At 38.0% G+C, this 72,089-nt stretch overlaps 2 protein-coding genes across 4 annotated transcripts; both read left to right on the top strand.

The window, feature by feature from the left end:
- Nucleotides 1-37,230: 37,230 nt before the first annotated feature.
- LOC104089169 (conserved oligomeric Golgi complex subunit 6) lies at nt 37,231-45,136 on the top strand. The gene is made up of 11 exons (XM_009594007.3): nt 37,231-37,586; nt 37,657-37,709; nt 37,946-38,093; nt 38,183-38,290; nt 39,966-40,033; nt 40,582-40,705; nt 40,796-40,942; nt 41,053-41,313; nt 41,401-41,685; nt 43,735-43,881; nt 44,340-45,136. Exons 1-11 carry the CDS (start codon nt 37,377-37,379, stop codon nt 44,862-44,864), a joined length of 2,076 nt encoding a protein of 691 aa, XP_009592302.1. The 5' UTR covers nt 37,231-37,376; the 3' UTR covers nt 44,865-45,136.
- A 14,621-nt stretch (nt 45,137-59,757) lies between these two features.
- LOC104120087 (WAT1-related protein At4g19185-like) lies at nt 59,758-70,969 on the top strand. 3 transcript variants are annotated; one of them, XM_009631774.4, is made up of 7 exons: nt 59,758-60,454; nt 66,154-66,216; nt 66,338-66,454; nt 67,737-68,022; nt 68,915-69,070; nt 70,095-70,246; nt 70,316-70,541. In XM_009631774.4, the coding sequence occupies exons 1-7, from the start codon at nt 60,246-60,248 to the stop codon at nt 70,347-70,349; spliced, it is 1,017 nt and encodes a 338-aa protein (XP_009630069.1). In that variant the 5' UTR covers nt 59,758-60,245; the 3' UTR covers nt 70,350-70,541. The 3 variants fall into 3 exon arrangements, with proteins under 3 accessions (XP_009630069.1, XP_009630070.1, XP_009630068.1); XM_009631773.4 differs by lacking the exon at nt 70,316-70,541 and adding an exon at nt 70,554-70,969 and having other exon boundaries at nt 59,760-60,454; XM_009631775.4 differs by lacking the exons at nt 66,154-66,216; nt 66,338-66,454; nt 70,316-70,541 and adding an exon at nt 70,554-70,969 and having other exon boundaries at nt 59,759-60,454.
- Nucleotides 70,970-72,089: the final 1,120 nt, after the last annotated feature.

The raw sequence follows: 72,089 nt of genomic DNA, 5'->3' as shown, positions 1-72,089 counted from the left end.
ACCCCAACGCAATGCTAATAACCCATCACACCCCGCAGAACCATAACACACGAATCTTACATGAGGGATCATATTTCCACATAACTCTGCTGCAATACGCGACCCTATCCAAATACTGGTCCATATGAAACACCTCAAGCCACCCTGCTAAAATCAATAACCATGCGCAATTCGACATCAAGTACACAAAGTTCATTACCATAACCACGGAGAAGCAAACGACACCATGCCACACAAAACCCGAAAGAACATGACCAATACGCCATCAACCAAGCAATATCCAATACTATTCTCGCTCAAATTCCGCTATAAGGCCACAATAGAACCGCACCATAGGTGCATGTAACCAACGAATCACAACACCCCGTAGCATAGAAGAATAACTCACAGATCATTTTAGAACACGAATAATCTTCACATCAACCGAATGACACATCCTTTAACAATAGCAGTATGGAGGCAGCCAATCCGGCTCGGTGTAGAATACACATCCTAATTGGGCCTACCAATGGGCCCCAAATCAACTCCGGTCAGCCACCAATAGTTAAATAACCTCCGAAAGTCCACAATGACTGAATCATAACACATTCTATCATCTGGCTAGCTCCGGCCACAACTTCACAGTCCACAACTATGAAACAATCTGCTCCTGAGAACTCCCAATCTCCAATTCCATAGAACACACGAATCACCATATTTGATTCCACCTCCACTGCCCGAATGCCTAACACCTCTCTCATACACAATCATCCCACAAGAAATACTTTAAAAATTCTTCTGTGCCACCTGGCAAAAATTTGAATATCAATAGTCGATCAACCGGGAGAGTGCCGCAATACTAGCGAAGTACCCATAAATCAAAACACACTGCCCCCAAATAATAATATCATTTACCTAGTCTTCGGAAACCGTTCATGTTGCCTAAGAATTTATGTCCTTCCCTTCAAAACTGAACTGTGACCTTGTACATGTAAATCCTATTCCCGCACAACACACCATATCTATTATGCCATCATGTGACAAGCATAAGAATTCCATTATCAACTCTGAGTCACTAGCAAATTACATACCTTATTAGTCAGAAACCTCTTTCTTGCTTCTTTCTAGGAGGATATAATAACACACAACACGTTCCGTACATCAGTAGAAAATATCCGGTTCAAACCATGGTAGAACCCATCATGAACACTTTGAAATCCATTTGCACATAACCAAGCTATCTGAACTGAATTCCTCTAACTCCACCAAGCCATACAGTTGCCAAATTCGAGAGCATTGCCACGAAACAAATGTAGATACTAGCCACATCATAAGTACCCAAAGAACCGATCATACCCATTACTGTGCTAACCCAACCTACTACCAAGTTGTCCTATTTCTCCAAGTTCTTTCTAAATTGCCTTCAAATTGCTACTTTTTCCTTGTTAGAACACTACTATTCTTAACTAAAACTTACCCCACAAACTCTAGTATAGAATCATGCCGCCCTAAGGCTTATAAGTCGCCGAATTCCTTTTTTATGTATCCTAAAGGTTCCACAACCAAATATGCTTACTTCAAAGAGACTTTATGTAAACCTAAAACTGTTTCCTTCACCTTCTTGATACTAAAATGCATAATTCACAATGATATAAGATGCCACGAGTCTCAACACCGTTCAATGCAACTCCCAGTTTTCCAGCCATATTTATAAATCTTGAATCCATTGGAACCATTCTCGAGAGTCATCCACTCTACTCAATTCTCGAATTAACTGACCAAACGAACCGAAACTACATGTGCCCCATTAGCACACCAACACCCAAGGGAATAAAGAGTAACCCACACTCCTACGCAACCGAGGAAATTCCCGCTCCATGTACACTACATTCTCTATGAATAACCACTCAATTATTTTATGGTCCTCCTATAACCATAGATTGTAATACAACTTGTGTCCAAAAATTCCATTACCCGAGTTATCCTCGATCTCGACCTCTGCAAGTCATAACTGATTCACTGCTATACCCCGAACCGAAACTAATACGACCCATAACCGTGCAATCAACTCGTCGATAGCAGACTCTCCCACTTAGCCTTAAGCTGCAATTATATAAAATTAGAACCCGTAAGGATTTCTCCTTCTCAATTACCAAGATCTCGCACAGTTAACCTGGCAGACTTCTCGATGTCTTTTATTAAGACTTTCATGAACATTCTGAATCTCCAGCCAAAATCACATACGCGACCTCCTACTGGGTAGCAAGTAATATTCCTCGCAAAAGCATCATCAACATCACGCCACCGCTAGCTGCACACAGGAGATAACCCACATATGGAATTCCTTACCGACATCTTCCAATGGCACTGCACTGAGTGCAACGACCACTAAATCCGTAAATTCTCCTGAGTTCATGCTCGTCCACCATTTGTATAAGTCTGCACTTTCCCTATTGACATCAATTGTACGTCAACAATACCTTCCGAACTCAAGTCATATTGCACCTGACACGATAATCAGATCTTCATGCCTCTATTCATTTCAAACACACTCTTTTCTGCCATATTCAATTTTCCTTTATACACTAACCATCACTCCAAATAGAGTCTGCAGACCGATTCACATACTAACACGATTCCAAACAATTCTACACTTTCTCAAGGCGCACGACTACCCTACTAGTGAATTCATATGCTAATCTATCTCTCTTACTTCGGATAAATCATCTCCTTTAAGAAACTTCTCAACCTCTACTTCTCCTACTTGACCTGCTAGTACTTCAACCACCACGAAACACTTCCCGTCATGTCTTCCCTCATACTTTGCTACCCAACTGCTGCATCAAATAGAAATGTATCTCTGTCGCACCTGAACCAATAAAATGTTACCGACACTAAGTCTCTTCGAAGATCATCTTTCTCGAGCCATCAACATCTAAAATACCCATTCGCAACCACAATTACTACACAATCACTTACTCTTCTTGAGTCCAAACTCATTGACAAGACATGAGAATTTAATTTGCCCCAAAATTTAACAACGTGAAAGATCCTTCAAAACATTCAAATTCGAAACCATACGTCACATCAAAACGAAAATCAAGCGCCCAATGGCGTTCCTTTACATTTCAAGGAAACACTTCTCGTCACATTCAAATCGTCTTAACACATCCCGCAATTACATCATACTCATCACAGAGCCATTTCACTGCTCATCGAGCCACGAATTCCACTCGTATGGGCATTACCGGACATATGAGTCCAAAACTACGGTTTAAACCTGGCCTCAAATCCTCCAGACTAGCCCATCACCAAAACACATAATACACACCTCGAACCTCGTTCATAGAATCACAAGCCGGTGATGCACAACTGATACCGAGAGCTCATGTGTGCATACGAATGTGTGAAAGGAATTCAAAGAGTTATGTTTCAAGCTGAATCAATTTTGCACGATAGAATACAAGAAAGTGAAATTTTCCTAAGGGTTCTGCAGCCTCTCGAAGATAAGTACAAATGTCTCTGTACCGATACGCAAGACTCTACTAAACTCGCTCATGACACGTGAGACCTATGTAACCTAGGCTCTGATACCAATCTGTCACGACCCAAACAAACCTCTATCGTGATGGCGCCTATCTTGGAACTAGGCAAGCCGACTCATTTCCAAAACAAACCGATATTTTTATTTCAAAGATAATTTCAATGTTATTTAACATAAAAACCTTTGCAAAGGAGTTCAAATCAAAACAAAAGTGTGGAAAAGAAAAGCCCGATATCGGGGTGTCACTAGTCATGAGCATCTACTACAATCTGTCTAACAATATCAAGGCTAACTCAGCCTGGAAAATAGCTAAATACAACTAGAGAAAGATAAGAGGGAGAAGAGCAGGGGTTGCAGTCGCCAAGCAGCTACCCTGCTATCCCCGAGAAAATCTACAACCAAAATAATCAACAATCGCTACCGTGTCCAGCTACACCTGGATCTGCACACAAGGTGCAGGGAGTAACGTGAGTACGCCAACTCAGTAAGTAACAAAAATAAATAAAGACTGAGCAGTAGTGACGAGCAATAAAGCATATATCATTCATATCGGGAAATTTCAGTAGAATACCACATGCTTTAAAAATCAGGATTTGAATCAAAATATCTCGTTTAAACCCAGTTCCAGTAAAAAATATTTAAAGATATTTTTCAATAGTTTTCAAACAGAGGAAAAATGCAAAGGTGAGAAAAAATGATGAAATCATAAACAGGCCCTCGGGCAAACCTCACTCATATACAGCCCCTCGGGCAAACCTCACAGTCACTCGTGCCACTCGAGCATACCTCACACTCACTCTTGCCCCTCGGGCAAACCTCACAATCACTATTGCCACTCGGGCATACCTCACAATCACTCATGCCTCCCAGTCACTCCGTACTCGGCACTCGCACTCAGAAGGTACTTGTGCTCACTGGGGTATGTACAGACTCCGGAGAGGCTCCTTCAGCCCAAGTGCTATAATATGCACGGACAACTCATGTTATGCACGGACAACTCACGTGCTATAATAATAAAGTATGTTGCAGGCGGACAGCCCCGATCCACACTCATCCTCACAATCAGGCCCTCGGCCGATATCAAACATGATGCGGCGTGCAGCCCGATCCCATAAATATCCTCACAAATCAGGCCATCGGCCTCACTCAGTCATAAACCTCTCAAGCCACTCGGGCATTTCAGTAAAAACAGGGCATTCGGCCCAAAACAACATTTATATGCATCAAAATAGAGTCATAAAACTGAGTTATGCAGTAAACAAGTATAACCATGACTAAGTATAGATTTTCAATCGAAAACAATGAGAGGATAGTAAGAAATGGCCCCTAAAGGTCCAAACAGCACTGGCACAAGGCCCAAACATGGCATTCAGCCCAGTTTACAGAAACTCTTTCTAAAACATATAAGGATCATATAGTTTCAACAAAATATGTAACTTTACAGTCACTACGGGACGGAACAAGTCACAAATCTCCAACGGTGCAAGCCTACACACCCGTCACCTAGCATGTGCGTCACCTAAAAATAGTAAAATGATACAAAATCTGGTGTTTCATACCTTAAGGACTAGATTTACAATCTTTACTTACCTCAAACCGGTCAAATCTCTACCCCGCAATGCTCTTGTCTCTAGACTCGGCCTCCAAATGCTCCAAATCTATTTACAATCAGTACAATACCATCAATATACGCTAATGGAATGAATTCCACGAAAAAAACTATCAAATTAGACCAAAACCCGAAATTGGCTCAAACCCGGCCCCCGGGCCCACGTCTCGAATTCCGACAAAATTTACAAAACTAGAAAGCTCATTTACTCACGAGTCTAACCATACCAAATTAATCAAAATCCGACATCGTTTGGTCCTTCAAATCCTTAAATTAAACTCTTAAAAATTCCAAGCCCTAACCCCTCACTTTCACTAATTATAATGATTAAACAACGGAAAATCACCATGTATACAAGTATTAGGGCTCAAGCAACTTACCTCACTGATAGCCCTTGAATCACCTTTCGAAAATTACTCCAAATCTCCAAAAACCGACTAGAAAATGGTGAAAATGAACCAAAATTCGCGAAGTGCTATCTATACATTCTGCCCATATTTTCGCACCTGCGGCCTATTCCACGCGCCTGCGGGACCGCACCTGCGGTCAAAAATCGTCACACCTGCGAGAATCACTTAAACTCTCAGCCTCTGCACCTGCGCCCATGTCTCGCACCTGCGAGCTCGCAAGTGTGTCCAAATCCTTCACGACTGCGCTCCAGCCTTGGCCTCCCATTTTCCGCATCTGCGCTTCAAATTCTCGCGCCTGCGGTAGCACACCTGCGCATTTCCTTCCGCTTCTGCGAAGCCTACCCAGCGCCCTCCTTTCCGCATCTGCGGACTCCCCTTGCGCACCAGCGACCTCGCACCTGCGACTCCTCCTTTCGCAGGTGCGAAAATAGCAGTAGCAGCAGCTTCAGCTGCATTTTCCAACTTCGACAAATCCGTTAACCACCCGGAATCACCCCGAGGCCCTCGGGACCTCAACCAAAAATACAAACAAGTCATATATCAACATACAAACTTAGCCGAACCTTCGAATCACTCAAAACAACATCAAATCACCAAATTACCCCAGATTCAAGCCTAAGAACTTCTAAATTTCCAAATTCGGCAACCGATGTCGAAACCAACAAAACCACATCCGAATGATCTCAAATTCTGCACACACGTCAAAAATGACGCTACGAACCCATTCCAACTTCCGGAATTCCATTCCGACCCCGATATCAAATTTTCCACTGCCGACCAAAAATCGCCAAATTTCCAATTTCGCCAATTCAAGCCTAATTCTACCACGGACCTCCAAATCACATTCCGGACGCACTCCTAAGTCCAAAATCACCTAACGGAGCTAACGGAACCATCAGAATTCAAATCCGAGATCGTTTACACATAGGTCAACATCCTGTTGACTTTTCTAACTTAAGGTTCTAAATAAAAGACTAAGTGTCTCATTCTACTCTGAAACCACTCTGGTCCCGAACCAACTAACCCGGTATATCATAATATAGCTTAAGAGCATAAAGGAAACAAAAATGGGGGAAACGGGGCTATAACTCCCGAAACGACCGGCCAGGTCGTTACATCCTCCCCCACTTAAACAAACGTTCGTCCTCGAACGTGCCGAGAGTTGTTCCGAAAGCCAAGAAATGGTTGTGTAACCTTCCCATGTACATACCCGGGGGTAATCCCACGTCACCCTATCCCATACAGGTCCGATAGCACAGCATAACTGAAATTCCTCAATTCAACCTAGCCCACAAGCCTTCGAATCAAATTTCCGAACCCCGAAATTTCTTATAAGATTAGAAATTCGCATCTACATACCGTATAAGTTTGAACAAGCTATACCAAAAGTTGTAACCATAACTCAAATACTCAAATTCAAATACTGCATAGCTCGAATGCTCGAAGCAATGATTTCAAATCACAGTATCGACTCAAATCAACCTAGTGTTAGTAATAAACCTCGTATCAAACAAAATCTCGTTCTAAAATCTTCATTCACTGCCAATGATGAAAGAAACATACCGAATTCATAACCATTCATTAGACCGATAGGTCATGGAGCTCTCGTTCCTTCTACAAGAACTATAGCCAATTTCAAAGCCGACTTCCGATATTATCCTCCCAATTATACCGCAATCAATTCTGATAGCATCCATTCTAGACCCAATGACCTCGTCTCATCCAACACGACCACTCTAGTGACATGACACATCAATACAATCTTAAGCCACAACCCGTGCAATTTGTGCACCAGATAGCAACATTCCAAATATACCAAATCGTAAAAATGACCCAAACAGGATAACCGTTCCGCAAGCTCGACGAGTACCACCCCAATGCAATGCTAAGAACCCATCACACACCGCAGAATCATAACACACGAATCTTACACGAGGGATCATATTTCCACATAACTCTGCTGCAATACGCGACCCTATCCAAATACTGGTCCATATGAAACACCTCAAGCCACCCTGCTAAAATCACTAACCATGCGCAATTCGACATCAAGTACCCAAAGTTCATTACCATAACCACGGAGAAGCAAACGACACCATGCCACACAAAACCCAAAATAACATAACCAATACACCATCAACCAAGCAATATCCAATATTATTCTCGCTCAAATTCCACTATAAGGCCACAATAGTACCGCACCATAGGTGCATGTAACCAACGAATCACAACTCCCTGCAGCATAGAAGAGTAACTCACAAATCATTTCAGAACACGAATAATCTTCACATCAACTGAATGGCACATCCTTCAACAATAGCAGTATGGAGCCAGCCAATCCGGCTCGGTGTAGAATACACATCCTAATTGGGCCTACCAATGGGCCCCAAATCAACTCTGGTCAGCCACCAATAGTTAAAAGACCTCCGAAAGTCCACAATGACTGAATCATAACACATTCTATCATCTGGCTAGCTCCGGCCACAACTTCACAGTCCACAACCATAAAACAATCTACTCCTGAGAACTCCCAATCTCCAATTCCATAGAACACACGAATCACCATATTGGATTCCACCTCCACCGCCCGAATGCCTAACACCTCTCTCATACACAATCATCCCACGAGAAATACTTTAAAAATTCTTTCGTGCCACCTGGCAAAAATTTGAATATCAACAGTCGATCAACCGGGAGAGTGCCGCAATACCAGCGAGGTACCCATAAATCAAAACACACTGCCCCTTCTGAAATGTACACTCTCATCAAGCCATACCAAATAGTAATATCATTTACCTAGTCATCGGAAACCATTCATGTTGCCTAAGAATTTATGTCCTTCCCTTCAAAACTGAACTGTGACCTTGTACATGTAAATCCTATTCCCGCACAACACACCACATCTATTATGCCATCATGTGACAAGCATAAGAATTCCATTATCAACTCTGAGTCACTAGCAAATTACATACCTTATTAGTCAGAAACCTCTTTCTTGCTTCTTTCTAGGAGGAAATCATAACACACAACACGTTCCGTATATCGGTAGAAAATATCCGATTCAAACCATGGTAGAACCCATCATGAACACTTTGAAATCCATTTGCACATAACCAAGCTATCTGAATTGAATTCCTCTAACTCCACCAAGCCACACAGGTTCTTTCTAAATTGCCTTCAAATTGCTACTTTTTCCTTGTTCGAACACTACTATCCTTAACTAAAACTTACCCCACAAACTCTAGCATAGAATCACGCCACCCTATGGCTTATAAGCCGCCAAATTCCTATTTTATGTATCCCAAAAGTTCCACAACCAAATATACTTACTCCAAAGAGACTTTATGTGAACCTAAAACTGCTTCCTTCACCTTCTTGATACTAAAATGCATAATTCACAATAAGATGCCACGAGTCTCAACACCGTTCAATGCAGCTCCCAGTTTTTTAGCCATATTTATAAATCTTGAATCCATTGGAACTATTCTCGAGAGTCATCCACTCTACTCAATTCTCGAATTAACCGACCAAACGGACCGAAACAACCTGTGCCCCATTAGCACACCAACACCCAAGGGAATAAAGAGTAACCCACACTCTTACGCAACCGAGCAAATTCCCACTCCATGTACACTACATTCTTTGTGAATAACCACTCAATTATTTTACGGTCCTCCTATAACCATAGAGTGTAATACAACTTGTGTCCAAAAATTCCTTTCCCTGAGTCATCCTCGATCTCGACCTCTGCAAGTCATAACTGATTCACCGGTATACCCCGAACAAAAACTAATACGACCCATAACCGTGCAATCAACTCGTCGATAGCAGACTCCCCCACTTAGCCTTAAGCTGTAATTATATAAAATTAGAACTCGTAAGGATTTCTCTTTCTCAATTACCATGGTCTCACACAGTTAACTTGCCAGACTTCTCGAAGTTTTTTATTAAGCCTTTCATGAACATTCTGAATCTCTAGCCAAAATCACATACGAGACCTCCTACCGGGTAGCAAGTAATATTCCTCGCAAAGATTCATCAACATCACGCCACCGCTAGCTGCACACAGGAGATAACCCACATGTGGAATTCCTTACCGACATCTTCTAATGGCACTGCACTGAGTGCAACGACCACTAAATCCGTAAATTCTCCTAATTTCATGCTCGCCCACCATTTGTATAAGTCTGTACTTTCCCTATTGACATCAACTGTACATCAACAATACCTTCCGAACTCAAGTCATATTGCACCTGACACGATAATCAGATCTTCATGCCTCTATTCATTTCAAACACACTCCTTTCTACCATATTCAATATTTCTTTGTACACTAACTATCACTCCAAATAGAATCTGCAGACTGATTCACATACTAACACGATTCCAAACCATTCTACACTTTCTCAAGGCGCACGACTACCCTACTAGTGAATTCATATGCTAATCTTCCACTCTTACTTCGGTTAAATAATCTCCTTTAAGAAACTTCTCAACCTCTACTTCTCCTACTTGACCTGCTAGTACTTCAACCACCGAGAAACACTTCCCGTCATGTCTTCCCTCATACTTTGCTACCCAACTGCTGCATCAAATAGAAATGTATCTCTATCGCACTTGAACCAATAAAATATTGCCGACTCTAAGTCTCTTCGAATATCATATTTCTCGAGCCATCAATATCAAAAATACCCATTCGCAACCACAATTACTACACAATCACTTACTCTTCTTGAGTCCAAACTCATTGACAAGACATGACAATTTAATTTGCCCCAAAATTTAACGACGTGAAAGATCTTTCAAAACATTCACACTCGAGACCGTACGTCACATCACAACGAAAATCAAGCACCCAATGGCCTTCCTTTACATTTCAAGGAAACTCTTCTCGTCACATTCAAATTGTCTTAACACATCCCGCAGTTACATCATACTCATCACAAAGCCATTCCACCGCTCATCGAGCCACGAATTGCACTCGTAGGGGCATTACCGTACATATGAGTCCAAATGTATAGGTTACAACTGAAGCTACCGAGCCAAAACTACGGCTTAAACCTGGCCTCAAGTCCTCCAGACTAGCCCATCACTAAAACACATAATACACATCTCGAACCTAGTTCATACAATCACAAGCCGGTGATGCACAACTAATACTGAGCGCTCATGTGTGCATACGAATGCGTGGAAGGAATTCAAAGAGTTATGTTTTAAGCTGAATCAATTTTGCACGATAGAATACAAGAAAGTGAAATTTTCCTAAGGGTTCTACAGCCTCTCGAAGATAAGTACAGACGTCTCCGTACCGATCCGCAAGACTCTACTAAACCCGCTCATGACTCGTGAGACCTATGTAACCTAAGCTCTAATACCAATCTGTCACGACCCAAACAAACCCCTGTCGTGATGGCGCCTATCGTGGAACTAAGCAAGCCGACTCATTTCCAAAACAAACTGATATTTTCATTTTCAAAGATAATTTCAATGCTATTTAACATAAAAACCTTCGTAAAGGAGTCCAAATCAAAACAAAAGTGCGGAAAAGCAAAGCCTGATATCGGGGTGTCATTAGTCATGAGCATCTACTACAATCTGTCTAACAATATCAAGGCTAACTCAGCCTGAAAAATAGCTAAATACAACTAGAGGAAAATAAGAGGGAGAAGAGCATGGGCTGTGGTCGCCAAGCAGCTACCTTGCTATCCCCGAGAAAATCTGTAACCAAAATAATCAACAACCGCTACCGTGTCCAGTTACACCTGGATCTGCACACAAGGTGCAGGGAGTAACGTGAGTACGCCAACTCAGTAAGTAACAATAATAAATAAAGACTGAGCAGTAGTGACGAGCAATAAAGCATATATCGTTCATATCGGGAACTTTCAGTAGAATACCACATGCTTTAAAAATCACGATTTGAATCAAAATATCTCGTTTAAACCCAATTCCAGTAAAAAATATTTAAACAATAGTTTTCAAATAGAGGAAAAATGCAAAGGTGAGCAAAAATGATGAAATCATAAACAGCCCCTCGGGCAAAACATCACTCATATACAGCCCCTCGGGCAAACCTCACAGTCACTCATGCCACTCGGGCATACCTCACAATCACTCTTGCCACTCGGGCATACCTCACAATCACTATTGCCACTCGAGCGTACCTCACAATTACTCATGCCTCCTAGTCACTCGGTACTCGCACTAAGTAAGTACATGCGCTCACTAGGGGTGTGTACAGACTCTAGAGGGGATCCTTCAGCCTAAGCGGTATAATCTGCATAGACAACTCACGTGCTATAATAATAAAGTATGTTGCAGGTGGGCAGCCCCGATCCACACTCATCCTCACAATCAGGCCCTCAACCGATATCAAACATGATGCGGCGTGCAGCCCGATCCCATAAATATGCAACATGATGCAGCGTGCAGCCCGATCCCATAAATATCCTCACAAATCAAGCCCTCGGCCTCACTCAGTCATAAACCTCTCAAGCCACTCGGGCATTTCAGTAAAAACAGGGCATTCAGCCCAAAATAACATTTATATGCATCAAAATAGAGTCATAAAACTGAGTTATGCAGTAAACAAGTATAACCATGACTAAGTATAGATTTTCAATTGAAAACAATGAGAAGATAGTAAGAAATGGCCCCTAAGGATCCAAACAGCACAGGCACAAGGCCCAAACATGGCATTCAGCCCAGTTTACAGAAACTCTTTCTAAAACATATAAGTATCATATAGTTTCAACAAAATATGCAACTTTACAGTAGCTACGGGACGGATCAAGTCACAAATCTCCAATGGTGCACGCCCACACGCCTGTCACCTAGCATATGCGTCACCTCAAAATAGTAAAATGATACAAAATTCAGGGTTTCATACCCTTAAGACTAGATTTACAATCGTTACTTACCTCAAACTAGTCAAATCTCTATCCCGCAATGCTCTTGTCTCTGTACTCGGCCTCCAAATGCTCCAAATCTATTTACAATCAGTACAATACCATCAATATATGCTAATGGAATGAATTCCACGAGAAAACTATCAAATTAGACCAAAACCCGAAATTGGCTCAAACCCGGCCCCCGGGGCCCACGTCTCAAAATCTGACAAAATTTACAAAATTAGAAAGCTCATTTACTCACGAGTCTAACCATACCAAATTCATCAAAATCCGACATCGTTGATCCTTCAAATCCTTAAATTAAACTCTTAAAAATTCCAAGCCCTAACCCCTTATTTTCACTAATTACAATGATTAAACAATGAAAAATCATCATGTATACAAGTATTAGGGCTCAAGCAACTTACCTCACTGATAGCCCTTGAATCACCTTTCGAAAATCACTCCAAAGCTCCAAAATCTGACTTGAAAATGGTGGAAATGAACCAAAATTCGCGAAGTGCTATCTATACATTCTGCCCAGATTTTCGCTCCTACAGCCTATTCCACGCGCCTGCGGGACCGCACCTGCGGTCAAAAATCCTCACACCTACGAGAATCACTTAAACTCTTAGCCTCTGCACCTGCGCCCAGATCTCGCACCTGCAAGCTCTCAGGTGCGTCCAAATCCTTCACGCCTGTGCTCCAGCCTTGGCCTCCCATTTTCCGCATCTGCGCTTCAAATTCCCGCGCTTGCGGTAGCGCACCTGCGCATTTCCTTCCGCTTATGTGAAGCCTACCCAGCGCCCTCCTTTCCGCATCTGCGGACTCCCCTTGCGCACCAGTGACCTTGCACTTGCGACTCCTCCTTCCGCATGTGCAAAAATAGCAGTAGCAGCAGCTTCAGCTGCATTTTCCAACTTCGACAAATCCGTTAACCACCCGGAATCACCACGAGGCTCTCGGGACCTCAACCAAAAATACCAACAAGTCATATATCAACATACAAACTTAGTCGAACCTTCGAATCACTCAAAACAACATCAAATCACCAAATTAGCCCAGATTCAAGCCTAAGAATTTCTAAATTTCCAAATTCGGCAACTGATGCCGAAACCAACAAAACCACGTCCGAATGACCTCATATTTTGCACACACGTCACAAATGATGCTACAAACCCATTCCAACTTCCGGAATTCTATTCCGACCCCGATATCAAATTTTTCACTGCCGACCAAAAATCGCCAAATTTTCAATTTCGCCAATTCAAGCCTAATTCTACCACGGACTTCCAAATCACATTCCGAACGTACTCCTAAGTCCAAAATAACCTAACGGAGCTAATAGAACCATCAGAATTCAAATCCGAGATCGTTTACACATAGGTCAATATCCGGTTGACTTTTCCAACTTAAAGTTCTAAATAAGAGATTAAGTGTCTCATTCCACTCCGAAACCACTCCGGGCCCGAACCAACTATCCCGATATATCATAATATAGCTTAAGAGCATAAAGGAAACAGAAATGGGAGAAACGGGGCTATAACTCCCGAAACGACCGGCCGGGTCGTTATAATGAGGTTAGCTCTGGACTGCCTCGATCTTCCTGGTATCCACCCTAATACCCTCACTTGACACAACATTCCCCAAGAAAGCCACAAAATATAACAAGAACTCACACTTGAAGAACTTAACATATACTTTTTGTTCCCTCAAAGTCTTAAGCACTATCCTCAAATGTTGCTCGTGCTCATCCATGCTACGCGAGTAGATCAATATGTCATCAATGAAGACAATGACAAATGAGTCAAGACATGAACCGAAAACCCGATTCATCAAATCCATAAATTCTTCCAGAGCATTAGTCAAACCGAAGGACATCAGTAGAAACTAGTAGTGCCCATATCTAGTCCGAAAAGCCGTCTTCGAAATATTCGAAGCACGAATCCTCAGCTGATGATACCCAGATCTCAAGTCGATCTTCGAGAACACTCTAGCACTTTGAAGTTGATCAAACAAATTATCAATGCATGACAACAGATTCTTATTCTTGATGGCGACCTTATTCAGCCGGTGGTCATCAATGCACATCTACATACTCCCATCATTCCTCTTCACAAATAATACCAGTGCACCCCAAGGCGATACACTCGTCCTAATGAATCCTTTCTCGAGCAGTTCCTGAATCTTCTCCTTCAACTCTCTCAACTCCTATGGAGCCATACGATAAGGAAAAATAGAGACAGGTTCAAAATCGATATTACGATCCAGTGGTATGCCTGGTAAATCAGCAGGAAATACATTGGAAAAATCCCGCGCCACGGGCACTGAATCTATCATGGGAGTCTCCACGGAAATATCTCGAGCAAAGGCAGATAAGATAAACAACCTTTCTCGACCATATGTTGAGATTTCAAGAAAGAAATAACACGACTAGATGTACTAATAGATGAACCTCTCCACTCCAACCTACACAACTCTGGCATCGCCAAGGTAACAATCTTGGCATGGCAATCGAGAATGGTATGGTACAGAGACAATCGGTCCATGCCCAGGATAACCTCGAAGTCAATCATATCGAGCAATAGAAGATCCGCTCTGGTCTCATACATGTAGGAAGTCACTACACAGGATCGGTAAACCCGATCCACAATAACAAAATCACCCACTGATGTGGACACACATATACAGGAACCCAAGGACTCATGAGATACATCTAAATAAGGAGAAAATAGAGAAGAGACATAGGAATAGGTAGATCCTAGATCAAATAATACTGAAGCATCTCTACGCCAGACAGAAATAATACATGTGATCACGGTATCGGAGGCTACTACCTCTGGTCTGGCTAGAAAGGCATGGAATCTAGCCAGAGCGCCACCTGACTGGCCTCCACCTCTAGGGCGACCCCTACCCGCCTGCCCTCCTACTCTGGCCTATTGTAAACTAGTAGGTACGTATGCAAAAGCAAAAATAAAGCGGGTACAACTTAAAAAGAGGCAACCAAATAAGATGGCCCATGAAAGTTTTACCAAATAAAAAACAATTGACAACTATAGGGAAATGTGCACAGATAGCAAGTAATAACATATGTATTTACTTTTAAGCCATTGTTTTAAATGTATTTAGTCTTTAGCCACTACTTTAATAACCGTTTACCCACCCGGACGAAAATACCCTTCTGCTATATAGGATTTCGCTGATACCTACGCTCCTTATTTACGATCAGCAGCAGCTCAAACTTATGTACAGAGAATTATTGTGATCATCCAAAATTGCAGAAGCTTCTCTTTTGATTTCAAACTTCCACTCTAAGTTCAGAATTCAAACTTTCTCGTCCAAAATTCACCATAAAATTACAGTAAATTCTAAACTTTCAGATATCTCTATATGCTTTTGTGTGTTTGTGTGGATTTTTATTTCGTTACTGAAGAATAAGATGCTAGGAATTTGTTTTTTTTTTATTTTCTATAGTGATAACGTTAAGGACATCGCGACCTTAACTCTGTGATTGTTCTGTAAATATTGAGAACATAATGTTAAAGATTTGGTATCCTTAATATGACTGTTGTTCTAAAAAATATTAAGGACAAAGTGTCCTGTATTTGCAAATTGTATAGATAAAGTTAAGGACACGATGTCCTTAACTTCATGACTGTTGTTCTAAATATTAAGGACATAGTGTCCTGTATTTGCAAATTGTATTGATAAAGTTAAGGACACGATGTCCTTAACTTCATGATTGTTATTCTAAATATTAAGGACGCGGTGTCCTGTATTTGCAAATTGTATTGATAAAGTTAAGGACACGATGTCCTTAACTTCATGACTGTTGTTCTAAATATTAAGGACATAGTGTCCTGTATTTGCAAATTGTATTGATAAAGTTAAGGACACGATGTCCTTAACTTCATGACTGTTGTTCTAAATATTAAGGACATAGTGTCCTGTATTTGCAAATTGTATTGATAAAGTTAAGGACACGATGTCCTTAACTTCATGACTGTTGTTCTAAATATTAAGGACATAGTGTCCTGTATTTGCAAATTGTATTGATAAAGTTAAGGACACGATGTCCTTAACTTCATGACTGTTGTTCTAAATATTAAGGACATAGTATCCTGTATTTGCAAATTATATTGATAAAGTTAAGGACACGATGTCCTTAACTTCATGACTGTTGTTCTAAATATTAAGGACATAGTGTCCTATATTTGCAAATTGTATTGATAAAGTTAAGGACACGATGTCCTTAACTTCATGACTGTTGTTCTAAATATTAAGGACATAGTGTCCTGTATTTGCAAATTGTATAGATAAAGTTAAGGACACGATGTCCTTAACTTCATGACTGTTGTTCTAAATATTAAGGACATAGTGTCCTGTATTTGCAAATTGTATTGATAAAGTTAAGGACACGATGTCCTTAACTTCATGATTGTTATTCTAAATATTAAGGACACAGTGTCCTGTATTTGCAAATTGTATTGATAAAGTTAAGGAAACGATGTCCTTAACTTCATGACTGTTGTTCTAAAAAATATTATGGACAAAGTGTCCTGTATTTGCAAATTGTATTGATAAAGTTAAGGACACGATGTCCTTAACTTCATGACTGTTGTTCTAAATATTAAGGACATAGTGTCCTGTATTTGCAAATTGTATTGATAAAGTTAAGGACACGATGTCCTTAACTTCATGACTGTTGTTCTAAATATTAAGGACATAGTGTCCTATATTTGCAAATTGTATTGATAAAGTTAAGGACACGATGTCCTTAACTTCATGACTGTTGTTCTAAATATTAAGGACATGGTGTCCTGTATTTGCAAATTGTATTGATAAAGTTAAGGACACGATGTCCTTAACTTTATGACTGTTGTTCTAAATATTAAAGACATAGTGTCCTGTATTTACAAATTGTGCTGATAAAGTTAAGGACACGATGTCCTTAACTTCATGATTGTTGTTCTAAATATTAAGGACATAGTGTCCTGTATTTGCAACTTGTATTGATAAAGTTTAGGACATGATGTCCTTAACTTCATGACTGTTGTTCTAAATATTAAGGACATGGTGTCCTGTATTTGCAAATTGTATTAATAAAGTTAAGGACACGATGTTCTTAACTTCATAACTGTTGTTCTAAATATTAAGGACATAGTGTCATGTATTTGCAAATTGTATTGATGAAGTTAAGGACATGATGTCCTTAACTTCATGACTGTTGTTCTAAATATTAAGGATATAGTGTCCTGTATTTGCAAATTGTATTGATAAATTTAAGGACACCATGTCCTTAACATTTTCACTGCACACATCAAAGTTAAGGACAGCATGTCCTTAACCTTTACTATGCACACAACAAAGTTAAGGACACCATGTCCGTAAATTTTTCACTGCACACATCCAAGTTAAGGACACCATATCCTTAACATTTTCACTACACACATCAAAGTTAAGGACACCATGTCCTTAACATTTTCACTGCACACATCAAAATTAAGGATACTTTGTGCTTAACTTTTAAAATGCACACATCAAAGTTAAGGACACCATGTCCTTAACTTTTACAATGCACACATCTAAGTTAAGGACACCATGTCTTTAACATTTTGACTGCATACATCAAAGTTAAGGACATAGTGTCCTGTTTTTGCAACTTGTACTGATAAAGTTTAGGACATGATGTCCTTAACTTCATGACTATCGTGTAAAAATTAAGGACATAGTGTCCTGTTGTTGCAACTTGTACTGATAAAGTTTAGGACATGATGTCCTTAACTTCATGACTACTGTGTAAATATTAAGGACATAGTGTCATGTATTTGCAACCATATATTGATAAAGTTTAGGACATGATGTCCTTAACTTCATGACTGTTGTTCTAAATATTAAGGACATAGTGTCCTGTGTTTTGCAACTTGTATTGATAAAGTTTAGGACATCGTGTCCTTAACTTTATGATTGTTGTATAAATATGTCCTAAATTTCCCATTTTCTTAACTTACAGGATGGATACAATATGTATTATAGTTGCTTTTAATTGTAGATGGACTGCAGACTATAAGTATCTTGATCATCAAACAAAGTTTGTTCTAGTACCTGAGGCAATTCGATTTGAAGATTTCATTAACCAGGTCTTTGAAGTTATTGAATTGGATAGAGACAAGTTGAAGCAATGATATGGTTTGATATCAATCTGGGAACAAGCAAGGGAATGCTTATATCCAAAGATTTAGATCTTCACACATGTATAGAGTTACTAAAAAGTCATTCACTCTTCAAGGGTTGTCGTTTCATTGTTGATTTTTCGGAAAGAGTTTTTGGTTCTACAAGCACCTTTGAACATGTCAATACAGAAACTCAACAAGACAATCAATACAAATGCCAACAGATAATGGAAATAGATGTGGTTGAAGCTCAACCAATAACTGAAGAGGTGCTTCAAACATTTGATTCTATTCAAGTGGAAGGACAAAGCATTATAGAGATTGACAATGAACAAGCTTTGGGTATTCAAGTCTTAGAGAGTGCACCGGTAATAGAAGAAGTTGCTGAAAAAACCTTTACTCAACTAACTAGACGAAGCTCAAATTTGAAACAAAAAGAATCCCCAACTACGATATTAAGAGAAAATGCTTCGTTGGATGAAATAAAAGTGGGATCAATATTTGACAAAAAGAAGAGTATAATTAACTATTTTTCGAATATAGCAATTAAAGGACATTTTTAATTCAAGGTTGTTAGATCAAGCTCAACAAGATATTCATTGAAATACAATGATGATAGGTGCGGGTGGTGTGTGCGTGCTTTCAGAATTAAAGATTCAATACTATTCAAAATAGTAAAGATTGAGAAAAATTATGAATGCTCAATTAACACTATGAAAGCTGATCAAAGGCATGCAACTTCAAAGTTGATTAGTGGTTACATTATCGACAATCTTCGAGACCCAAGGTTTGAAGTTACACAAGCCTTTGTCATGGTAGAAATGCAAAAATTGCATGGACTAGACATTGGTTATCACAAGGCGTGACATGCTATTCAACATATTTCAACTTTAATAAGAGGAACTCCTGAAGAGAATTATGAATTATTGTCTTCATACTTGTATATGATGAAAAGTAAAAACCCGAGAACATACACTAACATAAAGATAGACAAAAATAATAGGTAAAGAATCAAAAAGAGTTTATTAGTCTATTTTATAAAGTTTAGGACATGGTGTCCTTAACTTGGATGTGTGCAGTAAAAATGTTAAGGACATGGTGTCTTTAACTTCGATGTGTGCAGTGAAAAAGCTAAGGACATGGTGTCCTTAACTTTGATATGTGCATTGTAAAAGTTAAGGACATGTTGTCCTTAACTTGGATGTATGCAGTAAAAATGTTAAGGACATAGTGCCCTTAACTTGGATGTGTGCACTGAAAAAGTTAAGGACATGGTGTCCTTAACTTTGATGTGTCTAGTGAAAAAGTTAAGGACATGGTGTCCTTAACTTGGATGTGTGCATTGTAAAAGTTAAGGATATGGTGTCCTTAACTTTAATGTGTGCATTGTAAAAGTTAAGGACAAGTTGTCCTTAACTTGGATGTGTGCATTGTAAAAGTTAAGGACATGGTGTCCTTAACTTGGATGTGTGCATTGTAAAAGTTAAGGACATAGTGTCCTTAACTTGGATGTGTGCATTATAAAAGTTAAGGACAAGTTGTCCTTAACTTTGATGTGTGCAGTACAAATATTAAGGACATGGTGTCCTTAACTTGGATATGTGCAGTGAAAAACTTAAGGACATGGTGTCCTTAACTTTGATGTGTGCATTGTAAAAGTTAAGGACATGGTGTCCTTAACTTTGATGTGTGAAGTGAAAATATGAAGGACATGGTATCCTTAACTTTGATGTGTGTAGTGAAAATGTTAAGGACATGGTGTCCTTAACTTTGATGTGTGCATTGTAAAATTTAAGGATATGGTGTCCTTAAATTTGATGTGTACATTGAAAATCTTGAGGACAAGTTGTCCTTAGCTTTGATGTATGCAGTGTAAATGTTAAAGATTTGGTGTCCTGTATTTTTAACCTTCTGTTAAATTATATTTTCAGGTTTCATTATATGTTTTATGCATATGGATCATCAATAGCTGGTTGGAATCATTGTAGACCAGTGATTGTTGTTGATGCAACCTTTTTGAAGTCAAAATATCGTGGTGTTTTAATGATTTCAGTTTCAAAGGATGCAAATAATCAAATATTCCCACTAGCCTTTAGAATTGCAGAATCTGAAAATAATAATTCATATGAGTGGTACTTTAGTGAGCTTCGCAATGCAATTGGGAACCGTGACAAATTAATTTTTTTTATCGGACAGGCATCAATCTATTGCACATGACATTGCAAAGGTATATCCTGAAAGCCACCATGGGATTTGTATCTATCATTTGGAGCAGAACCTAAAGCGAAGGAAAGTGAAAAGTGAGGTCATAAAACTTTTTCAAAGTGCTGCAAGAGTATACAAGCGCAAAGAATTTGATCTATACATGTCAGATATAGCAAAAGTTGATAAGAAGACTTTTGACTACTTGATGGAAGAACCACCGAAAAGGTGGGTACGTTCTTGTAGTCCACGATGAAGATATGACATGCTCACAACAAACATAGTTGAGTCAATGAATTTTGTGCTATTAGAAGCAAGGGAGCTGCCTATATTAAGAATGATGGATTTCATCCAAGTGAAGCTACAACGTTGGTTTTATGAAAGAAGAAATAAAGCAGAAGGAACTTTTTATGACGTTTCTTGTTGGGTAGAAGAGGAATTGAAGAAAAAGATAGATTTCGATTTTACTTTAAATGTAAGTATTATGTTCTAACTTTAGCTTATTATTTTAATGATAATTTAAAATAATGTTCTAACTTATAGTTTTTCAACTTTGAAGGTCTTCCCTATTGATTCATGGCGTTCTAGAGTTAAGGAAGAAGGAATTACTTTCGTGGTGGACTTAAACAAAAGAACATGTGATTGTTTTCAGTTTCAATTTGATGAATTACCATGTATACATACAATTGCAGCTATCGAGAAGAGAAACATCAAGAAGTCCAATTTCTGCTCGGACTGGTACTTAAAGAAATCTTGACTAAAAACATATGAAAGACAAATACATCCTGTAGGACATACGGATTCTTGGATTGTACCAGAGAGTATTAATTCACAAATTATTAAACCTCCAGATTTCAAAGTCCCGCCAGGTAGAAGGCAGAAGAAAAGGCATATTTCAGCTACCGAATCATCAAAAATAACATTCAAATGTGGTCGTTGCAGAAGAATTGGTCATAATAGAATATCTTGTATATATTCTCCGGCAGTCTATCCATTTTCAAGGAAGCATAGAGAATAATAGATATATCCACTTATGTTTATCTAGTCTTTTAAGTTTTTGCTATAAATTGGATTCATTTAGATTGTTTTTATTTGAGCAAGTAAACATTAGCAGATGGTTATATAAAAGATGTCCTGAATTTTCAAAGTTTCTTTGCACTTACTGTCGCGCCCCAAAACAGAGGAGCGCGACCGGCGCTCAACCGAGTGAACCCGACCGAGCAAGCCTGTTAGATTTCATTCTACCCAAACTCATCCACGAATAGAGATAATACATATTTTCATTAATTAGATGAAAATGTGTTCATGTTTACAACACCAATTCATTTTCAATAGTTTCATCAATTTTAAAGTCTCAAATGGACAAGTAATACACCACCACATAACATAGTTTGTCTTTCCCCAGCACCAATACACAACCCACACTATGTCTACGAAGCCTCTATAGATAAAGAAGAGTATAATGATAATGCTGATAATAAGGCCCCGGCTATACCTCAAACAGAATACACAAGTATAAAAGATTAATGACCCCGGAATGAAGTGGGGCTCACCAAGTCAGCTGGAAAGAAGGTGCACTGCTATCACTGAACAATATCTCCTGCTGTGGAACCACCTGCATCCATTGAAAGATGCAGCACCCCCAGAAAAAAAGGGACGTTAGTACCGTCGAATAGTACTAGTATGTATAACTAAACACCCTCTCAATAGAATGATAATTAATACAAACAAGATTATCATAATATCAATGAAAGCCTTAATCAACATCAAACCTCAATTTAGGATCAAGACAGTGTTCAAATTAATTTCCATATCTCACATTGGGAGATTTTTAGTATCGATATACCATTGTCCGCAATACCAGTATTCACAATACCAATGCCACCGTACTTTTAGCACGGAGTCCGATCACGACCCGATCGGCTAGGCTACCTCATTAGAGAATCAACCACAATTACTATCAATACCAATACCACCGTAAATTTAGTACGGAGTCTGATCACGACCCGATCGGCTAGGCCATCTCATTAGTGACATCAACCACAATTTTTGTCAATATCAATACCACCGTAAATTTAGTACGGAGTCCGATCACGACCCGATTGGCTAGGTCATCTCATTAGAGACATCAACCACAATTACTATCATTACAAATTTCCAGCACAATCATCACCATGTGTGCGGCATGGTGTCCGATCACGACCCGATCGGCTAGGCCGTCTTATTTGAGACATCAACATTTTTATATCAATCATCGCATTTCATATTACTTTCACATATTTTCATTTCATTGGCACTAATGGCCATAATTATAAGGTCATTCTTGGCACGTTGGCCATATTCAGTATTTCATCCTCACCTTATCAATCTTAAATATCATTATCATCATCAATAACAATTACAATTCAAATCAAGGTGTGTAGTACACATGTGAGCAATTTAGAGTCAAATGCACATACAAATGTTTCACAAAATTTGGCATAATAGCCTTCATTTAAACTTGACTTAAAGTCGAAACATTATTAATGCGCAGCCCATATTTTAACACATCCTCAATTGGTAACATAACATGAATAGAGCATTTGGGATGCTTGTTGAACATATATCTTTCAACCCAATCTTACTCGGAATAGCCAATTTCATAATGAATCACTCGGGACTTACATAATTTACATGAATATCGTGGGATTTAATTCTAAGAGAAGAGTTTAGCCAACATACCTCACTTGAGCTTCCTTACACTCTAAAACATTCCGGAATTCTTAGCAACTTCAATCTATTTTAGAAATATAACAAATTGAATCAAAATTAGGGAGATGATCATAGTTCTAGCTCACTTGAGCATTTTATCAAACACCATGTGAGCATAAGGTTTTAATGTCCTTTTTATGAAGGACTTCATCATCCCACAACCCAATCTTTATCATTCTTAGCTCAACAATCTTCCTACACCCTTTGATAATACATGCATGTAAAATAAATAACTCTCATGCCCAGAAATTTATCTTGCTAGTTAACCATTTCTACACAAAATTCGAAACTGAGGGTTAGGGTGTAGAATCTTACCTCTAGGATGAAGACCTAGTGAGTTTCCCTTCTCAATCTTCCAAAACTTGGGCAAGAATTGAAGAAAAATTATTGGAGAACACCTTCTCACTCTAGGGCACTCTCTCTCACTCTAAAATATCAGATTATGTCTCAAAAATGGCCCAAAGAGTGTATTTAACAAAATAGGGTCGGGTTTTAAAAACCCAAAAGTAAAGCTCTGGAACAGGTTCTGCGGTCGCATATGCGACCGCATAATGGTTATGCGGACCGCATATCGGTCGCATAATTGGTTACAAAATAGCCAAAAGAACTAGTTGTGTATGCGGTCACTATGCGGTCCGCATAACTGTTATGCAGTCGCATAATGCACCACATAACAATTATGAGTCGCATAGTCGACCGCATAGCTGCTTCCAGAATAGCCCTCTCCTGCTCACTTCTGCGGCTATTATGCGGCCCGCAGAGTGATTATGCGATCGCATAATGGACCGCATAAACGCACTTTTCCGGCAAAAAATTTTCTTTACTTTTCGGTGCATTGTTCAACCCAAAAAGTCCAATTCTCAAACACGTAAACCTAGTCCGGCACCATGAAATATTATTTTCTTTGCAAACTTTACCGGGCTTTACACTTAAGTACTTCGAAAATTTTCGGGGTGTTACACTTACGTGCTTTTTGTTTCTTTTTCTTTTTCTGGGAGTTCAGTTTACCTTTGTCAGACTAATTATTATTTATGGGATTTTATTCTTGTCGTAAGAAAACAAGAAAGTTCTTTTCTTTATATAATTTGACACCTGCAGCTTGCTACATCTTTATTTTTAAAATCAGATTGGTACAAGTAAAACTTAAGGACATAATCTTTTAAAAGTCCTGAAAATTTCAAGTATGAATCTAATATTAAGGATATAAATTTCTAAAATATCCTTAACTTCTGGAAATCTCAGATTATTGTCTAGATTTTCAGAAGTTCAGGACATTTCAGAAAAATATGTCCTGAATATTATTTTCATCATTCAACAAATCAGGACGTTTATGAACATTATGTCCTGAAGTTCTACAACAATCAATGTATCTTTTGCTATATTTCTATAGATTTAATAAAAGACTCGCAATTTAAAATGGACAAATCAGTAGTTATAAAACTTGACATCTGCAGCTCGCTAAACACAGCTTGCTACATCTTATTTTTAAAATGAGATTAGTACAAGTAGACTTTATGACATAATTTTTTGAAACGTCCTGAACATTTGAAGAATGAATCTAATATATAGGACATAAATTTCTAAAATGTTCTTAACTTCTGGAAATCTCAGTTTATTGTCTATATTTCAGAAGTTTAGCACATTTAAAAAAATATGTCCTGAATATTATTTTCATCCTTCAACAAATAAGGATGTAGTTAACAGATTCTGAAGTTCTACAACAATCAATGTGTGTTGCTTTGAATTTCTAAAAACTTCAAGACAATTTAATCAAAGATTGCCCCTTTAAAACTGTAAAAAAAATGGACAAATCAATAGTTAATAGAAAGAAAGAAATTAATAACACGATGCCTTCATATTACTGCTAAAACTGTAATTTAGCATAGCTGTGACCAAAAACTTATGCTATGCAAATAAAATAAAGTGCCTTGTGAATAATTTACAGGATATTTCAGAATTCATATGGATTCTTTACAGCAATTTTATACCAATTCCACTACAGCTGACTTTCTTTACAACTACACTACAGCTCCTTTGGGCAAGAAGTTTCATTTTCACTATCATAGTCGTCGCCGATATTTTCTGGTGGTGTATCATAACTAGAATTTCTTTTCCACTCTCCATGTGCCCAAAGATTTGCTGCAAGTTCTTTTCTGAAGTTTGATATTTCCTCAGGTTGGAATTTCTCTACATCTGTTCCCATCATCAACAACTCCACATACTTGATTAGGAATGCACCACAATCAGTCCTAAGAAAAATGTAAGATATGGAGTCAATTAAATAATATCTTTAATAAAATAAATTTAAAGTTCATATAAATTATATAGCAAATGACAACACGTACGATCCAGTTTGGTGTGGTGATCTTTGCCGCTGAATATCAAATTTGTTGAATGCATTTCAAAAAGACTTATGATTTTTCTCAAACTGTGAGAACTTTAGCAAGTGTGGGATCATACGTGCATACATTTCAATGTGTTTCATTCCGTGCTCATATGGCTCACTATATGTGGAATCGTACACATCAATCTTTCTCTCATTCAATTCCAATACCCCCAAAAGAAAATGTGTCACAACATCATTATCTTCTGAAGGAAGCCGGCATGGAAAAAAGATTTTGTCAACCTCTGTCCAAGCAATTCCACATCTACGATTGTCACCCCACACATATGGTGTGAGAACCAACTGATTATCATCACACCAAAAGTCATCTGAAGCATCTTCATCGAAATCCTTATACACAATTAGCATATAGTTATCAAAAAATATATATGTAGTTGTGCAACGAAAAGAATGGGCGCAAGGGTAGTAGCATTCCTTCTTTCTCAAATAATATAGGGCAATGTCAATATGCTTCATAAAAAGGCAAAAAAAGAAAAAAAATCCATCAGTCATAAATAATTAAAAAAACAATAAATTAAGAAGAAAGAAAACAAATGCCTTGTGAATTATCAAACCTTATCATCAAGTACAAAGCTACTATCTGCAAGCTCAAGGAAGAACATTTTGCTACTAATTTTTTGATGGTACAATTTATATGGATTCTTTCTCACACCATTATCCTCAGCATATATATCAATTTGTCCCCTGAAACGTTTGAAAATATCAAAGTTAGAAAGTTTATAAGTTAGTCCTCAATTCCTAATTAAGGACACTTAGTCCTGAACTTAGAGTGGAAGTTCAAAAATTAAGGACACTTGGTCCTGAAGTTAGAGTTGCAAATTCAAAAATTAAGGACATGTAGTCCTTAACTTATAGTTACAAGTTCAAAAGTTAAGGACACTTGGTCCTGAACTTAGACTTACAAGCTCATAAATTAAAGTCCTGAACTTAGAGTAACAAGCTCATAAGTTAAGGACAATTGGTCCTGAACTTAGAGTGGAAGTTCAAAATTTAAGGACACTTGGTCCTGAAGTTAGAGTTGCAAATTCAAAAATTAAGGACAAGATGTCCTTAACTTATAATTAAAAGTTCAAAAGTTAAGGACACTTGATCCTGAATTTAGACTTACAAGCTCATAAATTAAAGTCCTGAACTTAGCGTAACAAGCTCATAAGTTAAGGACAATTGGTCATGAACTTAGAGTGGAAGTTCAAAAATTAAGGACACTTGGTCCTGAAGTCAGAGTTGCAAATTCAAAAATTAAGGACATGTAGTCCTTAACTTACAGCTACAAGTTCAAAAGTTAAGGACACTTAGTCCTGAACTTAGACTTACAAGCTCATAAATTAAAGTCCTGAACTTAGAGTAACAAGCTCATAAGTTAAGGACAATTGGTCCTGAACTTAGAGTGAAAGTTCAAAAATTAAGGATATTTGGTCCTGAAGTTAGAGTTGCAAATTCAAAAATTAAGGACAGGATGTCCTTAACTTACAATTACAAGTTCAAAAGTTAAGGACACTTGGTCCTGAACTTAGACTTACAAGCTCATAAATTAAAGGACAATTAGTCCTGAACTTAGAGTAACAAGCTTATAAGTTAAGGACAATTGGTCCTGAACTTAGAGTGGAAGTTGAAAAATTAAGGACACTTGGTCCTGAAGTTAGAGTTGCAAATTCAAAAATTAAGGACATGTAGTCCTTAACTTAGTTACAAGTTCAAAATTTAAGGACATTTGGTCCTGAACTTAGACTTATAAGCTCATAAATTAAAGTCCTGAACTTAGAGTAACAAGCTCATAAGTTAAGGACAATTGGTCCTGAACTTAGAGTGGAAGTTCAAAAATTAAGGACATTTGGTCCTGAAGTTAGAGTTGCAAATTCAAAAATTAAGGACAGGTAGTCCTTAACTTACAGTTACAAGTTCAAAAGTTAAGGACACTTAGTCCTGAACTTAGACTTACAAGCTCATAAATTAAAGTCCTGAACTTAGAGTAACAAGCTCATAAGTTAAGGACAATTGGTCCTGAACTTAGAGTGGAAATTCAAAAATTAAGGACACTTGGTCCTGAAGTTAGAGTTGCAAATTCAAAAATTAAGGACAGGTAGTCCTTAACTTACAGTTACAAGTTAAAAAGTTAAGGACACTTAGTCCTGAACTTAGACTTACAATCTCAAAAGCTAAGGACACTTAATCCTTAACTTAGAGTTACAAGCTCAAAAATTTAGGACATTTAGTCATGAAGTTAGAGTTGGAAGCTCAATACACTTAGTCCTGAATTTAAAATTACAAGTTCAAGACACAAATGTAAGCAATTAAGAAATAATGAATACATTTAGGGACTTACACCTTTTTGCGACCTTTCCTTTTCTCCTTGCCCAACCACCCAATGAATTTTTTCAATAAGTTTTCATCATCTTTGGCATAATGAAAAATACATGTACGAGTATATTTTGATTTTATCCAGCCCGTATACTTGTGAGTATTTTCATTGTGCGCCATCGATGTTCCTCTTTTTCTTTTCTGTTCAAAAGGAGATTTCAATTGCCAACTAAGCTTCTTATTCATTTTTCCTCGACCAAGCTCTTCTTCAACATTTTCTTCAACCTCCATAGACAAACCCTCATCAATGCTCATTTGTGTAGTCGGAGGAGTAGGAGTAAGAATAGAAAATGATGGACCATCAAAACTAATACTATCTCTCTTCCTTTTCCTAGTATATTTTTTAACGGCTTCATTTTTTTTTTGCTCTGCAAGCAACACTACATATACATTAGTTTTCTGCAAGTCGTCAATTCTATGACAAATTGTCAAATGAAGAGACAAAAACTAAGGACATAATTTTTGAAATGTCCTGACAATTTGAATTATGAATACAATATTAAGGACACAATCAATACCTGTGTTGGCCACACTGCCTTCTTGTATTTCTTTAACAGGCAATGGTGCTGACATATTGATTGCATTTTCTTTATCTTGCAACTGTTCTCCATGTTCTTCGATTGTAAGTTCACAAGATTCTGCAAAATATTTACAGGAGCTAACACAATTAGTACTTGTTACTAATATTTGATTAAAACAAACATGTATAAGATGAAAAAAAACTTCGTCTAACCTTTTGCAACTGTCAAGATCATGTCAGTTAAATCATTATCTTGACTAGCATTTTTTTGGCTTCCAATATTGTCTGTAAGAGAGAGAGGTGTAGAGATATCATATGTTCCTTCTATACATTTGCAAACAATCTCACTTATGCTTGTTCCTTGGGTATTTTCTATGTCTTGAGATTATCCTCCACTTCCCTCTTTTGAAATTTTATCATCTTGATAGTCCACTCCATCTTGTGTAGTCGGAGGATTAGGAGTAAGAATAACAAATGATGGACCATCAAAACCAATACTATCTCTCTTCCTTTTCCTAGTATATTGGTTAACGGCTTTATTTTTGTTTTGCTCTGCAAGCAACACTACATATACATTAGTTTGCTGCATGTCATCAATTTTATGACAAATTGTCAAATGAAGAGACAAAAAATAAGGACATAATTTTTGAAATGTCCTGACAATTTGAATTATGAATACAATATTAAGGACACAATCAATACATGTGTTGGCCACGCTGCCTTCTTGTATTTCTTTAACAGACAATGGAGCTGACATATTGATTGCATTTTCTTTATCTTGCAACTGTTCTCCATGTTCTTCGATTGCAAGTTCACAAGATTCTGCAAAATATTTACAGGAGCTAACACAATTAGTACTTATTACTAATCTTTGATTAAAACAAACATGTATAAGATGAAAAAAGCTCCGTCTAACCTTTTGCAACTGTCAAGATCATGCCAGTTAAATTATTATCTTGACTAGCATTGTTTGGCTTCCAATATTGTCTGTAAGATATAGAGGTGTAGAGATATTATATGTTCCTTCTATATATTTGCAAACAATCTCACTTATGCTTGTTCCTTGGGTATTTTCTATGTCTTGAGATTGTCCTCCACTTCTCTCTTTTGAAATTTCATCATCTTGATAATCCACACCATCTTCTTTCCTTACAGCTTCAAAAGATTCTGTAATATTTACAATTAATACTTGTTACTAATAGTTTACTAAAACTAACATTCAACATATCATGAAAATTCCATCTAACCTTGATTGGCATCATTTTGATTTCCAATTTTCTCTTTAAGTGAGAGAGGTGTAGATAGATCATATATTCCTTCAACACATTTGCTTACAATCTCACTTATACTTGTTCCCAATGGATTTTCTAAATCCTGAGATTGCACTCCAGATTTACAAATTGTTTCTGTTACACTAGTCTCTTTTAGATTTTCCTGGTCTTGACATTCCATTCCATCTTGAACTTGCACTCCATCAAAAGATTCTACACATATTTGTAATCACAAAAAAGTTTATATGTATTATGCTATTAAATATAAATTTCAATGACAACAAATTCAAAAATTGTATCTAACCTTTCCTAATTTCGATGCCAATATCAGTTTCATCTTCTAGATGCGCATATCTATAATCGCTTTCATAATGATCTTCTACATGCACATCTATATCATCACATTGATCATTAACTGCATCTTTGCTAATTGGAATACTAGGTTCTCTCTATGTGATCCTTTCATGAGGTTTGTCAAGAAGCTTCAATAAAGGATCAATCTTTGATCCTAGGTTTTTCTTTAAAGCCTGTGAGATAGTATTTAAAATAAGAATCAGAATGTTAGCTGCTTATAAGTTACGGACACTTGGTCCTTAACATAAAGGTACAAGCTCACAAATTAAGGACAAGTGTTCCTTAACTTAGAGTTACAAGAACAGAAATTAAGGACATGTAGTCCTGAACTTAGAGTTACAAGTTAAAAAGTTAAGGACATGTAGCCCTGAACTTAGAGTTACAAGTTAAAAAGTTAAGGACGGGTAGTCCTAAACTTCAAGTTACAAGCTCATAAATTAAGGACACTTGGTCCTTAACATAGAGGTACAAGCTCACAAATTAAGGACACTTGGTCTTTAACTTAGAGTTACACGCACATAAATTAAGGACAGGTAGTCCTGAACTTAGAGTTACAAGTTAAAACATTAAGGACATGTAGTCCTGAACTTATAGTTACAAGTTAAAAAGTTAAGGACAGGTAGTCCTAAACTTCAAGTTACAAGCTCACAAATTAAGGACACTTGGTCCTTAACATAGAGGTACAAACTCACAAATTAAGGACACTTGGTCCTTAACTTAGAGTTCCAAGTTCAAAAAATAAGGACATGTAGTCCTGAACTTAGAGTTACAAGTTAAAAAGTTAAGGACATGTAGTCCTGAACTTAGAGTTACAAGTTAAAAAGTTAAGGACATGTAGTCCTAAACTTAGAGTTACAAGCTCAAAAATTAAGGACATGGTGTCCTTAACGTAGAGTTACAAGCACAGAAATTAAGGACAGATAGTCCTTAACTTAGAGTTCCAAGTTCAAAAAATGAGGACATGTAGTCCTGAACTTAGAGTTACAAGTTAAAAAGTTAAGGACATGTAGTCCTGAATTTAGAGTTATAAGTTCAAAAGTTAAAGATAGGAAGTCCTAAACTTAGAGTTACAAGCTCAAAAATTAAGGACATGGTGTCCTTAACGTAGAGTTACAAGCACAGAAATTAAGGATATTACCTTGATGTCATTTTGAATCCTTTTTTCTAATAAAGCTATTTTTTGATGTATTCTAGTACATTCTGCCTCCATATCCTTTTTGAACTTCTCCGATAATCTCTGAATCAAAAACCATAAAAATAAAAAAAGTCTCTTAAGCAAATAAAAAAGTAATGGTATTCAAAGACAGAAAACCTACGTTAACAATTTCCTTAAGCAAGACTTCATCAAATTATGTTGAAGGCATTTGTCACGACCCGAAATTCCCACCTTAGGACCGTGATGGCGCCTAACATTTCACTTGCTAGGCAAGCCAACGTTAGAATAATATTAATTAATTTTTAATAAATTATTAATAATCAAAGAAATAAATGCAGAAGCAAAGTTTAAAATATAGTGAATAATCCATAAAAATAACGGTATCTAAATACCATCCCAGAATTGGTGTCACAAGTGCACGAGCTTCTAGAATAATACAAATAAAGGTCTGAATAAAATGAAGTTGTCTGGAAATAAACACACAGCTAAAGTAAAATAGACGGTGACTTCAGAACTGCGGATGCCATGCAGTTATACCTCAAGTCTCCTCCGAGTAGCTGAAATCCGAGCAAGTCTATGGCACGCCGCTGGGACCAATTCTGAAATCTGCACAAGAAGTGCAGAGTGTAGTATCAGTACAACTGACCCCATATACTGGTAAGTGCTGAGCCTAACCTCGACGAAGTAGTGACGAGGCTAAGGTGGGTCATTTACATTTCCTGTACGCAATATTAGAAACAACAACAATAATAGAAATAAATCGGGTAACTCGATTATAATAATTGAAGCCAATTCAGCAGTCATAACCAATTATTATTTCCATCAATTCTGTTGCAGCGTGCAACCCGCTCTCACAATATATTCACATTCAATTCTGTTGTAGCGTGCAACCCGCTCTCACAATATATTCACATTCAGTTATGTTGCAGCGTGCAACCCGCTCTCACAATATACTCACATTCAATTTTGTTGCAGCGTGCAACCCGCTCTCACAATATATTCACATTCAGTTCTGTTGCAGCGTGCAACTCGCTCTCACAATATATTCATTTTAATCAAGTCTGTTGCGGCGTGAAACCCGATCCCCCAATATATATATATGTATGTCGACTTTTAAATAAGTCTGTTGCGGCGTGCAACCCGATCCTCCAATATGGACTTTTAACAAGTCTATTGCGGCGTCAACCCGATCCTCCAATATGGACTTTTAATAAGTCTGTTGCGGCATGCAACCCAATCCTCCAATATGAACTTTTACTAAGTCTGTTGCGGCGTGAAACCCGATCCTCCAATATGGACTTTTACTAAGTCTGTTGCGGCATGCAACCCGATCCTCCAATATATTCATTATAATTAATTCGGTTGCGGCGTGCAACCCGATCCTCCAATATATTCATTATAATCAATCTTGTTGCGGCGTGCAACCCGCTCCTCTAACATATTTATTTACCAATTCTTATAAAAGAATTTTTCCAATAAATGCAAAAATTAATAAAAAATATAAGACAACAAGCATACAATAATTATGCTTTAATTACGAAACAAACAAAGGCAAATAGCAAATTATTATAGAAATTAGAGAGAAAATATGCAGTTTAATATTTAATATGCTAAATGTCAAATAACAATTAAGGCACATAATTCAAATAGCATGTAACAATTAATGCAGGGATTCAAGAATTAATATTTGGCAAAGAATAGGAGAGAAACAATTATTATAATAATTAATTCATAATTTAAAATAATTTATGATTTTTCAAGTAAATACGCAAATAATTAATTTGACGACGTATAAACACTCGTCACCTCGCCTATACGTCGTTCACATGCATTTCACATAATAAATAATTTAAGGGTTCTATTCCCTCAAGTCAAGGTTAACCACGACACTTACCTCGCTTTGTAAATTTCAATCAATTACTCAACCATAACTTTTTCCTTTAAATTTATCTCCAAAAGTTTCAAATCTATTTACAAACAATTCGATATACTCAATACGAATCATAAGAATTAATTCCATATGAATTTACAAATTTTCCGGATAAAAATCTGAAATTCATTAAAATATTCAGCTGTGGGACCCACGTCTCAAATTCTAGAAAAACTTACGAAATTCGAACACCCATTCCGAGACGTGTTCAACCATACAAAAATTGTCCAATTCCGATATCAAATGGACCTTCAAATCTTAACTTTTCGTTTTTGAAAGATTTTTAAAAAAATCTGATTTCTTCCATCTAAATCCGAAATAAATGATGAATATAGACATGGATTTGTGAAATATAATCACTTTTGGTTAAAGAATACTTACCCAATTCAAAGTCGTGAAAATCCCCCTTGAAATCGCCTAAATTCGAGACTTGAAACTCAAAAATGAGTAAACATGGCGACTTCCGAATTTATGGGCTCTGCCCAGTCATTTTCGCATATGCGGATAAAAGTTCCGCATTTGCGATGCCAGGCTGCCAGGTGAAGTTCTGCATCTGCGGACACTCCTGTCGCACCTGCGACATCCGCTTCTGCGCAAAATGGCCGCACTTGCGAAGACCCCAGGCCAGCCCAGTCCCGCATCTGCGTGATTTGGTGCGCATCTGCGGACACGCTTCTGCGAGAAACTGTCCGCTTCTGTGATCGAAGCCTTGACATGCCTGGGCGCATCTACGATGGAAGGCTCGCATCTGCGGGCAAAAATCCGCAGGTGCGATTACAACAGAAGGAAAAAAAATCAGATTTTGCTTAAGTCCAATTCTTGATCTGATTTCAATCCGTATCACTCTCAGGGTACTCGGGACCCCGTACGAATATACCAACAAGTCCAATAACTTAATACGGACTTACTCAGGGTCTCGTATCACGTCAAACAATGCTGAAATTACAATTCACACCCCGATTCAAACTTTGAGTTTTAAACTTTTTAATTTGCAAACCTCGTGCCAAAACATATTAAATGAATCCGGAATGACTTCAAATTTGGCACACAAGTCATAAATGACATAACGGAGCTGTTCAAATTTCCAGAATCGGATTCCGGCTCTGATATCAAAAAGTAAACCCCGTGGTCAAACTTGAAATCTTTAGCCTTTAAATTGCTAGTTCCGTTAAATGGTCATAACTTGAGCTAGGAACCTCCAAATTAAATTCCGGGCATACGTCCAAGTCCCAAATAACGATACGGAGCTTCCGGAACTGTCAAAATATTGATCCGGGTCCGTTTGCTAAAAATATTGACCAAAGTCAACTCAGTTGAGTTTTAAGGCTCTATTTCACATTTTAATCCATTTTTTACATGAAAACCTTCCGGAAAATTTTACGGACTGTGCACGCAAGTCGAGAAATAATAAATGGTACTTTTTGAGGTCTTAGAATACAAAATTACTTATTAAATTTAAAGATGATATTTTAGGTCATCACAGCATTGAACTTTGATCTTGAGACAATGGCACATGCACACTAGTGGGCTCCGCATCTACTTCAGAAGAAAGAAATGGTACCATCTCGAGCAACTGATATAACTATTATATAAGGAAAAAAAATGTAAGTATTCAGAACTAAAACACATAAATAAAAAAATAGCTAGTAATCCTATTAACTTACTTTTTCATTATGGAAGTACTTTTTACATAGGGTGTCATAATGTGGAGATTTCATATCTGAATAACATAGCATCCGAAGGAACCCACATTCTCTGAAGTTCACAAATTATTTTTCCTGAAAAATTGGGAATACTTCCATAATCCAAAAACAGAAGGCGAAAGGGAAGCCAAGTATAGTATAACTGTCCTTCTTTTTATCTTTCTCATTCTCATTCTCATTATCTGAAGTATTTTGTTTGGGCTTCAAGCAACTCTTCAATGATTTTAGTAACTTTTCATAACAAAGAGAGCCCCAATTGAAAGAAGAGCAGAGTTCATCGTCATCTACGATTTTCATTACCCGCTCAAACACATTCTGATTCTTGTGCTTTCCCATCAACACAGATTCAACAAAATAAATTGTTGCCAACTTCACCGCATCGTCATGGCTGCCTACAAATGATGCAGTTGTACCATATGGGTGACTAGTAATAAAATGCCACAAATCGCCTAACTCAATTCTATCCTTTCAAGAGAAGTAGACTTTCGAAAGCCTATTCTCTCTTTCAGGTAAAACTTTGAAGTCCACTGAAGAAGAACATTTCAACCCAGTAATTATTTGGAACGCTTCACGTGTAAACTTCACTGCATGATCAAAAACCTTGAATGTCATTGAATGCGAGTCATTGCTTATAATTTCTTAAAGCAACACACAATGAATAAGTCTACCACAGAACTTCATACCTTGTAATCAGAAAAAATTTCCGAAAATACCATCCCTCAACTTCTTCCATTGCGTGTTCGACAAGAAACTTTTTATTGTTTCCTTATACTAAAAATCTCCTTTCCAATAGCTCATCGAATTACGCCAATCATCAAACTCGAAAGCACGATCTCCTTCCATTAGCACACTACAAAGAAGGAAATAGAACGTAAACATTATGACTATTTTTCTGAAATGTCCTTAATGCTTAAACTAAAAAATTAAAATCCAGGACCTAATTAGATGCATCTTTAATAAAAGCACAATTAACTAAAATTAGCTTACAAATTCTTAGGTCTATTTTTCTAAAATGTCCTTAATATTTAAACTAAAAAATTAAAATTCAGTACCTAATTAGATGCATCTTTAATAGAAGCACAATTAACTAAAATTAGCTTACAAATTCGTAGGACTATTTTTCTGAAATGTCCTTAATATTTAAACTAAAAAACTAAAATCCAGGACTTAATTAGATGCATCTTTAATAGAAGCACAGTTAACTAAAATTCCTAAACACGGTTAGCTTACAAATTCTTAGGACTATTTTTCTGAAATGTCCTTACATAATCAATATATTGATTGAACCACAAACACATTTCAATTCCAAAAGGTTCTCAATAACTTTCTCACAAAAATCCGCACCTTATTCCTTAGCGAATCAAGTTATAATCATTATTTTGGACATTTCACACATACTTGATGACAAACACAACATTGATCACGATTAGAGATATACAAAAAGAAAAATGCATAAAAGCAAAATTGAAAATATACCAGTACGCTGGTTCGCTGCAGAGAAGATGACAAAGGAGAAGAGATTAAGTTGGACAAAGTATACGCAGAGAATTGTTGTGGGCTGGGCAGGAACGATATTGAGGGAGCAAAATTTTGCTTATGAAATTTTGGCTCTGAACTTAAATCGAGAGAAAAGAGTTGCATGCAGGAACGATATTGAGGTAGCGAAATTTTGCCTATGAAATTTTGGCTCTGAACTTAAATGAGAGAAGTGTATAAAGGAAAGGTTTGGGAATAAAAGAAATAGAAGAAAGGGTAAAAATATCTTTTTATATTAATTTTAATAGAGTAGTCACTATTTTTGCTCAACATTAGAATTGATGGATAAAAAATAAACACCACCTTATTTAGTGGCTACCACAAGCCATTTTTACACAGCTATATCAACCCACAATGGGTCGGCTTTTGACCCAATAACTAAAAAGCCCAAACCAAAATGTTACATGGCTCATCTAAGCCCATGTTCATTTTCACTCTGTTACTCCTTTTCCACCGTTAGTTCGGAAGAGGAAGAGATCTGTAACTCCGATCAGTTCACTTGAAGAGCTTCTGTCTCTATACATATACGTACAAATTAATATATCTATAGCTTATCACCGGCAGTGGAAATCGACGGTGGCCGGCGATGGCATTGGCACCGGGGCTATCACGGAAGCTGAAGAAAGTGCTGGAAACTCGAACAGACACGCCGGATCTGCTCGCATCTCTGAATACTCTCTCCACATTCTACACCGAAAACACACCTCATTCTCGCCGTAACCTCCGATCCACTATTGAGAAGCGTTCTCTATCTATAAATGAAGAGTTCCTTCTTTCCTCCACTGCTGCTCAGAAGGTACCTTTTTTTGGATTTAATTTTTTGAATAAGAACTTCTATAGTTGAATTGAGTTTCCTTTTTTATTAGGCGTTGGATCGAGTCGAAGAAGAAGTCAATTCGATCGTGGAATGCTGTGACAAGTAAGGAATTACTAAGTATTATACAACTTTTGGTCTTCTGATTAATATGTTTGGATTGAGTTTAACTTTAATACTATCTGGTCACCTGTGATCAGTGGAACTAGTTACTTGGAAAATAAGGAAGAGAACATGCTACAACTAGTTAAATTACCTTGTTTACACTGTCATTCAGTATTATTACATCAATTAAAGAGAAGTTGTGCTGACATGTGTTCTTGTAATGCCTGAATTTTCAGAATTGCACTGGCTTTAAGCAGTTGCAATGCCACGACAGGTGATATTATTAGTACCACAGAACGGCTGAAACAGGAATTTGAAATTACTACACAGAGGCAAGAAATTGTATCATGCTTTCTTCGTGATTATCAGCTATCCCCAGAAGAGGTTTTAGTCATTCCTTTTGAGTTCAATCCTATTTCAGTCACAGATTATTTGTTTTAGTTGTGTTTGATTTGCAGCCTTTCGTTGATTAGATAAATGCTCTTAGGGAAGAAGACCTGGATGAGAATTTTTTTAAGGCGCTGGCTCATGTTCAAGAAATTCATGCCAACTGCAAAGTGCTTCTCAGGACACACCACCAAGTAAGCTTCTCTCTCTGTCTCCTTGTACAATGTATGAATATATCCCTAAATTTATCTCTAACCTTCTCAAATCACTAGCCAGCAAAGAAAAGGAGATGGGGCAGGGAACATAGAGAGCAAACTTTAAGACGCTCCTTGACAAAAATGCAACTGTTCAAGTTTTTTTGTTTTAAAAAAGAAATTTGACATGTGACCTTTCTTCTATAGCAAACAAATATATGCACATTTCGTTGTGGAATAGCTTCTTTTCACACTGCCTTTTGGGAATAACTCATTATGTTCAGCAGTTCTTTATTCCATTTGGTTGTGTATGAAAGGATATTTTGATTCAGGGAGGTTAAGATAATTATATTTTATGATTGAAGCCTCTAAATTTAAATGACATGTGCAGTGTGTATCTCCTTCCCTATCAATTGAACATAGCTTGTGGCATGATCTGATCCAGACTACATGTTGTCTCATCCAGCTTTTGGAATGGTGAATGGAGGATCCTCATCTTGATTGATGGACTTTATTTCCTCATGGAATAATGGACTCGATGCTGAACGTATTTTGATATTCATTTTAATTTTCTAATCCCACTAATTATAACAGATTAACCAATTGCAACAACAATAGTTGGGTCTCGGTCCCAAACAAGTTAGGGTCGGCTATATGCATGTTTCTCCATTTAAATTCATCTCAGGCCAGATTAACCAACTTCACCGACCAAAAAAAATAGACAAATTAACCAATTGCTTCTGAAATATCTGTGTTGAGTTGTCCCACATCGGTGGGATTTGAGGTCCTTGGTCTCCTTATATGGTTTTGGGCAATCCTCACCTCATAAGCTAGCTTTTGGGGTTGATTTGGGCCCAAGGTTCATTTATCATGGTATCAGAGCCAGGCCCATCCCAGTGATTGTTACCGATATTGGGCCCCCATTTATGTTCCACGCTCCAGTAGGCCTTGGTGTGAGGGGGGTGTTGAGTTGTCCCACATCGGTGGGATTTGAGGTCATTGGTCTCCTTATATGGTCTTGGGCAATCCTCACCTCATAAGCTAGCTTTTGGGGTTGAGTTAGGCCCAAGGTCCATTTATTAATCTGTTCATCAATTCTAGAAACTTTTATTATCTAACGTTTCAAATCACTCAAAGTTTTGTTTATCTAAAGTTGTGTTAATCTGATAAAAATTATGTCCAACTTAGATATATGTGATAACCTTTTTGGAAAAAATTTAGGTTATGAAAATTTTGCGGACGAAAAGGGATTGACCTGCGTCCAAGAGCTATAGATCATTGAAATCTGAAAGTTAAAGTTCATATTAATAAATCACTGCCAATTGTCTATACAAGTGGCTACATGAGTGATCCAAGGATATCCATGGAACTTCACAATTAACTGAACTGGAAAAAGAGATCATTTTTCCTTCAAGAGCCCTTGTGTGATTGGTAATTGATAAGAGTTCAATCATCCAGTTTTAATTATATTTTCCTAATGATAGACTATATGACTCAAGCAGGGTTACACGCACATCTTGTACTTTGCAACACCTACTTGGTGTTTATTAATGAAACTCTTTTAACTTATATAAAATAAATCATAGCCTAACTTTTTTCCAGATGTTAAAATTCGATACAGGGCCAGGACAAACTTTATTTATTTTTGCTTAATTGACTCAAATACTCTTGGCAGCGCGCTGGTTTGGAGCTCATGGATATGATGGCCATGTATCAAGAAGGAGCATATGAACGCCTTTGCAGGTTACTCTTCTCTGGCTCAATGGACTCTTGAACTTCGGACATTTCGTATGTCATACTCCGGAATCACAACATCCTCTCATTTAAGTGCCTACCGAAAAGATGTACCTTTTGTGCTGATGTCTGGAACGTCAAAACACTATAGCTATCTGGTAAAATGTATATTGTGTGGCAGGGTATTCAGACACCCATCTTTTGGTGAACAATTTGTTTCTTGTATAATCTACCTTGTCAATCTGCTCCTTGTATTACCATCTATTCTATGCCTCTTGCAACAATACCCAGGCATGGTTACAAACTCAGTTTCTGTAAATTTGTGCTCTATTTTGTTTATGTGTTGTCTCAGTGATTGATGTTTGGTTTTCTTGAATTAGTTCAAATTGGTCATTCTTTCTACTATTAGTAGGTCATATGATCTGTCTAATTTCTTATATGGATACTACCTTATCAAAAAGAATTTCTTATATATACTTAAAATTTAAAAATGTTTAACCAATAAACAGTCTTCTGAGCGTTCCACTATGTTGACATTATGCTGGTTTTCTTGCTAGGTGGGTTCAGACAGAGTGTAGGAGACTTGGTGATGTTGATAACCCTGAAGTCGGAGAACTTCTGAAAACAGCAGTCAGGTGTCTCAAAGAAAGACCAGTACTTTTTAAATATTGTGCGGAAGAGGTAACTTATCTTAACTAAGAGCTATAATGATTATTTAATAACTTTGCAATGTTGTTTACATTTCATATTCATGAAATCCTGAAATATTAGGTGGCAAACATGAGGCACAATGCGTTGTTTAGGAGATTTATAAGTGCTCTTACACGTGGAGGACCTGGTGGACTTCCCAGGCCAATTGAAGTGCATGCTCACGATCCTTTAAGATACGTCGGTGACATGCTGGGATGGTTGCATCAGGTGATAGATTTATCATAGTTTATAAGTTGTTCCTGTTATGAAACAAAAAAGGGTCTTCTGCGCATTGACTTGCTGCATCTGATCTTGTACATGTTTTTGCTTCATGACAGGCATTGGCGTCTGAAAGAGAGCTTGTCCTTGCATTGCTTGACCCTGATGCATCAGATACTAGATCAACTAGTCATAAATACCCCAAAGGCGTAGATAGTGAGTATGGAAAGACAGAAACCGACTTGACTTTTGTTCTAGACAGGATTTTTGAAGGAGTTTGCCGCCCTTTTAAAGTTAGAGTGGAACAAGTTTTGCACTCTCAACCTAATCTTATAATTTCTTACAAGCTTAGTAATACACTGGAGTTCTATTTATACACAGTGAGTTGAAATCTATTGCTAGCGATCCAATCTTCTTGCACCCTCCTTTTTAAGTTATCCTTGCACTCAACTCTTTTTCTAATGCAGATATCGGATTTGCTGGGGGAAGAAACATCTCTATGTAATACCTTACTGGTGCTCAAGGACGCAGCCCAAAAAACATTTTTTGACATACTAAAGAGTCGGGGCGAGAAGCTTTTGAGGTATCCTCCATTGGTCGCTGTTGATCTTTCTCCACCACCAGCTTTAAGGGAAGGAGTTTCACTGCTGCTTGAAATTATTCAAACACATGATAGCATGATGTTCCCTGCATCTGGAAAGAAGCCTGACTTTGATCCAGCTATATCTGCTCTGCTAGATCCTATTATTCAGGTCAGTGTCCATCAAGTTACTTTAAATAAATGATTGCTACTTATGTATTAGTTCCTGATTTTTTGTGTTACAAGTTACAACAACAGCAATGCCTCAGTCCCAAACAAGTCGGGATCGACTATATGAATCATCACCAACCATGTTACTCCACTTAAGCTCATCTCATGCCAATAGCCAATATTATGTAAATACAAATAAAAAATATTAGAAGCTCTATGTTTTCTGAACATATAAAATCTCTAAAAGGCTAAACCACTCCGAGAAATCATAGGACCTACGGCAATAGTGCTAACATCTAGAACCATATTCTCAACTAATATGTATCGCCTATATAGATCTGCTTGTTCCATTGTGCCATATCTTTTGCTAAGTCTGCATTGATCCACATATGTAGTTCTTGCGGAACAACTTCCTTCCATGTGATTTTAAGTCTACCTCTGTCCTCTTTTAACACCTTCATTCACCATGGTTTCACACCTACGAACCGGTGTATCTGGAGGTCGATGTTGGACATGATTAACCATCTCTAACTACCTTCTCTAATTTAATCGTCGATCTGTACTACTTGAACCTTCTTGCAAATGTGACATTTCTTATCTTGTAAATTCTTATGTCACCACATATCTTTGCATCCGTTGAGTTAAATAAGTAAAAATTGCATGACTCTCTTAATTCGGTTGGTGCACTTAATAGGAAAGACATGGAAGGATTATGCTATCCACACTTTAGCCCTAATCTGAAATTTCCTATGTGCTTTCTTTTAAGTGTTACTCATTTAGGATTTTTCATTATACAATGTTGAATGCAAGTCTCGACTTCTCTCAAGAAATGCTTGGTCCTTCCGAAAAGATAATAATATATTGTTAATTACACATATTTATCTTTGAATGAGCATAGGTTGTTATTCATCAAATTCTATTATCTATGCTTAAGCACCTAGACACATGTTGATGATACATCTTGGTCTTGTTTCAACATTTTTTTTAGCATTTTTCTAATGTAAGACCTTGAGTTATACAGGCCAACTATCTGACCTTAGGGGATTGCTAGAGTACTGGAGAATTAGCTTTGCTTGAATTTGGTAGCATTAGTTTGTGCTTACCCCTGTTTCCGGTCTATGAGTAGATTAGTCAAAACATGGTTGGCAAGTAGTTCCGACCCAAAAGAAATCCTATTTTGTTGTATGCAGTAGAGCAGAGAACCCATGAAAAAGATTCATAAATATCTAGATACAGGAATTTAACTCTAACAATTTGTTGTTGAATAATTAGCATGAATCATCTAGATTCTATTAATTTAACTCCAACTGTGCAGGACTAGTTTATTGCAACATGATGTTCAAATGTCCTAAGACACCCATAGGTACCTGTGAAATATAAAGCACCAGTTAAAATGACTATGATGTGAGTCGTGACTTCTAACAATTGACATCGGCTGTTTATGATTTCTTTTTATTTTATGGGAAGGACATTGATTTTTTTAAAATAAAAATAAATAATTGTTATTGGCGAAACAAAGGAAACTATTCACATGTGATGGACTTGCCTTTCCATTAGAGTGAATACCAAATATCAAATCATGTTAAATGCATGTCAACATCGTCTGATGTTGATAAAAAAAATGAATGTTCTCTTATTAGCACTATTCTTGTTTTTCTTGTGCAGTCTATCTGTTTCTCATAAACTTTGTAACTTAATCCTTCGCCGGGGTACTGGTTTGTTCGGAAATTGCAAGACCATATTACTAGTACAGATTATCTCTGGTTATTAGCTGTGTTCAAAGTAAAAAGGAATAGGTCTGGGAAATTTAATATGTTAGTTCATATGGAAAACTAGAGTGCATCAACTATTTAGATCGTATAAACTAGAATGCATTATTGGTTCCATTCTCCTGTTTGAGTGACATTTCAGAATTTTAAGAGTGTTTGATTTGAGCTTCTTGACATGAGAATGAGATAGGCTGAAAATGGCATCATTGCTGATTTTACTGCAGTATTGCCAAATCAGTTTTATTTTGCTTCTCTATGTTTACTGCCTATCTTCCATGCAGATGTGTGAGCAAGCAGCAGAGGCGCACAAGTCAAAAGGTGCCATACACTCCTCAAGAAGGAATAGAATTACTTCTGATCCAAGTCAACACCGCAGGTCATCTGTGGATGCTCTTTTGGATGGCAAAAGTTCAGCATCTTTACCACAGGTATTTATGGTCTTGTTTCCCCTTGAATTCCAAAGTCCAATTAGGCCTTTTGTGTTGTAACCTTGGCTTGTGAAATTTCGTGCCCCTTCCCTCTTCCCCAATAAAAGATAAGAAAGCAAAAAAGAAAGAGAAACTACAAGAAATGGAGGAATCCTACCATCTGACACTTTCCCAGTTGTGTTTGGTTGGATTTGGGACATTTTACTAACAATACTATTTTTCCGAGAGATTTGCTGGACCACCTTATACTAGGTGCATAGATCATCATGGATCTATGTATTAGATGATTGACCGAAATGTTGATTTTGCGTTTATTCCATGTTCGCGATCATGAGTAAACTATCAATTCATATAGTGATATTATATTAGATGGCGCATGTTATAATATAGTGATATTATATGAGATGGTGCAGTTATCCTACTATCACTAGTGTTAACCTACTGTTTTGTTTTTGCAGACCAGTGAAACTCCGGCCAAAATTTTCCTCATCAACTGCTTATGTGCCATCCAGCAACCACTTTTAGGACATGAAGTTGCAAGTGGCTATGTGAAGAAGCTCGGAATAATGATAGACAATCACATAAATGCTCTTGTGGAAAAAGAAGTGGATGCTATTCTAAGAAGATGTGGTTTATTGAATAAGATGTCACACTTCCGCAAGTCATTAGAAATTAGTGAATCTGGTAACTCCATAGCTAGGCAAGGGTTAGCAGAAGAAGAGGATACAGCTCCGGTGTCTGTTGCTGAGAGTTTGAAGGCTTTCTTTGGGCTCATTTTGGGCAGTGAAACCGCCATTCCTGAATTTGAGCAGATGCAAGTTCCAAGATTGCGATCAGAAACTAGTGTTCAGGTAGCTAGGTCACTTGCTGAAGCCTACGAGCTTATTTACAGGGCTATCATGGACCCTGAGAATGGCTACCCAGATCCAAAGTCACTGGCTAGACATCCACCTGATCAGATAAGAACAATTTTGGGAATTTGATATTGCAATGAGTGAGTCAAAAGTGTAATATGTAATACATCATCGTTTTTGTATCAAAATTACATCTAGTATTTGTATTTTTGACACTCTTTATTCCCAATTTTTATTCATATTCTTCTTTACTTTTTTTATTGTTAGGAAACAATACTGGCTAAATTTGTTATCTTTTTGTTGCAAAAACTCGACTGTGAGTTTCACACAGTGTAATTGATCCTCAGCCAGATAAAGGAGGAGAATTGCTGTAGGTAGAAATATAATCGTTTCATGCTTAATCTCCTCGGGTTTGAGTTCTGAATTTGATAGGGAGTGCTATTCCCAATACGCGTACTAAATTAAAAAATCAAAAACAATGATATGACTCATACTACTCCAGTAGACAAGTGACACGTTTTAGAAATTTCTTAAGGATTAGAAAAAGTAACTCTATAAAACTCCATCAATTAATTTGCCATTTTTAGCCTTTCTACTTTCAGAAAAGGAGAAGACACATACTGTTTATGTGGGAAAGCTTAAACCTCAAATTCGTCAGAAAGATCAACTTCAAAATCCTGTCCAAAGCTTTCTCAGTTTCTTGTGACCAAAAAACCAAGAACACAATCCAAGAAAACACAAAAAACGTGAGGTTCCTGAAACAAGTCAACTCCTTTTCTCATACTCCATCAGTTTCAATTTATGTGAACCTATTTCCTTTTTAGTCTGTGCCAAAAAGAATGACCTCTTTTCTTATTTGAAAATAATTAATTTTTATGCAATGATTTATAGGCACACGAAATATATGTGTCTCATTTTACACCACACGTTCAAAAGTTTCTCTCTTTTCTTAAACTCTGTGCTCAGTCAAATGAGTTCACATAAATTGAAACGGAAGGAGTATTTTTTTTAAATCTCTATAATAATCAAGAATCACCATACTCCACATTATTACACTTTGTTGACTCTATATATATGAGGGGTGGGTGGGTGTGTAGTGTGGATGAAATGAACAAAATGGCAGCAGTTGCAGTAGGAAATGGAGGTGAGATATGGAAAGCCCATGCTGCAATGGCTTTGGTACAGCTTGTCTATGGTGGTTACTGTATTGGCCAAAATCTGCCTCAAGGAGATTCGACATGAAGTGGTAGTACGAAAAGTAAATTGGCCGAGATTGACTAGTAAACGGCAGGGCTTAAAGCCGAGCAATCAATAACGGCTGAGGTCAATTATTAGGGGCAGTAGTAATGGCTAGTTTTGTAATAAGATCTTTAGGAGAATATCCCATTGAATATTCTCTGTACTTGTACTTTTAAGGTTAACTGGAGGTATGTCCCAGATAAATAGAGAGGGAGATAAGGTGAAGAAGGGGCAAGATTCTCCGAGAAGAACACTCTTTCAAAAGAATACTTGCTCCCTAGATAAAATACTAAACTAGGGGTGTTCAAAATCGAACCGAAACCGAAAACCGAACCGTAAAAATGACTTAATGGCTTATTGGTAACGGATTATCTGTTTAGCGAATGGGGAACGAATTAAAATTTTATTATTAACGGCTTATCGGTTTGGGAACGAATTATTCAATTTTCTTATCGGATAAACCGTTAACCCGTTATATATATATATATATATATATATATATATATATATATATATATATATATATATATATATATATATATATATATATCCATATGTGTATTAAATAATAAAAATCCTTTTGACACTTACACTTACCCGGTACTGCCCAGCCCTATTACACTATTAAAAAATAGAAACTCTAACATCAAAAATTCCTTATTTCCCTCAGATCTCATAAGTAACAGCAACCCACTGCCCAGCCCTCTCGAGTCTCGCCTCTCCCTCTCGTCGTCTCAGAATCTCAACACACTTCTTAGAACCAGATCTCAGAACCCCAGTTACGGGCTTACGGCTATAGCCAGAGCAGCAGATGGTAAGTTTTTTTCTTCTCCTTTTCGAATCTTTATTTGATGGTCGAATATTTAGTGGGATAGCATGCATATGCACATATCATGTTGCATCTTGCTGTTAATTTCTCTTTCCTCTTCTTATTTGGTGAATTTATGGGAAAATATATAGGAAACAACAGTCACGAAAGCAAAGAAAGCGAGATATGGGAAACAAATTCCAAGAACACTAGATGAAGCAATTTCAAGTTGGAAGATATAGAAGAGTAGTGGAAGCAAACGGGAAATAGGTTGGAGAGCGATGCTATGTTTCTTTTTTGGCTTATATGGAATTAATGTTCAGTGTTCTGGTGGAGTGGGGTGACAAGGATACTTGGGAGCCAATAGAACCTGCAAGTTGTTTGAACTTTGAAGCTGTAGAAATTGAAGCACTGTTAGGGGTTAGCTACAACAGTTGTATTTTGGATGTCTCCAATTGTTCTAGATTTTATGTCTAAATTTTTATTTTATCTCTAGTTGTATTCTGGACTCATTTTGAGAGATGTAATTGTCATGTTAGGAAGTGTTAACTGTTATGTTAGTTGAAGCATTGTTGGGTATTTACTAATTACTAGTAACCGTGTAACTTAAAGGACCAAAATAATCCTCTGTAATACAAATTGAACTAGGCCGATAAATCGTCCGATAACCGTCCGATAATAGCTAAACCGATACCAATCGGCCCGATATCTTATCGGGTGGCTAGCGGATTAATACATTTAAAAGCCGATAACCTATAAGCCAAACTGTTAAGAGTAAATAACCGTCTGATCCGCCCGATAAGCAGCCCTAACTAACACTACCTTTCTAAAGAGATTCGATTGTCTATTATTCCACACTTTTCCATCAGATCCGAGAATAGTTCCAATATTCTAGTATTTATCTATCATTCATCATTGTCAGAAGGAATAATCATACACCTCATTTAATATTTGGTGAATTATTCTCCTTATTTACTTTAATGTCATTTATTGTGATTTATTGCTCAACATTCTTCGATCATTAATCATCTTGAAACATTGAATGTGCACTGCATTTAATCTCCTACCAACACTGTTCTACGTTATTTGTGTTAATCGATTATAGATTTGAGATTATTATCACTAGCTAAGTTTAATCCCTCGTTATATAAAATTAATTAGTTTGATCAAGAGTTTACATTTTTTGGTCAAACAGTTACCATGTGATTACAAAAGTGGCTCTGCTATTTCTATTCTTGCCCCCATCGCCTATTTCCGTGAAAAGTTTGTTCCTTTATCTCTTTCCCTATATCTCTTTTTCGTTTTTTCTCTTAATTCTGCCATCCAAGTAGTGTAGTCTCTCAATCTGTGCAGAAAGAAAACAAAGATCTTGTTACATTCAACCACTTTGTAGATAGATATTTTTAAAAAAAAAAAATAATGGTAGTGTCTCGCTAGCTTGCCTCATTGTCACGATCCAAAATTCTCACCCTCGGGACCGTGTTAGCGCATAACATTTCACTTTCTAGACAAGCCAACGTTAGAATAGTTTTTTGCCATTTTTAACAATTCAAGTTAACCGATACCGAGTAAACAGAATAAACTGAAATGAAACTGAAATAGAGTGAGAAAACCCATAATAACAGCAATATCTAGATACAATCTCAGAACTGGTATCACAAGTGCACGAGCGAGTAGAATAATACAAATAATGGTCTGGATGAAAGTATAACCATCTGAAATGAAATAAACAATTAGAATAAGGTAGAAGGAAACTTCAGGGCTGCGAACGTCGAGCAGTTGTACCTCAAGTATCAGTCAGGCAATCAATCCGAGCAACCTACTAACTGCCGCTAGGACCGGCTCCAAAATCTGCACAAGAAGTGCAAAGTATAGTATGAGTATAACTGACCCCATGTACTCTGTAAGTACCGAGTCTAACCTCGACGAAGTAATGACGAGGCTAAGGCGGGTCACTTACAATAACCTGTATGCAGCATAATAATAATAATAATAATAATAATAATAATAACAGGAAAGGAACACAGGAAAGGTAAGGCAGTTAACTTATGAAAATAAACTCAATCCTCGAAATCAAAAAACTAGAAATATCAGTCTTTAGAATCTCGTATGAAAACACTGAAAGCTAACACAATGCAACAATGAAAACAAAACACAAATATGTTGCGGCGCGCAACCCGATCCCATCGTACAAATACAATCCTCCATTATTTCTCCATATCAATATCAAGAATAACATGTAAAATCCGTTGCGGTGCGCAACCCGATCCCACCATATAATCAAAATCAATATCATAGTTCTCCCTTATTTCACCATATCAAAATCACATATAAAAATCCGTTGCGGTGTGTAACCCGAACCCACCATATCAATATCAATCCTCCCTTATTTCACCCGTTGAGGCATGCAACCCGATCCATAAACAAAATCAATAAATGTAATAACTCAATAACTCAATTCACAAGAATCTCTACGACTAAAGAATATAAAAGCAAAGCCATTAAGGAACTTCGTACCAAATCAAGAAATGCTACAATTAATACAAAGCAACGAGACAAGCCAAATATATGACAATTAAAGTATACAAGTAAGACAACTAAGGCAACTAGCAACTAATCATGGAAGCATGGAAGAAATGAATATTTTAATACGAGAATAATAAGTGACAAGTAGCAAGTTAAGGCATATGAAGCAATTAAAGCATGTAACAGTTAAGACATGGAATAAAATAATTAATAAAATACGGGCAAACATGAAAATAATTATTTTGATGGAGTATATACTCGTCAACTCGCATATACGCCGTTACACATGTAATTCACATAACACATAGATCAAAGGCTCCTATTCCCTCAAATTAAGGTTAGACTCAACACCTACCTCGCTCCACAAGAAAATCAAAGCTCAACCGGGGTCTTTCCTCTAAAATCCTTCTCCAAACTAATCGAATCTAACCAAAATCGACTCAATAACATCAAATAATACTAGAAAAATTAATTACAATACATAAAGTTAATATCTTTACACTTTTCCCAAAAAGTTAACAAAAGTCAACCCTGGGCCCGCTTAGTCAAAACCCGAGATTCTAACCAAAACCCAATTATCCATTCACCCTCGAGCCCGATTATGTGATTAGTTTCGAAATCCGACCTCAATTTGAGGTCTAAATCTCAATTTTACAACCCCCAATTCTTCTCTCCCCCCCCCCCCAAATTCTATCCAAATTCCTAAATTTCTACCATGAAAGAGCATAGATTAAGGTTAAAAATCAATGAGTGTTGATGGAAATGGAAGAAAATAAGTTAAAGTACACTAACCTATAAAATGGTGATGAAATTTCCCTTCAAAATCGCCTTTAGGCCGAGCTCTAATGAGAAGATAGTGAAAAATGAGTGAAATCCCGTCTTTGGGATATTTAATTGAATGGGCGTCAGGCCTTCTTCACGTTCGCGAAGGGCCTGCAGCCAGAATGGCCTACGCATTCGCGAGCCAGGGCTCGCGTTCGCGTAGAGTAATAATGAGGCACCCTTCCCAGGCCCATAACCCTACGCGTTCCCGAGAGGCTGGTCGCATTCGCGAAGGGTAAATCTCCCAATGCTCCGCGTTCGCGACTCAGCTATCGCGTTAGCGATAAAGAAAACCACCACAGCCCTAGTTTCCCCTTCGTGATCGCGAGAGTGGCGTCGCGATCGCAAAGCACAAAGCACCAGGTGACAACAACACTGAAAAAACAGCAATGGCCTAAGTCCAAAAATCACCCGTAGCCTATCCGGAACTCACCCGAGCCCCTCGGGCTCCAAACCAAATATGCAAACAAGTGTAATAACATTGTACGAACTTGCTCGCGTGATAAAAACATCAAAATAACACCTAGAACCACGAATCGGACACCAAAACAATTGAAATTTTCAAAAAAAAAAACTCAAGAACATGAAATTTTACAACCGAACGTCCAAATCACGTCAAATCAACTCCGTTTTGCACCAAATTTTGCACATAAGTCATAATTACTAAAAAGAACTTATACCAAGTTCCGGAACCGAAATCCGAATCCGGTAGTACCAAAGTCAACCTATAGTCAAACTTATGACTTCTTTAAACCTTTAAATTGCTAGTTTTTAACAAATTACGTTAAATCAAGTTAGGGACTTCCGAATTCGATTTCGAGCATACGCCTAAGTTTTAAATTACGATACGGACCCACTAGGACCGTCAAAATACTGATCCGGGTCCGTTTACATAAAATATTGACCATAGTCAACTCAAATGAGTTTTAAAGCATGATTTTATATTTTTATCAATTTTCTCATAAAAACTTTCCAGAAAAAGGACACGGGCTATACACGCAAATCGAGAAAGGTTAACCTAAGCTATTCGAGGTCTCGGAGCACAGAAATGAAGGGTAAAACTATAAATGACCTATCGGGTCATCACATTCTCCGCCTCTAAAACAAACGTTCGTCCTCGAACGGACATAGAAAGGCACCTGAACTGGTGAAAAGGTGTGGATATTTACTCCGCATGTCCGAATCGGACTCCCACGTGGCTTCCTCGATCGGCTGACCTCTCTACTACACTCGAACTGAAGGATAACTCCTAGACCTCAATTGTCGGACGTGTCGGGCCAGAATAGCTAGTGGATCCTTCTTATAAGTCAAATCCTTGTCAATTGGACTAAGCTGAAATCTAACATATGGGACAGATCACCGTGATACTTTCGGAGCATGGACACATGGAACATCGAATAGACTGCTAATAAACTAGGTGGCAATGCCAGCGTGTAGGCTACCTCACCCACTATCTCAATAATCTCAAAGGGCCCGATATACCTAGGGCTCAATTTGCCCTTCTTTCCGAACCTCATCACACCCTTCATGGGTGAAACACGGAGCAATACCCTCTTTCCAATCATGAACGCAACATCACAAACATTTACGATTAGCATAACTCTTCTGCCTAGACTGAGCGGTGCGAAGTCGATCCTGAATAATCTTGACCTTATCCAAGACATCCTGTACCAAATCGGTACCCAACAACCGAGCCTCCCCGGGCTCAAACCATCCAACTAGCGAACGACACCGCCTCCCGTATAATGCCTCATAGGGAGCCATTTGAATGCTCGATTGGTAGTTGTTATTGTAGGCAAACTCTACAACTGGCAAGAACTGATCCCAAGAACCCCCGAAATCCATAACACAAGCGCGAAGCATATCCTCCAATATCTGAATAGTGTGCTCGGACTGTCCGTCCGTCTGGGTGAAATGTTGTACTCAACTCAACTTGCATCCCTAACTCACACTGTACGGCCCTCCAAAAGTGCGAGGTGAACTGCGTACCTCGATTAGAAATGATAGACACAGGCACACCGTGAAGGCGAACGATCTCGCGGATGTAGATCTTAGCTAACCCTCTGAAGAATAGGTAATTGCCACTGGAATGAAATGTGCCAACTTGGTCAACCTGTCTACAATGACCCATACCGCGTCGAACTTCTTCTGAGTCCGTGGAAGTCCAACAATAAAATCCATAGTGATACGCTCCCACTTCCACTTAGGAATCTCTAGCCTCTGAAGCAAACCACTAGGCCTCTGATGCCCGTACTTTACTTGGTGACAATTTAGACGCCGAGCTACACACGCAACTATATCTATCTTCATCCTTCTCCACCAATAATGTTGTCACAAGTCCTGATATATCTTGGCGACACCCGGATGAATAGAATATCGGGAACTATGGGCCTCCTCAAGAATTAACTTTTGAAGCCCATCCATATTGGGCACGCAAATACGACCCTGCATCCGTAAAACCCATCATCTCCAACAGTAACCTGCTTGGCACCACCGCGCCGCACCGTGTCCTTAAGGACAAGCAAATGGGGGTCATCATACTGATGCTCTCTGATGCACTCATACAAGGAAGACCGAGAGACTGTGCAAGTTAGGACACGATTGAGCTCTAAAACATCTAACCTCATGAACTGATTGGCCAAAGCCTGAACATCTGCTGCAAGCGACCTCTTACCAACTGGAATATACGCAAGGCTACCCATGCTTACAGCCTTTCTACTAAAGGCATCAGCCACCATATTGGCCTTCCCCAGATGATACAAAATATTGATATCATAGTCTTTCAACAGCTCCAATCACCTCCTCTGCCTTAAGTTGAGATCCTTTTGCTTGAACAAATACTGTAGACTCCGATGATCCGTGAATACCTTACACGACACGCCGTAAAGATAGTGCCTCCAAATCTTCAGTACATGAACAATGGCTGCCAACTCTAAGTCATGAACATGGTAATTCTTCTCATGAACTTTCAACTGTCGCGATGCGTATACAATCACCCTGCCATCCTGCATCAATACTACACTTAGCCCAATACGGGATGCATCATAATACACCGTGTAGGATCCTGAACCTGTGGGAAATACCAACACTAGCGTCGTAGTCAAAGCTGTATTGAGCTTCTGAAAGCTCAACTCACACTCATCCGAACATCTGAATGGGGCACCTTTCTGGGTCAATCTAGTTAATTGGGCTGCTATGGATGAAAACCACTCCACGAACCGACGATCGCAAAACCTAGGAAACTCTAGATCTCTGTAGCTGAAATAGGTCTAGGATAGTTCTCGACTGCCTCAATCTTCTTAGGATCCACCTTTATGCCCTCTGCCGATACAACATGCCCCAAAAAGGCGATTGAGTCTAACCAAAACTCACACTTTGAAAACTTGGCGTATAACTGGCTATCTCTCAAAGTCTGAAGTACAATTCGAAGATGCTGCTCATGCTCCTCTCGACTATGGGAGTAGATCAAGATATCATCAATGAATATAATCACAAAAGAATCCAAATAGGGCTTGAACACCAGGTTCATCAAATCCATAAATGTTGCAGGGGCATTTGTCAACCCAAATGACATCACTAGGAACTCATAATGCCCACACTGAGTCCGAAAAGCTGTCTTAGGGACATCAGATGCCCGAATGTTCAACTGATGGTAGCTAGACCTCAAATCAATCTTCGAAAATACCTTGGCACCCTGAAACTGATCAAATAAGTTATCAATCCTCGGCAACAGATACTTGTTCTTGATAGTGACCTTGTTCAACTGCCGATAATCTATACACATGCTCATCGACCCATCTTTCTTCTTCACGAACAGCACGGGCGCACCCAGGGCGAGATACTAGGTCTAATGAATCCCTAATCAAGCAAGTCTTGCAACTGCTCATTCAGTTCCTTCAACTTTGGTGGGGCCATATGGTATGGTGGAATAGAAATGGGCTGAGTGCCCAGAGCCAAATTAATACGGAAGTTAATATCTCTGTCGGGTGACATCCCCGACAGATCTTTAGGAAACACCTATGGAAACTCACGCACAACTGGTACTGAATCCATGGAAGGAACCTCCGCACTCAAATCACGAACATAGGCCAAATATGCTAGACATCCCTTCTCGACCATATGTCGAGCCTTCACATAGGAAATAACCCTACTGGTAGAATGGTCAGGAGTCCCTCTCCACTCTAATCAAGGCAACCCCGGCATGGCTAAGGTCACCGTCTTGGCATGACAGTCCAATATAGCATGATAAGGTGACAACCAATCCATACCCAAGATAACATCGAAGTCTACCATATCAAGAAGTAGGAGATCTACGCTAGTCTCAAGACTCCTAATAGTAATCACACACGAGTGATAGATGCGATCTACAATAATAGAATCTCCTACAGGTGTGGACACATACACAAGAGCACTCAAAGAATCATGAGGCACAACCAGATATAAAGCAAAATAGGATGACACGTAGGAATAAGTAGAGCCCAAATCAAATAGCACTGAAGCATCTCTATGGAAAACTGGAATAATACCTGTGATAACGACATCAGATGACTCGGCCTCAGGCCTAGTTGGGAAAGCATAACATCGGGGCTAAGCCCCACAACTCTGAACTACGTCTCTGGGACGACCTTTAGTTGGCTGGCCTCTACCTCTAACAGCCTGACCTCCACCCTGGCTGCTTGACCCCTACCTCTAGCTGGCTGAGCGGGCAGAGGAGCAACCGGTGCCCGAACCATAGCACAAGAACTCTACCAGCCAATCTCGGACACCGGACAACAATCTCGGACAGAACCTCCTGATGTGACCAGTACCTCCACACTCAAAAAACTCATCCTGCTGCTGTAGATGCTGAAGCTGAAGCTGATCCGAATGGGCCGGATAACCGTAGTGATAACTTTGAATCGGAGGCGCACTGATAGGAGCTGATGGTGCACGGTAGGCTGGCTCCCCGGAATGAGGCACATAAGGGCCACGACTCCCTGAAGCACTGTGAGATGCCTGAAGCACTGACTAAAATGGCCTAGGAGGATGGCCCCTACCAAAAGTACCCCTGCCTCCAGATGAGGCACCACCGAAACTACCGGAATGACGAGACATCTTATCAGATACCGGCCCCCTCTCCAGAGCACGAACCATCTCGATCCGTCTGGCAATATCTACGGCCCTCTAAAAAGTAATATCATCTCCAGTCTCCTTGGCCATCTATAGCCTGATAGTGAAAGTGAGCCCATTAATGAATCTTCTCACTCTCTCCCTCTCAGTAGAAAGCAAGATAATGGCATAGCGAGCTAGGTCCACAAATTGAGTCTCGTACTAGGTAATAGTCATACTACGCTGCTGTAGATGCTCAAACTGCCTGCGATAATCCTCTCTCAGAGTGACATGAATGAACTTCTCTAGAAATAGCTGTGAAAACTGATCCCAGGTAAGTGCAGGCGAACCATCTGGTCTAGTCAACATATAATCTCTCCACCACCTCTTGGCGGAACCAATCATCTGAACACACTGCGAAATCGACCCTATTGGTCTTAACTATACCCATGTTCTACAGCACCTAGTGGAAGCGGTCTAGATAATCCTTTGGGTCCTCAGAAGGTGCACATTGAAATGAACATGAAAGAGCTTGATAAACTTATCCAACCTCAACAAAGCCTCAGAAGACATAGCGAGCCTATCACCGGCCTGTGCTGCAACAACCGACTGAACCACCCCAACTGGCGGGGCTGTTGGAGTTTGATATTGGGGAGTCGCCTGCTCCGGAATGTGAGTAGCGGGAGTCTATGCTCCTCCCCCAGCCCGAGAGACGGCTGGTGCCACTGGGAATGTACTGGTCTGGGCCACACTCTCCATAAGGCCCACCAAACGAATTAGAGAGTCCTGAAGAATTGGAGTGGCTATGAATCCCTCCGGGACCTGAGCTGGAACCTCCTCCTTGTGATCAATCAGAGGCTCCACTGCGGGTGCTGCTGATCGAGCTCTAGGCTGAGATCTGCCTCTGCCTCGACCTCGACCTCTACGGTAGTAGCTGCCACAAGGGGTTTCAGCTCTTATCCAGCTATAGATGCAGTGCGTATTCTCGCCATCTGCGAGAGAACAAGAATAGAATAGTTCAATCATCAATGATAGAATAAAATCGCATGATAGAGAAACAAAGAAGTGAATTTTTTCCTAAACTCCATAGCCTCTACAAGATAAGTACAGACATTTCCGTACCGATCCTCCAGACTCTACTAAGCTTGCTCGTGACTCGTGAGACCTAGGCAATTAGTGCTATAATACCAACTTGTCACGACACGAAATTTCCACCCTCGGGACCGTGATGGCGCTTGACATTTCACTTGCTAGGCAAGCCAACGTTAGAATAATTTTTAGCCATTTTTAACAATTCAAGTTAACTGATACCGAGTAAACTGAAATAAAATTGAAATAGAGCGAGAAAACCCATAATAACAGCAATATCTAGATACAATCCCATAACTGTTGTCACAAGTACACGAGCGACTAGAATAATATAAATAATGGTCTGAATTAAAAATATAACTGTCTGAAATGATATAAAAAGCTAGAATAAGGTAGAAGGGGACTTCAAGGTTGTGAACGCTGAGCAGCTGTAACTCAAGTCTCCGTCACGCAATCAATTTGAGCAACCTACTGACCACCACTAAGAACGACTCCAAAATCTGCACAAGAAGTGCAGAGTGTAGTATGAGTACAACCGACCCCATATACTCTGTAAGTGTCGAGCCTAACCTCGACGAAATAGTAACAAGGCTAAGGCAGGTCACTTACAGGAACACATGCAAAGTAAGGTAGTTAACTTATGAAAATAAACTCAATCCTCAAAATTAGTAAAACCAGAAACATCAATCCTCAGAATCTCGTATGAAAATACTGAAAGTTAACACAATGCAACAATGAAAACAAAATACAAATCTGTTGCGGTGCGTAACTCGGTCCCACCGTACAAACACAATCCTCCCTTATTTCTCCATATCAATATCAAGAATAACATGTAAAATCCGTTGTGGCGTGCAATCCGATCCCACCATATAATCAGAATCAATATCATAATCCTCCATTATTTCACCATATCAAAATCACATATAAAATCCGTTGCGGCGTGCAACCCGATCCCACCATATCAATATCAATCCTCCTTTATTCCATCCATTGTGGTGTGCAACCCGATCCATAAACAAAATCAACAAATGTAATCAATTCAACAACTCAATTCACAAGAATCTCTACGACTAAAGAATATGAAAGCAAAGCCATTAAGGAACCTCGTACCAAATCAAGAAATGCTATAATTAATACAAAGCAACAAGACAAGCCATATATATGACAATTAAAGTATACAAGTAAGACAATTAAGACAAGTAGCAATTAGTCATGGAAGCATGGAAGAAATAAATATTTTAATACGAGAATAATCAGTGACAAGTAGTAAGTTAAGACATAGGAAGCAATTAAAGCATGTAACAATTTAAACATGGAATAAAATAATTAACGAAATACGGGAAAGCATGGAAATAATTATTTTGACGACATATATACACTCATCACCTCGCATATACGCCGTTACACATGTAATTCATATAACACAAGATCAAGGGTTCCTATTCCCTCAAATCAAGATTAGACCAACACTTACCTCGCTCCGCAAGCAAATCAAAGCTCAAACTGGGCCTTTCCTATAAAATCCTCCTCCAAAACAATCGAATCTTACCAAAATCGACTCAATAACATCAACCAATGCTAGAAAAATAAATTACAATACATAAAGTTAAGATCTTTACACTTTTCCCAAAAAAGTTCACAAAAGTCAACCCTAGGCATGCTTGGTCAAAACCCGAGATTCAGACCAAAATCCGATTACCCATTCACCCCGGAGCTAGATTATGTGATTAGTTTCGAAATCCGACCTCAATTTGAGGTCTAAATAACAATTTTACAAAAACCATCAATTCTACCCAAATTCCTAATTTTCTACCATGAAAGAGCATAGATTAAGGTTAGAAATCAATTAGTGTTGATGGAAATAGAAGAAAACAAGTTAAAATACACTAACCTAAGAAATGGTGATGAAATTTCCCTTCAAAATCGCCTCTAGGCCGAGCTCTAATGAGAAGATGGTGAAAAATGGATGAAATCCCGTCTTTGGGATATTTAATTGACTGGGCGTCAGGCCTTTTTCACATTAGCGAAGGGCCTGACGCGTTCGCGAAGCACAACAGCCAGAACGGCCTACGCGTTGGCGAGGTTCCTCAGCGTTCGTGAATGCTTCTCCCCCAGGCCTTCGCATTTGCGATCTAGGCCTCGCGTTCGCGTAGAGTAATAGCGATGCGCCCTTCCTAGGCCCATAACCCTACGCGTTCGCGAGAGGCTGGTCGCATTCCTGAAGGGTAAATCCCCCAATGCTCCGCGTTCATGACTCAGCTATCGCGTTCGCGATGAAGAAAACCACCCCAGCCCCAGTTTTCCCTTCGTGATCACGAAGCACAAAGTACCATGTGCCAACAATAGTGAGAAACCAACAATGGCCTAAGTCCAAAAATCACCCGTAGCCTATCCGGAACTCACTCGAGCCCCTCGAGCTCCAAACCAAACATGCGCACAAGTGTAATAACATCATACAGACTTGCTTGCTTGATCAAAATAGCAAAATAACACCCAGAACCACGAATCAGGCACCAAAATAATTGAAAGTTTCAAAAAAACTCAAGAACATGAAATTTTACAACTAGACGTCCGAATCACGTCAAATCAACTCCGTTTTGCACCAAATTTTATAGACAAAGTCATAATTATTGAAAAGAACCTATACCAAGTTCCAGAACCGAAATCCGAAACCGCTAGCAACAAAGTTAACGTACGGTCAAACTTATGACTTCTTTAAACCTTTAAATTGCTAGTTTTTAACAAATTACGTTAAATCAAGTTAGGGACTTCTGAATTCGATTCTGAGCATACGCCCAAGTCCCAAATCATGATACAGACCTATCGGGACCGTCAAAAATAATGATCCGGGTCCGTTTACAAAAACGTTGACCGTAGTTAACTCAAATGAGTTTTAAAGAACGATTTTACATTTTCATCAATTTTCTCATAAAAAACTTTCCGGAAAAAAAGTCACGGACTGCACATGCAAATCGAGGAAGGCTAAACAGAGCTATTCAAGATCTCGGAACACAAAAATATAGGGTAAAACTATAAATGACCTATCGGGTCATCACAGTCATTCCGCACAGGTACTATCCGTACAAATACCGAATAACTCTATTAATAAGACGTACAAATGAGAAGAACTCGCCAAAGATTCTATGTAGGTAGATAATTGAATTGTTTGATGTACATATAAAGCATGAAAATTTTGTGGGTTTCGGGCATGGACTAAGGCACGACATATATAGACCATTTCACATAGTTTATGGGTAAATTTGACCATTTTTCCATTATTAAATTTGGACACCTGACAGCAAATTGTACTATTTCAATAAGGGCAAATGTAATGCACTTTTGTAATGACAAAGGCATGATTGACTCCGACTATTAATGGAGTACATATATGGATCATATTGAGTAGTTCAGGGATAAAATTGAATTTATCCTTTCACATTTAATACCAAAATCATATAAAACCAAAAGAAAATTTGATTTATCAAATAAGTTTGGTTCGATTTTCTATTTGGTGTGATTTTTCAATATGAAACACCCGAGCCGTGGTTTGTATTACTTGTTGTCCCAACAAAAAGGAAATAGAAGAAAATTATGCCTTATTCCCTATAGTTCTGGACACATGCCAGACAAGTGACACACAAGGAGAAAACACACACATCTGTTTATGTGAGAGAGCTTAAACCTCAAATTGGTTGAAAGATATTACAAAAATTTTATCCTAAAGCTTCCTTAGTGTTTTGTGACAAAAAAAACCCATAAGACAAACTCAGTAGAACAACGTGAGGTTCCTGCAACAAGTCCTCTCCTTTTGTCCTATTGCCGTTTTCTTTTAGTCTTTATAGTTAAGTCTTAAGATACACCTACCCCATCACCACCTACCCAGTATTACGCTTTGGTGACTAAATATATAGGGGGTGGGTGGGTGTGGAGTGGATGAGATGAACAAAATGGCAGCAGTTGCAGTAGGAAATGGGGGTGAGATATGGAAAGCCCATGGTACAATGGCAATGGTACAACTGTTCAATGCTGGGTACCATGTGATTACAAAGGTGGCTCTAAATGTGGGCATGAATGAAATTGTCTTCTGTTTGTATCGGGACCTTCTTGCTATTTCTATTCTTGCCCCATTTGCCTATTTCCGCGAAAAGTTAGTTCCTCTTATCTCTTTCCCTATATCCCTTTTCATTGTTTCTCTTAATTCTGCAATCCAAGTAGTGTAGTCTCTCTTGTTTGCAAACAGTAAGCATAGATCTAGTTATATTCAGCCTCTTTGTAGATAAAAAATTGCACTGATGTAAATATAAAGCATGAATTTTTGTGATTTGTGAGCAAATTACTGGCTCAAGCCCGTTTGGGTTAGCTTGTTGTAAATAGCTGATTAAATGTTGATAAGCACTTTTAAATATTGCAACTGATTTTATAAATAAGCAGTTGCGTATTTGGATAGAATACCGAAACTGATAACAAACAATTGATATGTTTGGTAAAAAAGGTGTTGATAAGCTATTCTTTTGTTAGAATGGCTCAAACAACCTTCAATGTCTCAAAAAAATTATTAATTTAGTAGATCTTTGTGAAAAAGAGGAATGATGTATATGGATTGGGGAGGCCGTTAGGGATTTTGTTTTAGGTATTTTGAGAATTAAAAAGAATATCAAGGATAAAGTAGTAAAATCTTGATTAAACTAACGTTTACCAAACGCGTAGATAGCCAAAAGAAAATATTAGCTTACCCAACACAACTCAGAAAATATTCGATAGTGATAACGTAATTGCTCCACTATGTGTAGGATTTTTTTTTTTTTTTTGTCTTTTTTTTGTGGTCAAACAACAGGAAATAGGCACCCTCTAGCATACACTGGTGGGGAGAATACCGACATTAACACAAACCCGTACTTTCATGACATTCGAACCTGTCTCAGCACCACCATCAGAATCAATTTGCCAAGTCTTCATTGACTTCTTTTTTGGAATTCAATGTGGAAGTAGTTTACCTTGGCTTATCGTTGGGTGCTTCCAATAAAGACCAAACAACATGGAACCCTGTGATCATGGAAAGTAGCTGGTTGGTAGAACAAATACTTTTCAAAAGGTGGAAGGAAGTGTTAACTAAAAGCACATTTTTAGCACTCTCACATACTCTTTCAATACCACTGGGCACTCAGCTAGCTTACCGGATAATTGTAAAGACTCCATTGGAAGTTCATATGGGACTCAACAAATGGAGATAGGAAGTTCCATTTAGTAAGTTGGGAGATCATCACGCCCCCAAAGAGGTGGGGAGGCCTTGGGGTGAAAGTTTGCCTTGTTTCCACCATGCTTTATGAGGAAAGTGGATATGGAGGTTCAGGATTAAGGAGTACACCTTTCTGGAGGGAGGCAATAAAAGATATGGGATCGAGGAAGAGGGTTGGTGGACTAAAAACATTACAATTCCATTTTAAGTGCGAACGTTGAAGCAATACTATGAAGGAGTTGGAGGAGTTCAATGTCAACGTACCATTTCAAGATTAAGTATGGAAACAGATTCAGTTTTTGAGATCATAGGTAGGACGACAGAAAACGCAAAAGGAGATAGTAGTACGACAAATCCTAAGAGAGGAGTAAATGGTAATTCACTGGAACCTAATGTTTAAAAGGAACCTAGGATTGGGAGGTTGCTGAATTTCATGTATTCTTGAAATGGTCTACAAGCACAACACGACTTACTGGCTAAAATATACAGAAGTGGGAGAGGGGAGAGATGGATTGTTCATGATTAAGTCTTACTACCATTTGGTAAGAAAATACTCGGGCTTCCCCCACTTATCGACTTGAATTCCTAGGGCGCTAAGGAAAATACGCTTCTTTACATAGCTGGTATCAAGGGGAGTGATCTTATGAGCTGACAATTTAAGTAATCCGTTAACTCCTGTTTTATGTGCTAAAGTTGGGGCAGCGACATGGATCACCAACTCTTGCAATGCAAGGTAGCAACTCTCTTATAGTGGGATATTTTGAAATGGTTCGGACTACAGTGGACAATGGACAATGACAGACATAGTGAAAGAGGCATTATTCAACTACTCCTTTATAGGAAGGAGAAGATGCTGGGCATTGGATGTGGCTCCATTAGCACTCATGTGGATCCATGCAAGGAAAGAAATATCAGAGCTTTCGAGGGGTGAGGAAATAATCTTGTATATTAGAGGAAAACCCTTCTACTATTACTATCCCTAGTTTTTTAAAAAAAAATGTAGCCATGAAGTTTTAGTTTTTATAAAAGACTTATAGCCTGTTTGGCCAAGCTCTCAAAATTTGCTTATTTTGAAAAGTGTTTTTTTGTCAGAATTATTTTTAGGAAAAGTATTTTTGGAGAGTAGTAGTTTGTGTTTAGCTAATCATTTTGAAAATCACTTTTTGCAAATAGTAGAGCAGCAACTTGTGCTTGGCCAAGGTTCCAAAAGTACTTATGGGAAAAAATTACTTCCTCTGTTCCAGTTTATGTGAACCTATTTCCTTTTTGGTCTGTTTCCAAAAAGAATGACCACTTTCTAAATTTGGTAATAATTTAGCTTAAACTTACAATTGTACCCTTAATGAGAAGCTTTTATAACCACACAAATACTGTGGGCCCCTTTTTGACTTGTTTAGGACCACAAATTCCAAAAGTCTTCATTTTTTCTTAAATTCCGTGCCCAGTCAAACAAGTTCACATAAATTGGAACGGAGGGAGTACTTTTTTTAGTTTATGAAAAACAACTTCTGGTATTACTCAAAAACACTTAACTTTTTCCTAAAAGCTTGGTCAAACACATCAACTCTCTAAAATAAACATTTTTTTAATTCAAAGAAGCACTTTTGGCTTCCCAGAAGTTTGACCAAACAAGCTATTTGTGACTTTTTATGGAGAATCATATTCTTTTGTAGGTTCTCTACCTTTTGATATACTGCTTGTAATATTGGAGATTTTTTCACTGTTAATAAAATTTACCTTATAAAAAGAGTAGGTTAGTCTGGACCTAATGAAACTACTTGATGCTGCAATATCGACTATTGTGTGTTTATGAGATAGTTGTGAATTGCCCCCTGCAAGTTCCACCCAAAATAATGTCACATTGTATCTTGAAGATTTGTGGTAAGAGCTAATTTTTATTATTGGAAAAACAACTATTTTTTTGTTGTTGAAGTTTGGTTAGTCAACCTTGGCTAAAGTGGTTATTGTTAATTTGTTTTCTGCCCTTCCATGCTACTTTTCACCCTATATACAATTAAGCACGATTCCAAATAAGTTTGAAAGGAGATAGTGAGATAAAAATGGATGGAGGGGCTACTTGATCAATTGCTCAATACAAATCGCAAGGGTTAGAAAATTCTGTGGTACATATTGTATCCTTATAGCAGTGTTATCAAAGGCGAAAAGCGCAAAAAATCTCTAAGGTCTGTTGGAGCTTTAAGCGCAAAGCACAAATAAAGCATGGGTTTTAATAACAAAGGCGCAAATGGAGAAAAACTACAAATATGTACGTGTCTTCCAAGACTAATATCTATAACCATGAATACCAAATATATGGAGAAAGAAATTGAAGAAAATTTACAATAAAGTGATATATCAATTGTTTAGGATCGTCTCTTAAGGATTATGCTCATTGGCAAGGAAACGTATTTCTTAGAGCCTTGATGAAAATGTTGAAGTACCCACTAAGCGAGGCGAAGCACTCAACATGTTTTGGGCCTCACTTCAGGGCTTAAGCGCGCCTTTGATAACACTGCCTTATAGAGGTTTGGAACATTGAAGGGGTTGGAGCAATATGACTGATCAAACTATTCAACATTATATGAATTATGAAGGATTGATGCACTGTGAAAGACTACCTTAGCTCCAATATGTGTGTATACACACACATATATATGCACACACATACACATATACACACAGACACAAGCACATACATATACACACATAGATTATATTCAAAGTTGTTCGAAGTATCATGGTAATAAACTTATGAGTAATGCAATGGAACATCGGAAAAAGATGATAGATCATAGACTTAATGACTATATAACAGTTACACAGAACCAGTTGAATTTATGCTTGTTGGATCTAATTAATAGAAACTATATCTTTCTTGAAGAGATGAATGAAGTATAGGGAGAGGAAGAAGGATCTCCTCATGACATTTATTGACCTAGAGAAAATATATGATAGATTACTAAAAAAGTCCTTAGTGGGTTCCCTTTACTTTGTTAAAAGAACATCCTTGGTGGATACTCGTAAATAGTAGGGGATAATAATAACTCTTCCTATAAGGCCATAACTATGGGTTACATCGGGGATTTGCCTTGATGTGTCCTACTTGCTAACCCAGTTGAGTTACCAATTATATACAAGATGAAGTTTCATGATACGTACTATCTGCAAATGATATATTGTTAATTGACGAACTTAATACGAGTCAACCAAAAGTTATTAAGTCAAGGAGAAGCACTCTAGGGAATACGAGTTTTAGGATTTAGTAACAGTAAGACATAATATGACTGTAAATTTAACACTTTGGGAAGAATGAAGTGAAGTAAGATTTGATGGCATTAGGGTGTCTGAATGCAGACAATTTATATAAGAAGGTTTAGTTTCTCAAGAGAATGACATGATAGATGAAGATGTGATGCATAAAATTGAAGTACGAGGGTGGAAATGGAGGAGTGTTAAAAGAGTGTTATGCGATAGCAAGGGGCTGAACAATGTAAAATGCAAGTTTGAATCTCTAAGGCCTAACATATCCATGATTTATGTCGTAGATATGTAGATGTTGAGATGGAGGTTTGGTCATATAAATTGGACAAGATTAGAAATGACCACATTAGACAAAGTTTGAAAGTAGCTGCATCTTGAGAGAAGGTTTTCTTGACCATATACCTCGAAACATACTAGTAGGTGCAACACTCACGCTATAATAATTGAATGTTCTAAAATGGGACAATGTGGACCTAAAACACAAGAAATTACCGCAAAGAATTTGCATTTTCGTGGAATCAATGGTGTTTTACTAAGAATAGAACATAATGAAAGTATAGAGTCCATATAGGTGAAACCAACTATTTGAAATCAAGGCTTAGTTATTGTTGTTACACGTACATTAAGTCTAATGTTTGCCAAGAATTCTTTTAGTTTGTTAATTATTTTATGTTACTGTCAATATAGGAATAAATAGGACATTTAGAGAACCTTTAGTTTTAGAGAATCCTTATTTCCTTTTTGAAGAATCAAATTGTTTTCCAGTATTGGAAGGAAATGGGCTTGAATAGAGTGAAATGGACAGAGAGGGTTCATATAGACGGCCCCAATTGTTTTATGAGTAGGTGGTTGATTGAAATATTTGTTTTATTAACTACTTGTTAAGTCCATAAGAATTGAAGCAAAGACCAAAAATGAATTTTTTTTTTTTGCTGTTCTCCAATTGGAGATTTGAGTGTGAAACCTCGTAATAGACTAATAGTTAGGCTAATTAGATACCATTAGAATCGGAGGTCTAGCTTTCTAATGATGATGTGTGGGTTGGGTTGGTCCAAAAAAAAGAGAGCATTACTATTGACAAGTGGGTATAGTAGTTCAAACTGAGGGTCTTGCTGCTTATAGTATGTTGTATGTTTTCAGTCTGTTACTACATCACTGTATGGCAGTTCGCTCGACAAACATAACAAATTTTCCCTCTCATTCTTTCATCAGATATCCTTTGTTTTATCTACATAGGCACACACACACACATATTCTTTTGTATAAGCTCTTTCGAAAGGTTAGTTATGATATTTGCAATTATAATAGCATCACTAACAAATTTACGTGTTATGTTTCTCTATGTATAGGAGGTCGAGGCCTCCTCTGAATAAACGGCTTCTACTGTCATTCTTCATTCTAGGTTTAACTGGGTAAGTTTTGATGTGCTAAGCGTGTATATTTGGATTTGTTTTGTTAATTTCCTTAGTTTTGTTACACTCAATTAAAGCCTATTCCTGAAAATGCCTTTTTTCTCTTTTGGCACTGAGACAGTATTTTTGGTAACCAACTTTTGTTCCTTATTGGTCTTGGCTACACGAATCCGACTTATGCTGCTGCTTTGCAACCTGCAATACCAGTCTTTACTTTCATATTTGCTGTGCTCATGGGGTCAGTAAACATCAACCTTCCTTCATCTCTCTATTTTGTTTCTTTGTTTCCATCACTCACAATTCTTGCATGTCCTGGGTGTTGAGTGAATCTTGCGTTGTTTAAACTTTTTTTGATAAGTTATGTTGTGCTGCTTAACTTTGTGAGTTGTGAAAGATCATAGTGCTATCAAGTATCAAATGTTGTATTCTTAATACGAAAATTGTTTTGTTGCTTTAAATTGGAGGCTTGGAGCAATCACAATTCACAAGTACTTTATTTTTGTGCATAGAATGAGAATAATTACAGTCAATTCGAGAATCTTTATCCTCCAAATTGATACATACAACACCGAGATAAATCTCAGTCACTATCTTGGAGAGTTGGACCTTCTAAGAAATTAAATTGCAGAAACACTCCTGCCGAGAGGATAAAAAATGGCACTATATAGATGAGACATAGAGAAGTGATAGCTTGAAGCAAACACAGACACAAGATAAAAATAGATAGGAGTAGAAGAAGATTTGAATTAGAGACAAACTTGATTTTAATATGCCATATGGTAAAAGGAACCAAATACATTCAATTATGGAATCAAAGAAAGCATCTAATTTACTAAAGAGGATTGAATCCTCAAGCAAGCTCCATTGGAGTAGTGGTCAGCAAAGTCATAGCCCCAAAACGATATCGTTGTGCTCCATTCATTGCTTGATTATATCACAAATATACGGCAGTGAAGTTAAACGTCTTATAGTTCAGGAACATTTTGATTATGTATAAATGTTTAGTGACGATTGGATGTTAGACTTCAGAATCTCAGATAGGGAATGGTCTAGATAGTTTTGTTGAAGGGACTGCTGAACCCTACTGCCTTAGCTTCTTTAAAAACAAGGAAGCTAGCTCTGTATAAATTAATTACGTTCTCCTCAAAGAAACTTAAATATACAACTACTTATCATTTAGCGGTACTATGAGAAGAACAAATATGCATCAGTGGCTTTTACATTTCGTATGTCAAAGGAGAGTGCTAATGAGGTAACCTTCTGTATTTCTGTTGGTGCTATTTACTTAGAACATTGATCTTTCTATCATCTAAAACAGCAAGTTCCCAAATGGAAGCCACAAGCCCTGGCTAGTGGTAGTGGGTTCGTTCCTTTTCTAGTCTTGGTTTCTTGTCCATATAATGGCTTCCTTTCTTTACCTGTTATTTGTCTTCAATTTGTGCATTTCTGGTGTTGTCACATAACTTATCTGTTGCAGCTGTTGACCTGCTCAACATTATTTGTATGTGTTATTTATGCAGTACAGAAACAGTGAAGCTTCTTACTGTGGAAGGTCAGGGAAAGGTTGGAGGTACCATTGTTTGTGTGTCGGGCGCTATTTTAATGGCTGTATTCCGTGGTCCAGTGGTGTTTGGAGATGGCACATCAGACTTCACAGCCCACATTGAGATAAGTGCTAAGGGTCAACCCGAGCCTGCTGGATGGCTAATGTCTAGTTTTCTGGAGCCGGGATTTGATAATTGGCACCTTGGCGTCTTATGCTTAATAGGAAACTGTATGTGCATGGCGGCATACTTAGCTATTCAGGTAACTAGATAATCATTTCAATTGCTAATTCAGATCTACTTGATTGGAATAAATAGCAGAGGCCGTTCCCAAAGATTAAACTGAAAGGCTATGCGCATATATAAAATATGTGTCTAGGCATCGGTTGAAAAAGTTTACCCCCGATCTTCCATTGTATATATGATCTTTCACGATGGACCTCCTCTAATAACATGCTAATGAAGGTGATTTTGGCATGCTTTGGTTGAGTGGCCTGTGATGCACTAGCATTTGCAGGGGGTCTTTGAATTTTTTTAAATTGGTGAATGTTTACAATTGATTAAAGCCTGATAAAAAAGTTTAATGTACAATCTTTGAAAAGAAAAATATTGCTACGTAAAAGTTATCACTTTACCATTTCCATGTTAAAAGTTATCACTTTCAGTTTCATGATATTTTTTCTCGTAGTTGTTTTCTGCTCTTGTGAACTTTTATCTATCAATTGCTATTCATCTGAAGTAGATTAATTTGCATCCATCTGGCTTATGTTGGACATGTCTGCCTTATGTTGGACACCTTTTATAATTGATTTAGAAAGATGACTTTATTGAACAATAACCAGATACCAATTTCAGTTAACAGAATCAATTTTTGAAAAGACTGATTATTTTTGTAACATAATCCACACAATAGTCCCAAAAAAAAAAAAAATACTAATTACTTTTGTTAAATAATCCATAGAAACAATCTGATTTTGTTTGTAGCATGGCCTCCAGTCAGGATTGGTACATACAGTTCCTTCGTAGATATCATTGACGCTTTAGATCTTGGGCTAGCTTGAACCGTTCTGGAAAATCCTTTGAGTTTGTCAGTGTATGTGTTTGTATTGTTATGAAATGCATGCAGAGTTGAGTGGCTTATGAAATTTTTGCAGGCTCCACTTTTGGCAAAATACCCTGCAGGCTTATCATTGACAGCATATTCATACTTTTTTGGCGTTCTATTGATGATAGGGACATCATTCTTTATGACCAATGGATCAACAGACTGGTATTTGACAAAATCTGAAGTTTTCGCTGTGTGCTATGCTGTAAGATTCTCTTTAGTATCCTCTTCATGTCTGACTTGAGTGCTTATTGTTATAAGGTTTGAAATATGCTAATTATGGGAGTATGGAAGACCCTTCTATACACTTTCTGTTTAAATGAAACTTCTTATTATGAGCATATTTTTTCGATAACTGTGGTGTCCGGACCAGCTTGTATGCACCTCGACTAATTCCACGGGATACCTGCTACCTCCTACCAGCAACAGGTACTAGGTAACTCTGCCCAACTAGATGGGAAGAAATTACCTAGTGTTTTTTGCCTCCGTTGGGATTTGAACTTGAGACCTCAAGGTTCTCAACCCACTTCGTTGATCTTCCTTTCACATTCACAGTAAAATGGGGCGCCTTGAGGTATTCTAGCCAGTATCAGTGTAAGTCATCACTTTGTTGCTTAAAGCGATGAGTGACGCGAAACGAGGAGTGTTAGCTTCAGGGGTGAAGCCATGCGCTTTAGAGAAATTTGTGCTTCAAATAATGGTGCACAAAGAACTCCAACAAGGATTAGTCCCTTATTTGAATCTCAACTTTGAGTCCTTAGATTAATATCAGGATTATTGTATGTTGGATACTAAATTTGATATTTTAATTGCAATTTTATTTTTACTGTATTAAATTCATAGATGTTTGATATTTTTAAATTTCTCGTAGATTATGCGCTTCACTTCTCACTTTTTGCTTCAAGCCCCATGGACCTTGTTGCTTATTTGCTTTGTTTCACTTCTAATTCTAAAAACACCGGTTCTAGGCGATTACCAGTACCAAGATGATGTAGCATGCACCTAAACAATTGACACATCAATGCTCTTCATACTTCCTTCCCCTGTGTTGCTCTTTCAATTTGCAATCGTCAATGCAGCATTTGTTAAAGATAGTTTTTAATGTTGCATAGTGGATTCTCATTCATCTGTCTATAACATCTCATACCATATGGTTAGTATGTAGACGGACAATGTTTTTAGTTGGGTGAAATGAAAAGAGTTTCTTCACAATGGTTAGTGTTTTTCAGGGGATTGTTGCATCAGCCCTGAACTATGGACTTATGACATGGTGCAATAAGATTCTTGGCCCTGCTTTAGTTGCTTTATACAATCCGCTTCAACCTGCTGCTTCAGCAATTCTATCTAGCATTTTTCTCGGGAGCCCTATTTATCTGGGAAGGTTAGTGCTCTAATATATTTAAAATCCACTTTTATATCTGTCTTATGTTCTCATTTCTTTGTTTTATAGTCGTTTTGGCACAATGAGGACCAAAATGGTGTGAGGGTGATGCGAAATTCTCCCGCTGGAAAATTGCCATGTTTCCTTTATTGACTTGCTTTCTCTTGGAGATTGTTTCTTGTGAAACTATGCAATATTCCACTTGCTGAACATTTGTGCCGCTCATATGATCTTTTCCTTATAGTCCATTTCTAGTTGTTCGTCGTTAGCCTCAAGTCTAAGATATCCCAGCGCTTTGTGATTGCAGCATTTTAGGAGGGCTTCTCATTATAGCTGGGCTTTATTTAGTAACTTGGGCATCTTACAGAGAGAAGCAGGCATCCATGGGAACTGTTCCTCACACTCCTCGGATGACGGATCCTCTAATCCCATATCAGATAGGACACATTTTCTCTGTTCCTTCTTCCTCAATATCAAAGATCACTGATTAGATAGTGCTACAGATATCATTTGTATGTCCTTTTCTTTATCTCCTTCATGATAATATGTAGTGCAGTTCACTGCTAAAAGAAATGATAATATGTAGTGCAGTTTTATCAAGTTTTTTTCTTTAATTTTCCACAAAAAACTCTTCCTGCAGAAGTAAAAAAATCTGCAGAAACTTTCTTTTCAGCTTTCAGTCGTATTTCTTTGCCAACAATTTTAGTTTATTTTTACTTTCTACTCAAATTACCAAATTATACTAAAATATCTTTTGAGTTTTCTTTTTTCTACAAATTTTTGTCGTGAATCAATGCAATACACATGCCATACTTAATATCTTCAATGGGACTAGGAAGTATGGAAGTCAACTTCATGTAAAAGGTGATTATTGTTGTTCCGCTGGAACTTTACACACCAAAACATGATGGTTTGTAGTCATTATTTGTGTTCATTCACATATCAATCTGAGTTGGGCCTTCTCATTGGTCTGAAAAGATATCTTCATGAAATTAAACAAAACAAATAAGTAAAACATATAGTTGCTGGCTGTGATAGGCTGTTGCATAGTAAAATAGACTCAAAATATCAATCTAAGGGTGTGTTTGGCATGAAGGAACATGTTTTCCTAGATAATAAGTGATCTTCTAGTGTCTTGACTAGTAAGCAAAAAATATTATCCCAAGAGCAAACACTATGGTTGACGGGGTGGGTAGGTGCAGGGTCGGGAGTTGGGGAATCGAGAGGTCGAAGGGTTGGGGTCAGTCAGGTGTCGAGGGTCAGGGTTGAGGGTCGAACAGAGGTCGGGGTCGAGGGAGGAAGGGGGAAGGTCAGGGTTTGATATTGGAGTTGGTGTGCGGGTTTGGGTCTTTGTGGTTGGGGACGGGGGTTGGGGAATGGGGTGGCATTTGTGTGATAGGGGGTAGGGGTGGTGGTCAAGGTTGAGGGGTGGTGGATAGGGTGGTGGTGTGTGGGGCTAGGGTGGGATGTTGGGTTTGCTGGAAGGTACTGGTGGCAGAGGGTTGGTCAAGTTTGTGGGGGTGGCAAGGTGGGTTGGGTGAGGGAATGCGGATGTGGGAGGGTTGAAAGCATGGTTGGAGAGTTTCAAAAATTGTTTTCCCCATTCTTGCTAGGGAAGTTATTTTTCCTTTAAAATAATTTTCTCTATACCAAATACACCCTATGTCGCAACTAATTTGATCCAATGGCATTCATAAATATTCAACACTTTTTGCTAATTGTTTAGCTGAGTATGTAATTATATTTTGATTATTAACAAACCAGAGCAGAGAACCAGGTTTTATGTTCCAGGTTGCTGCTAAGCTTGGATGCAGATGAGAGATGCAGATGACAAATGAACTAG

The sequence above is a fragment of the Nicotiana tomentosiformis genome, chromosome 8 (genome assembly GCF_000390325.3).
Source record: "Nicotiana tomentosiformis chromosome 8, ASM39032v3, whole genome shotgun sequence".
In the NCBI taxonomy this organism is placed as follows: Eukaryota; Viridiplantae; Streptophyta; class Magnoliopsida; order Solanales; family Solanaceae; genus Nicotiana; species Nicotiana tomentosiformis.
The sequence above is the reverse complement of the archived record's forward strand: the minus strand, read 5'-3'. Positions and strand labels throughout refer to the sequence as shown.

What these genes read in the sequence shown, in the direction of transcription:
- LOC104089169 (XM_009594007.3), top strand. Translation starts at nt 37,377, where the DNA reads ATGGCATTGGCACCGGGGCTATCACGGAAGCTGAAGAAAGTGCTGGAA. An exon ending in TGCTGGGATGGTTGCATCAG is followed by an intron (nt 40,943 to 41,052) that starts GTGATAGATTTA and finishes GCTTCATGACAG; the next exon opens with GCATTGGCGTCTGAAAGAGA. An exon ending in TGCTAGATCCTATTATTCAG is followed by an intron (nt 41,686 to 43,734) that starts GTCAGTGTCCAT and finishes TCTTCCATGCAG; the next exon opens with ATGTGTGAGCAAGCAGCAGA.
- LOC104120087 (XM_009631773.4), top strand. Translation starts at nt 60,246, where the DNA reads ATGAACAAAATGGCAGCAGTTGCAGTAGGAAATGGGGGTGAGATATGG. An exon ending in TTCATTCTAGGTTTAACTGG is followed by an intron (nt 66,217 to 66,337) that starts GTAAGTTTTGAT and finishes GCACTGAGACAG; the next exon opens with TATTTTTGGTAACCAACTTT. An exon ending in AGCCCTATTTATCTGGGAAG is followed by an intron (nt 70,247 to 70,553) that starts GTTAGTGCTCTA and finishes TTGTGATTGCAG; the next exon opens with CATTTTAGGAGGGCTTCTCA.